The sequence below is a fragment of the Monodelphis domestica genome, chromosome 2, assembly GCF_027887165.1.
Source record: "Monodelphis domestica isolate mMonDom1 chromosome 2, mMonDom1.pri, whole genome shotgun sequence".
In the NCBI taxonomy this organism is placed as follows: Eukaryota; Metazoa; Chordata; class Mammalia; order Didelphimorphia; family Didelphidae; genus Monodelphis; species Monodelphis domestica.
In genome coordinates this window covers 494,944,081-495,015,376 of record NC_077228.1, presented here as the reverse complement: position 1 = coordinate 495,015,376, position 71,296 = coordinate 494,944,081, and the positions used below count along the sequence as shown (strand labels likewise).

Here is a 71,296-nt window from a genome sequence, read left to right as displayed (position 1 = left end):
GTATATAACTCTATTTCTCAAATTCCATGTCCATACACTGGCTCTCTCCAATGCTTGGAATGTTTTGCCCCTTCACCTCTACCACATAGATTTCCTAGCTTATTTCAAGATTCAGCCCAAATCCTACCTTCAATAAAAAGTGGAATTTGAACAGAAGACCTTACTCTCTTTCCATTCCCTTCCCAGTCCCTTCTTCAGAGATTATTTTCTGTTTATTCTGTTTATATTTTATGTACATGGCAATTGAGTGGTCTTCCTCATTTTTTGTTTCCTTTGTAATACAATAATAATGTCCTTTGTGTTTTATTTTGTGCATTTAAAACCTTATTCTGAGAAAGGTGCACCAAATTCCAAAGGGTTCCAAAATATTTTAAAAAGAAAGAAACAAGGGTTAAGAACTCCTGTGATTTATGCATGCCCTCTGATCTAGCAGTACCACTACTAAGTTTGTACCCCAAAGAGATAACAAAAAAGGATTGTACAAAAACATTCATAGCCATGCTCTTTGTGGTGGCAAAAAATTGGGAAATGAGGGGATATCTCTCAATTGGTGAATAGATGAACAAATTGTAGTATATGGTGGTGATGGAATACTATTGTGCTATAAGGAATGATGAACTGCTTGATTTCCATATGAACCAGAAAGACCTCCATGAACTGATGCAAAGTGAAATGAACAGAACCAAGACAACATTTTACACAAAAACTGAAACCTAATGGAACAACCAAATGTAATTGACTTTGCTACTAGTAGTAGCAAGGCAATGATCCAGGACAATCCCAAGGGACTTATGAGGAAGAATGCTATCAACATCAAGAGGAAGAACTGTGGAAGTAGAAAAACATATGATTTATCATTTGTTTACATTGGTATATGATTGGGGGAGGTTTGGTTCCAAAAGATTGCTTTATTACAAAAATGAATAATATGGAAATAGGTATCAAGTGATTGTGAATCTTGAAATTTCTCAGACTTGTGAATGTTAAAAATTTTCTCCAATGGGGAATTCTCAATTGGAACAATTCCCTACTGGGAACATTCCCCATTTTGACTGTGAGAACTCACCAGGATCAGAAATGGGAGGACCTCTACTCCACCGGTACTTAAGACTGCTTTAGGGGAGAAAACTCCTTGCTAAACAATGAAAGTACTTAGACCCATACTTATAATGAGGCAAGGAGTTCTTTGAGCCATGCCTGTTTTTAGAATTGATACAATGGGATGCTAGGTACCTATAAAGGTTGGGCAACTTGTAAACTTGCCAGGAGCAAAGAAGTTAAAACTTACTTAGAGGTTTTCTCTTGAGGGGATTAGTAGTCTCAGCTGTGTTTTCTCTGGTTCAGACTTATTGAGGGGATTAGTCGACCCTGCAGTGTTTTTAGAATGGGTTGTCCTTTGGAAAACATCTACTGTGATTGGTAGATGTAAGGACTTAGGGGAGGTGACATAGGAGAAAACCCCCTATATAAGAAAAAGCAGAATCTCTTGAAAGACAATCCTTTTGGAGAAATCTCGGATGAGAATCGCTTGGGAAGAATCTCTTGAGAGAGGCTCTGGAGAAGGGAAGCTCTTGAAGGACAATCTCTAAGGAGGTCTTGCTGGAGCTCCTCTGAGGGGACTCTGTCCCTCTGGAGGCTCTGGAGAGAGGCCCTTTGAAACAGTCTCTGGCTGGATCTCTCTTTGAGGAGGACTCTGACTGGAACTCTCTCTGGTGAAGTCAGCTGAGATGGAGCTGGCCTGGTGTCACTAGAATCCTTGCTTAGACAGACCTTGTGGTGAGTGATAAAAGACTGACTGACTGATTCTCTCTCTCTTAAGACTCAGGTCTAGGCCATGTTGGCTTAAGGCCCTTCATACTTATTTCCTTTCTCTCTCTTTATCTCTTTTCTTTAATTCCACATTTGTATATACTTATTTCCTTTTTCTCTCTTTTCTTTAATTCCACATTTGAATTAATTAAAATCTCTATAAAACCCAGTTAACTTGGGTATATTTCATAATTGGGAATATTTCCCTGGCAACCACCTTATATTTGATTTGAAACAAGACACTGTAGTGAAACATATTTGCTGTGGTCAAATTTACTCACCCACTCTTATATCTATCACAATTTATATCTTCCACCATTTTAACTCACTACAGTTACAACCTCAACTCTTTTAACTGCCACAGTTTATGACATTAACAATTTTAAATGTGACAATTCATGGCTCCCACTATTTAAATATAACAGATAACACAGTATAACCCAGTGGAATTGCTTGTCAGCTCTGGGAGGGGGTAGGGAAGAGGGGAAAGAAAGAAAATGAATCAAGTAGCCTTGGAAAAATATTAAAAAAGAAAAAAGAACTGTGATTTAGAGAGTTTCCCATATCATTGAAAATATATGACTTGTCTAGGCTCAAATTATATTTAGTACTTTAAAAGTCTGCTTTTGAGGCTTTCTCAATATTCACTCCTCCCTGCATACTGATTATGAGTATATAAAAGTATCATATATACACACATCAAGGAGTAAGTGGACAAAGACAATTGGAGGAGACAGGGAGAGTTTGTAACTTACAAATAATAGAAATATAAATTAATATAATAGTCTCAATAGTTGGTGTTTAATTGATTTTGTTAATTAACAATAGTTTATCTTCACCAAACTGTTGTTTTCAGATTTTTGCCACCAGGCGGTGACAGTGTGAAGCAAATGATTTCTGGATTGTTTCTATTTAAGGTTATTATTGTCACTGGACTATTTGAGCTAAGTGGAGCTATTCCAGATCATAATTTTTCAGAGGAGGAAAAAAAAACCCAGTAAGGGAAAAGATCTTTGCCAAGTTCCGCACAAGGGAGCAATAGCAGAGTTGAGATCCCTGAACCTTAGATTTCCAGGTTTTGGCTTTTTTCCCTGCTTTCCCCTTTGGTGTCTAACAAAGTACTAAGTGCTTACCAATGTGGTTTATGATATGTTTTTTTGATAGTTTTTAACCTAAGTTAAGTATATTGATTACTTGAATAATCAATATTTTTCTACCCCTTCTCCTCTTCACCTCCTTTTCCTCTTATATCTGGCTTCTAAAACTGGGAAGACAATATGCTTTAGATGCAAAGACTACCCCCTAATGTGTGAGGCCTCTTCACTGAGGGATCTGGATCTTAGCTCTTGGTTGTGCTGGAAAAATGAATAAATTGTTTTAATAGCTAAAAACAACAAACAAACAAAAACTCCACTGCTCTTCAAGGAATACTTAATGGAGGTAGTGGAGTGGAGAGAGATGAGGGGAAAATGATGAGCCAACAACCAGATACTACTGAAAGCCTTTTCCTCCTATCACTATACACTAGACTTGGTTTCATATGAAATGTTGTCAAGGCAATGGATCAGAATAATGCAAGCTTTCTTTTTTTTCTCTAAACAATAAATTACCTCTCAAAATAATAAATGTTTAACATCCATATGAAAAAAGTGTTTCAGATTAGGATTAATAAAAGAAATGCAAATCAAAAGAGCTGAGGTTTTACCTCACACCAAGCAAATGGACAAAAATGACTAACAATGGGAATAATCAATATTGGAGAAACTCTGGGAAGATAGACACATTAATGTATTGATGTAGCTTAGAATGCTACAATCATTTTGGAAAGCAATTTGGAATTAAGCAACTAAAGTGACTAAAATGTGCTTACTGTTTGACCCAGTGATTCCACTTTGGGCCATATACTCCAAGGAAGTCATTAGTAAAAAGAAAGTAAAGAAAAAAACAAAAACAACAAAAAAAGAAAAATAAATAAATAAAAAAGAAAGAAAAGAAAGTAAAGTCCTTATGTAACTAAAATATTTATGCCAGAATTTTTTTGTGGTAGCAAAGAACTAGAAACAAAGTAGATGCTATGGACTTGGGGATGGCTATATAAACTGAGGAACCTGAATGTAGTAGAATATTACTGTCCAAAAAATAAGAATATGATTGTTGACTGAGAAACATGGAACGTTTTCTATGATGAGTTGGTGCCAAGGGAAGGAGGCAGAGGCAAGAAACAATATATGCAATGACTAAAACAATGTAAACATAAAGAACTACAAAATAAAAAATGAATGTTAGAAAATTACAAAGAACAAGTATGTCTCCAAAGAAAAGGATATGAGAAGGCACATTCTGCAACTCCTTTGCAGAGTCAAGAGGACTTTGGGTATGGAATATTACATATATTTTCTGATTTTTTTTCAGTTAATTCTTCAGTTTCACTAATTGTCTTTTCCTTCTTTTCAAAATATTCTTTTTATGGGAATGGCTTTCTGGGACAGGGATTATGGAAGGATATAGGGGGAAATTTAGATTATATAAAAACAAAAAAAGTCCAAAAAGATCTTTTATTTTAAAAAAATAAGCATACAAGAATTAGGAAGGCAAAAATCAGAGAGATTATTTTGGTGTCCTCAAAAAAAGGAAATGTTGAAAGGCAAAGGTTTTGAAGAGTGAGAGAATTAAGGTGAAGAAGATGCATAGAAACAATTTTTTAAAGTAACCAAAAACTTTTGGAACAACAAGGTAAAATGAAATTATAAAATTATTCATGACTTTGAAAATAGCATTATTCTCAAAGCTTTTGAAGCACTCCCCTCTGGGACATCTTAAAAACAGACCACTAACCTGTAGTTCCAGGGTACCCTTACTAGGGGCCACCCTTTTAAAACTATCTCTTAGGCAGTTAGGTAGCTCAGTGGTTAGAGTGTCAGGCCTAGATTTGGAGGACCTGGGTTCAAATTTGACCAAAGACACTTCCTAGCTGTGTGACCCTGGGTAAATCACTTAACCCTGATTGTCTAGCCCTTGCCAATCTTCTGTCTTAGAACCAAAAAAAAGTAAGACTAACATAGAAGGTAAGGGTTAAAAAAAAAGAGAACAAAACTATCTCATGATATAACCATGTGCTTATGTTCCATTCAGCCAGATACTGACATAGCAAAGTCATTTACTAAGATGGCATAAGTTAAAAAAAAACCTACAAAGCATAAGCCCCTCACAAGCCTCAACTTTCCCACAAATATACAGCATTCCTGGGAAAAGAGGGCACAAACTCAGAATACATTGTTACTGATGCCTACTTGTAGTGTAAAGGTAATTTTAGGATTGTGACTCAAATCTGAATTTTATGGTGATTTTAATTAATGTAGAGGGAAGGAATTAAGGAGAAGAGAGAGAAGGAGGGTATAGAATTTCTCCCAGGCCTGTGCCAGGGGAAGTTCAAAGACCTCTGCCACAAGGTCTTTGAAGAAGATTAGAGGCTTTCTAAGAGGATAGTGTTTGGAAGGTAAAGGAGAAAGGAATCAGCCTAAATTCTGAGAGAGCTCAGTTAAGATGCCTCACCTGAACTAGGCTACTCAGCTTCTCCCAGTTTAGTATCAAGAAAAACTCACTGCCAAACCAGACAATAGCTGCCGCCACACCAAGATGCTGAAATGCTCAGCATGCTGCCAACCAGAGCCACCTCTCCACAGAAAGAGAGCTGAGAGAGGAAGTGATGCCAAATGTATAGATGGTTTTTACATCACTTTCCTGCATCTCACATGTACCAATGGTAGCTTAAACTTGACTGAGGACAGCTCAGGGGGTCTGTCAGTTGTTTCTTATTTGTCATTTGCTAGCACATGTCTGTCATAGGCCATCCTCCTAAATACTTAATCCTTAAGAATGGGTATAGACATTCCTGTTTTTGTTACACTAAGTAGGGTACAGTAATCTAAAGTTCACAGTAGGGGCCATGTGTACAAGGCTACTGCTAACTTGTCCATTTTTTCCAGACTCCTCATAGTTCCTCATAGACAACAGATAAAATATACTCTTTCTCCCTAACTCAACAGGGATACCATACCATAGTCAAACCTGCCAAAAAAAAAAAAACAGCTTTTCTCAAATTCCATTTACCTTCTATAGTCTTAAAGAAATAGTAATCGTATCTATAGTCTCTTCAAAATAGACATCGGAAATGGGATTTCTATATAGATGATCATGTGAATCTTAAAACTGCTCAGACTCTATCTTAGAACATTTGATTAAGGCTATTCCCTTATTGTAACAAATGGAGGTACTTGATCAGGAATGTATTGGGAATTTTAACATTACTCCACCCATACTTAGGCATACTTTAGGGGAAGATAAAGTTGTAAACTCCTGATGGAACAATGAAAAAGTCCCCAACTCATACTTATAGTGAAGCAAAAACCCTAAGCTAGGTGCTAAGTAACTATAAAGGTTAAATTAATCACTAAAATGTTAAGCAACTTACAAAAGGAAAGCTTAACAAAAGAGGTGTGAAGTTTTAGACTACTCAGAGAAGGTGAGAACTAAAGAGTGGTGAGAACTAAGAATGGGCAGTCCTGGGAAAAGTATTTACTGTGATTGGTAGATGTGAAAATTTAGGGGAGGTGACACAAGAGAAAATTTCTTTAAAAGGAAGGGACTTACTGAATTTGCATAGTTGGAGTTTTGGAGTTAGTGTGGAGAAGCTGGCTCTCTGAACTTAGTTGGAGTTCATAGTTGGAGATGGAGTTCGGAGGTTTGGAGCTTGCTTTAGGATGATCTTGTGGTGAGTGATTAAAGACTGACTAATCTCTCTTAAGGCTCAGGCCTAGGTCATTCTGGCCTATATTTCTCTTATTCTCTCTCTCTGCCTTTCCTTAATTCCTTCATTTGTATTCATTAAAATCTCCATAAAACCCAGCTGACTTGGGTATTTTCATATTTGAGAATTTTTCCCATGGCGACCACTTGTTTTTTATTTAAATCAAGACACAAAAAATTATCTTTACAGTTTTGGCAATTCACAGTCTTGAAACCCACATTTTTCACGGTCACAATCAGGACTTGGTCTATGCTTTCAGTGGAATAAAAATCCATGGAGTGAGTTACTCACCTCTATCAATGCAAAGGTCTACCTTCTCTACAATTTATAATCTTAGAGATTTGATTGGGGAACTGAGAGATTTCGTGATTTTCTCAAGATCACAGAACTAGAACTGGTTAAGTGGGATGTGAGCTTGAGTTTTCCTGACTTTAAGACTGGCTTTCTATTTTCCTGAATGTTGTTGTATAAGAGTACATGTTTGTGGGAAATGACCGATTTGGGTCCACCTGCTGCTTCCTAAGTGACATTCCAGTTATGGGAATTTATGGTGTGTAAGGTTGCCTACAGGAGAAAGATGAAGCTGATTATTGTGAGAACAAATGGAAAATAAGGCAAAATTAGGGCAGCAAGAATCATTCTGCTTTGACAGAGGCTGGCACATAAGAAAAGTGCCAGGCTGAAGAGTGTGTGGAACTGATCACCTCGATGGGGGAGGGGTCCCAGGAGTTTGAAATCTTGTGGAGGAGAAGACTCTGGCTGAGAGAGGAGTTGGTCTCTCAGTCTTGAGAAGCTGAAGAGAGAAGGTGGAAAAAGACTTTCTCCTGAAGGTTATCCACTTTTCCTGCTGGTAACTGGAAATCTTTCCCCCCAACATTTCCCCATTGAATAGACTATTGAAGAAGAAACCTGAGAAAGACGTTTCAAATCTCTGTCCAACTTTACTTCAGCTCCTGTTGCCCTGAGTCTGAACTGTGGCCAAGGGGCCAAACCCAGGGTAAGTCAACCTGACTTTTCTCAGGGGGATCAGGCTGCCAAAGCCTGAGTTCCCCCCAAACTCAAGGACAGAGGAAAAGGGACCCCTTTTCCCCACTTTCTTCTCCCATTCTTTCCATGATAGCTTTTCCTTTGTATTATCCTGATTGAGTTAAGTTGACATTAAATAATTATCTTTTCCCCAAGCTGTGAATCAAGTGTGAGTGAACAGATCAAGGGGAGACCCTTTGGTCTCAAATAGTGGAGGGGGGGACAAGAGTGACAAGAGCAAATCTGGGAGAGCAGCCTTAGCTAAGGAGGGAAGGCAGAAGAGGAAAAATCTTCAAACCCCCTCTCCTCTCTCTGAGCCAACATCTGTTATCTCCCATGAAATCTGTTTTGATAAGGGGGGGGTCTCCATTCTTTCCCCCTATCTATACTGAAAGTCAACCCCTCTAGTACAAATAAACAACCCCTCAAATACACTACCTATACTTGACACTTTCCCCTTCTCTCCATATTCATTATGAAGATCATGATAACATTGAAATATAATCTAGTCAATGGATAATCTTCATTGACAATTTGGTGGTAGAATTCTTACCCTTTGTATTTGTGAAACTTAGTTTTGGTTTTGTCAATATGATTTTATTTTAGATTTTGATGTATTACAAATGCAAGAAAACCTGTCATAAAGAAAAATATTATGTCTTCCAATTGCCAAGATTAACCATCTTTCAAGACCAAGCAAGTCTTGGAATAAACATTTCTCTTCCCTATCTACAATTTTGCTAATGAAAAACTCCTTTCCATTTTAAAAGAAAGGAATTATTTCTAAAAACCTAAACAAAATTACTACTCTAGTATACTTTTTTAATTAATAGAATTTATTTACATATGTATCAGCATAGTCTAATATATGTAGAGCTATGAAAATTAAGGATTTAAAAAAAGATTATCTAAAAGAAAAGATCAAATAGCCTAAGGGAAGAAGAAAGGAAATAGAAAGAGTTGGGGAACCTAAATATCACTAGGTCTTACTATTGTCCTTACATTTGATTGTCTCAGCAACGTTCCATGCTTATATAACGGCTAGTAAATTGCATGTTGTAACACTGGTTAGAATCTAAGTTCCAGAAGTCTCTATCTTCTTGATATTTCTGTTTTCTTAATGCCTAGTCTTTCCCCCACCTTGCAATTAAGATCCACAAAGAAGAAAACAAATGAGAAGACCCTAGAAAGACACTTTTAATGTTATTTTATTTTCTTAGAGCAGAGCCCATCTGCATTGGGATTAGTCTCAGTTGATTACCTAAGTTTCTGAAACAGTGTGTTATAAGGGGAATTTAAGGGAAAGGAAGGTTTTAAGGATGGGAGCACACACAAATATATTAACTAAAAGGGATGGGGATGGTAGGGGATGATGGACCAACTATTTCCCACCCAGAGAGTTAACTCAATAAGTTTTCTACTCTAAGCTTAACCTAACTAAAGTAACAGGTAAATAAAAGATAAAGTCCAAAAGGAGAGCCCAGATTCTCACAAACTTCCACTCCTTGGTAGGGTCAGACTGAAGAATCCAGTTGTATTGATCCTGGAAAGGGAGGAGATCACATCCAAAACACTTTTCTGTCCACCAGAGTGAATGGGGAACTCAAACTCAACCTTTTTCTTGAAGATAATCTAAGATAGGCAGCTTCAAAGAAGATTTATTCAAGAGAGTTTCAGACTCACAGCCTCTGTGTCTGAATCCCAGCCTCAGGGAGACAGTTATTAACTGCCCAACTGCTTACAATCCTGACCCAGTCAGATCTACAGAATCTTGGCCTGAGGGCTGTCAATCAACTGCAAATTCCCTAGCTACAAATGACATTCATGAAACAGGTCTGGTCTGCCTTTTCCCAGAGAGATGGCATTCTATTTTCTATTTATTTTATTTTATATATCTGATTATTAGGCTAGATAGAATTGGTCCACCCATTCTGGGAAACAATTTGGAATTGTGCAAAAAAAAAAAAGGCATTAAATTGAATTACTTAGTGTGATCTTGGTTGGTAAGCAACTCAAAGTGAGAAAAAATCCATATATGCTAAAATATTTCCTGTACCAAAATATTTGTGGCAGCAAAGAACTAAAAACAAAATGGTTTTTAATCAGCTGAGGAAGGGCTGAACAAACTATAATCTATGAATGTGATGGCATTTATGAGCTATGAGGAATAACATGTATAAGAAATTCAGAGAAACTTGAAAAGACCTTTATGAACTAGCACAGAGTGAAGTGAGCAAAACCAGGGAAAAATTTTACTTGCTAATTATAATAATGTAAATTAAAGAACTAAAATGAAGGAGAACATTGTTTAATTGTAATGACCAATTTCGACCTCCAAAAACAAGAGAAAAATATATCTTCCTCCTTTCATTAGAGACTTGGGGCAGGGATTAAGGGATAAGGAATGGTGATATACTGTTAGCTAGGGCTTCTGTGTTATTTGGTTTTAATTCATTGCTTTTATTGTTTAGATGGGAAGGCTCAGTAATTGAGGGAGGGAAACTGTATCTCTGAAAATGACATATAGAAGTAAAAGACATTAATATAACCATAAAATATTTGGAAAGCTAAATAATAAAGGCAATAGAACCCTAACTGTACCTATGGACCTTAAGGTCTATTTTCTTCTCCCTTGTCTCCTTTGACCAGAAGATAGTAAGGGACAAAATTTTCAGGAGTCATACTTACTAGATTCAACTGGGAGGTTGAACTTCCTCTTCTAGTCTCTCCTTTTTTTTCTTCCCTTTTCTCCTTCTCTACTTTTCCTTCCTTCTCCCTCCAAACTCACCATCTTTTACAGCTTTGAGGAGGCAATAAGTGAGTTATAGGGCCCTGTTTCTACAAGAGATCCACACAGAGATCATAGCAACTGAAGAACAAAAATTTAGCTAGACAGAAAAAAAATCCCAGGTTTCTTTGTGATATATTCATATAAATGGCTCCTGACTCCACCCCCCCCCCCCACACTTTCAAATTAGAGAGGGAGAATGAAGAGCAATGGGGTACAAAATTGGAGTGCTTTGGAATGACATTGAAACATGCTTAGTCTATAACTGCTGGGTATGTGGTTAGAACAAACCCCTTTCAATTAGCTACATGACCAGAATTGAGAGCAACTTAAAAAGGCCTTCATTCACTTGTCCATTCCCATTTTTCTTTAACTGGTTGATAATCACATATTTTTTTTAAAATCCTCTATGCAAGGAGAGGCAGTGCTAATAAAAAGGAGAGACCTTAGGCCTTCCCCACTGAGCCCAACATGTGAGCCTATGAAACAGGACATGGTCCCATGCCTTTGTCTTTGTCCTTTTTTGTTTTTAAGCAAAGGGACTGAAAACTATAACCTTTTGAGTTTTGAAAGATCAAGAGAAGAGAACCTATCAGTCACTTGAGTCAAGATGTTTTAGTGTTCAAGCATCCCAGAGTCCTGGCATCTCAAATTCATTTCCAGATCCCAGAAGGCAATAGCAATTGAGGAGGGGGGCAATAAAGGACCCCTACAAAAGGCAATGTTTGGGCTGAGTCTTGAAGAAAGTCAAGGGTTTTAACAGGTCAAGTTTAGAAGGAAGATCATTCTGAACAAAGGGAATAGCCGATACAAAGGCACAAAGATGGGATATGGGGCATCTTGTATGGAAAATAACAATAGGCCAATATGGGTGAAGTAGCTTTCATAGAAGGGAGTAATGTGAAAGTTGATTGGAAAGGCAGTATTAAATCAAGTTAAGAACTTTAAATACCAACAGAGGAGTTTATATTTAATTCTCAGGTAATAGGGAACTCCTGGAGTTATTGTGTATGGAGGTAGGATGACATGGTCAGGAACTATGCTTTAGGAAAATCACTTTAGCAACTATGTGGAAGATAAATTACAATAGTAATAAATGAATCACAGAGACCAATTAGGAAACTATAGCAATTGTCCAGGGAAAAGGTGATTTTGGCCTGATTTAGGATGTTGGCTGTAGATGAAATGAAGGGAATATTAGAAAAGATACTGTGGGGATAGAGCAAACAATATTTAGCAATCTGATTGGTATGTAAACATGAGGATGGAAGGATGACATTAAGGTTGCAAATCTGAATGTTTAGGATGGTGGTACTTGCAACAGAAATAGAGAAGTTCAGAATAGGGGTTGGTTTTTTGGCAAGGGAAATTACAGGGTGCAAAGAGTTTGAGTGACAAGCCCTCAAGACTCAGAATTCTCCCAGGGCTATCATGATTCCAAACTGTTGAAGAGACAGTTCCCCAACTAACACACTGGACCTGAAGTTGAAGCCTGGAAGGTGAAGATCTGATCTCTCCTGAACTTCCCTGGACAGCTAGCAAGCAGCCTCTTTTAATTCCCCCATACAAGGTTGAGAGTACATATCCATACCCTCTAGTGGACAGAGTGAAACTTGGAGAAACCCTCTTTTCCCTGGAACAGTTGAGGACTTGGCTGGATCCTGAACCACCAAGGACTCTCTATGTGTGAGAAATTGGTTCCCTGTTGGACTTACCCTTAGGAAACTTAGATATTTAGATTAGAATATTTAGATAGTGGGTTAAATAATTGGGTTAATTGTCAGATGCTAACCTTTTCCCCTCATTCCCAAAACCTTACTCTTATCTGTTAATAAATTCCATATTTATATGTTTATCCCTCTGTATTACTTTCCTTCCCCTATCCAAATTATATTTACATATAACAGTTTCAAAAAGGAAAGGTAAAGGTTAGGGTTTGGGGTGTATTGAATTTGTAATGTTTAAGTGACATTCAGTTTCAAATAGGCAGTTGGTATTGAAAAATTGCATCTCACTGAATAGACAAGGGCTTGATCTATAAATCTGAGAGTCATAGGCATAGTCAGTCCATAAACATTTGTTAAATATTTAGTATGAGACTGGCTCTGGGAACACAAGGGCAAAAAAACCCAAACAAACCCTGTTCTCTACCATCAAGAAGCATATGTTACAAGGGGAGAGATATTATGTATATAGCTAAGTAAATATATAAGATACATAGTGAGAAGATTTATTCTTAAAATACTGCATCATTTTGATTTCCAATACTGCTCATTCCTTTGTCCTGACAAATCTAGGAATGTACCTTATATTCCTTGCCCCAGAGCATTCTCTAAAATTGGGATAATAAAGATTGAAAATCTAAGATCCTTCTTTTCTGGTAAAAAAAATCTGGCTTTAGCCAACTATGTCTGGGAGATGGTATGACTGGGTCCTTGATTCCTCCACTGAAATGAATGAAACCTAACCAGATCTAACTTGATTTCTCTATCTATATCAGAAGGGATATTGGAATCCTGTGATCAGGCATATGAGTATGCCTCATCATCATGAGGGTATCAGGGAGTGACTGGAAAATGTTAGCCCTCCTCTTTATGTATCCTTCAATTAGAGATATCTTGGGATATATAAGGAAGAATTTAATAGTGAGCTTTCAGATTTGTATTTAAGTGACTCAAGACTCAGAATGAGTTGTCTTTGATCACCAGAGACAGATCATGGACCAATTAATTTATTGGTTATTGCTAGTCTAATCAATAAATTGATTTTTCTTACCCCAAACCACATCTCTAAGAATTTTTACATCACAACAGAAGAAATAGAAAGATATCTGAAACAGGAAGACATTAATAGTTGGTGGGAACTGTAGCAAGGGAAGGTAAAAGTAGCAAAGAGAATGATTGACAGGTCTTGAGACATAGAATCTTTCCTGATCTGGTTAAGTCAGAGTTCCAAGGAGCAGTTTACAACTGTCACTCTGGAGCTAAAAGGTGAAGGAGAAAGGTGTGTAGCTGGGACATCCTGATAATCCATCCATCAAGCAACTGGCCTTTGAGGATCAACTGTCTGTGGGTGTGCAGAAATCTCCAGTCTTCTGGTGGACAGTTACTGGAGAGCAGACCTCTACTTTGCTGAGACCATCTGAGAACACCACAACTTGAATTCCTGATATCTGACCAACCATTGACTCTGTGTTTGTGAGTTTCTGGATTTGCTGGGGAATTTAGTTAATGATAGTCTTTAGTTAGATAGTCAGAGAAAGCTTAATTACATAAGTAAATATAGTAGGAAAAAGTCAGATGCTAACCCCTTCCTATTATTCCAACCCAAAACATTTCCCTTACCTGTTAATAAATTAAATTTTATTTATATGTTATTTTTTCCTTATATATACCCTTCCTTTCCCTCTTTCCTAAAAACTATAACAGTTTGACAGAGTTAGCTAGGTTAAGAAACTTTAGGAATATAGATTTAATATAGAAAAAGTAGTTAGAGAGCCAAGAGTCAGTTAGGCTGGAATATTCTATCTAACACTCAGCAAGTGGAACATTCCACAGTGGAGCCCAGTGGAACTCTGAGACTCTAATAGATCTGGGAGAGACATTTAAAGTTTAAATAACCTTCTGCTACATGGTCTAAGTGGCCATATTGGATTTTTTTTTTTAATTTTCCCTTTCCTTACTTGTATGAATCTTAAAATTTCTCAGACTTGTGAATCTTAAAAATTCTCAGACTCTACTTTAGAACATTTTTGGTTAAAGCTGCTATCCCCTTATTTTTCAATGAAGGTACTTAGTCAGGAATGTAGGTGGGAACTCTAATATTACTCCACCCATACTTAGGCATACTTTAGGGGAAGATAAAGTTGTAATCTCCTGATTGAACAATGAAAAGTCCCCAACCCATACTTAAAGTGAAGCAAGAACCCTTAAGCTAGGTGTATTTTTAGATCTAATACATAGGGGTGCTAAGTACCTATGAAGATCAAATTAATCAGGCAACTTGCAAAGGACAAGATTAGTCTACCCAGGTGTGAATTACTCAAAAGTTTTAGTCTACTCAGGTGTGAATTAAGAATGGTCAGTCCTTTGGAAAACATCTACTGTGATTGGTAGATGTGAAAACTTAGGGGAGGTGACATAGGAGAAAATTCTTTTTAAAAGGAGGTCAGAAGGCCTCTGAAAAAGAAGTCAGCTTAGGAAGCTGAATTGGAGGCTCTCTTGGTGGCTGAACTTAGTTGAGCTCAGGAGCTGAACTGCTGGAGGCTGTCACTCCCATAATGCAACCAAATGATCCATTGATATGTCCCCAGACATGTCTACATTCATGGTCAACAGTATATATACAATTGAATTTGTGTTGTTATATTCCACTGTGTTTACCCTATTTATATACAAGTGTTACAGACAAAAGAGTGGTTGCCTTAAACTGTGACCATGAAATATATGGTTTCAAGACTTTGAATAGCCAAAACTATAAAGACTAAAAATAAAGTGGTCGCCATGGGAAAATTCCCAAAAACATGAAATACCCAAGACAGCTGGGTTTATGGAGATTTTTATGAATACAAATTAAGGAATTAAGAAAAAGGAGAGAGAATACCTGAGCCTTAAGAGAGAGACTAGTCAGTCTTTTATCAACTCACCACAAGATTGTCCCAAGCAAGTTCTGCATATCCTATATATTGTATTTATTCTTTTCCCCAAAGTATGTTACATGGGTCTGAACTATCAGTGTATGAAACCTTACATGGATATTACTATGCAAACTATCTTGTCTCACATCCCTATATTATGTATTTGTTTCTGTGTTGTGTATAAGTGTAGAGTGGTGTTGTTTGTTATTGGTAAATGGTTTGAAGCTACAATGGTTTGGTTAACTAAAGATTCTGAGCTTAAACAAGTGGTTACACAAATGAAACAACAACTGGACCAGATGAAAGTGTATATAAAGGAAAAAAGGTTTATGAATACTGGATATGATTGTGGGGCAAAAGAAATCAATAGTGCAACTGGAAATCTAAATAGATTACAGAAGAGATGGAAGGAATGATTACCTTGTTTCTCCTAAGAGATCTCCCAGTAGTTTCAAGGGATGAGATCTTCCAGGTAAAAACACATAAAAGATTCACTCCAGAGGACTTGGAATCAATAAAGGAAAGAACACCTGCCTTTGTGGATGAACCTAATAGGGTCATTAAGGAAACGAGGAGGGTTATTAATTTCTTTGACCCTGATTACAATGATTTTGCCCTGTTAATGAAAGAGCTTTTAACAAAAAAGAGAGAGAAATAAGTTCATAGAGAAAACTAGGCAGGATCTCTTGTTAACACCATGGTCGCTGTGGAGGAGAGGAATTAGGAAGCATGCAAAAGGCAGAAGCAGTGGCTGAGTGGTGACCTGTCAGTCAAACATGAGATGTTCTGATTTGGAATGTTACTGGGAAAACAGTTGAAGGCAAAGCCAATGGCTGGCTGAACTCTGGGTCTTCCAGGGTTGCCTTGTATCAGGGAAGGAGGAAGACAGAAAGGAATGGTGGTCCCTGGTGGCTTTGAAGGCAGAAGAAAGAAGGACAATAGTCCAGATATCTCTCTGACTTGCTCTGTTGATGTCAGACATTTCTCTTAATTTGAACTCTATCCCAATATCCTCAAAACCTAAGGCTCTCTGTAGTGTTAGGGAAATCCTCAACCCTCTTACCTCCATTTCTCTATCTTTTCCTGTCTTCCCCAAATAAACCCTTACTTAAGATAAAAGGAGATAATGAATATTTAATTTGAAACATCATTAACTCACCTTGAGTAATTTAGAAAGAAGAAGAAGAAAAGGGGGAGGGAAGTTGAAGAGGCTGAAGAAGAGGGAGGCTGGGAGAAGAGGGAGGAAATGGGAGGAAGAGAGGGTAGGCAAAAAGAAGATAACTGCCTGATCTGTTAGTTATCATTAGCAATCAAATATAGTCCCTTATTATCATCTACTACACCCCAGGATTATAATGACACTGACATGAACAGCAAAGTCCAGTATGACATAATGAAGGAATGCAGACAGGCAATATTGGAGGTCATTGGTAGACACACTAAGAGACCCATACATAGTCCAAATCTGAAGGGATAAAACAAAAACCCACTGAAACACCTACATCATTCCTAGACCAAATCACTGAAGCTGCAGAGACATATCTGAACATGGATGTCCTTGAAGAGGGAACAATAGCACATATAAAGAGAATCTTTGAAAAAATGCTATTCCCAAAATAAAATTATTCTTTAAACACCATTATCTTGATTGGGTGGAGATGGAACTGGAAGATATTAGAAAAAAGGCTACATACTTGTACACAGATAATGAGGATAAATATGAGGAGAGAGACAATGAAAGAAGATCTTAAAATAAAATTAAAAGAAGCAAAAGACAAAGCTAGAGAAAGTGAGATTAAAGAGGTTCAGGCAGTAGCTGCATTAAGATCAATGAAGCCTAATAACAATTATTATAAACCTAGGGATAGAAGATCAGGTCCCCAACATTGTTTCCCTGGTCGTTTTGTAAACGAATGTAGATACAGAGGTCAGTTTGCAAGACAAATGAACAGGTATGGAGGATTTAAAAGGCAAAATAATTAGAACAATAATAACTAGAATAATAACAATAATGGCTGGAATAATAACAACTACTCAAGAAGAAATAATGGAAATGTGTGTCAAAATGCCTGTTGCCAGGGACCTCAAGCACCAAATCTGAGCACAGTGCAGGACTGGGTTAAGTCTGGAGCACGGTCTAAATATAGTCAGGTTGTTAAGGGTAATCAGAACAAAGGGGCTTGTTCCTTATGAAGTGTTTTTCTGTAATTAAATCAAGAGACAATGAATTGAGAGTAAATGAAAATGAGTGTAATGGTAATAAGATTAAAGAAGATATAGATGAATTGATTGAATCAAAGGAAAATGTAATTAGTAGTAATAATTGTAGGGGAAAAGAAAATTGTAGCATAAAATTAGTAGAAAATTCTAATGCATGTAAAATAAGGGAAAATAGTGAAGAATGTAAACTAGATAATGATAATGAAATTGTGCATGAGAACAATGATACAATGGTAGAGAGTATAAGGACCAAAGGGAGTAGTCAAAAAGCTGATGATGGTGTTAAAGATACAAAATCCTGGGAATATCATGTAGTACTAGCAGATGTAAACTTGGATGGTGTGATAGAGGAATAATCCAGCGACTTTGAAGGACAGAGCCTGGAAGAAATGCAGTTTCATCCATAGCAGGGGATGGTTGAGAAGGCTTGGAATCTTGAGGGAAGAGGTTCCAAGGAGAGGCAATTGATCACTCTCTCAAGTATCTTGAGAAAGCAAAGGTGACAGTCTGATCAGAGATTATCTCCTGAGCCATTCAAATCCCTCATTGAATTTAATGCGCCATTTCCCCCCAAAGATACCAAGAAGTGTAGCAGATACCTGAGAATAAGAACAGCATAACAAGATCTCACACAGCTCCTGGGACACCCTGGGTCTGGACATTGGCTCTGCTGTGATAAAGACCAAGGGTCACAAACTCTGAACCTCTAATAGACCAGGCTGACAAGCCTAAGTCTCTCAACTTTGGAGAGATGGTGAGATGGATTCCCCCTTCAGTCTTCTTCAAATATGTCTCCCCACTAACCCTGCCTTTACTTCCCTCTAATAACTAATTTTAATGGGTGAACCTCTTCCCTTTGGGGAAAGAGAGAGAAATCAGCTCTTTCCCTCTTCCACTATGACAATGATTTAGGATGACTGACAACTTTATTCTAATAAATTGTGGTTAGGGGTAAGATAAGAAAGATGTCTGCAGGTTAGGGTCTATAGGAAAGAGGATAAAGGAAGTCTCTGTCTGTCTAAAATGTCTTTTTCCCTCCCTCCAAAGATTCTTCCCTTATGTGTACCCTTCCTTTGTTACAAGGGAATCACTTTAAAAGACTGATATATATTAATTTAAGGTCACCAAGGAATCAGCTATGTAATTCCTAAATGAAAACTTAAGTCAGCCGTCAATCTTTTATGGAGTTTAATTACAATAGGAGGAAGTAATTAGAGATAGAGAGAGAGAAAAGGGAGAGAAGGGAATAGGGCTTAAATACCCCTTCTGTTTAGGCTGGGCCAAAAGGCCCAAGCCCTTAGATAGCTGGGGCAAAGAAAAGAGATCAGTCCCTATTACTCACGTGACCAAAATGGAGAAACAGTCTCAGAGGCCCCCACCTTCAGCTTCCTTCAGAGCAAGCTTCTCAGAGCCCACACGAACCACACCGACCAACTACTCACCCCCCTTGGAGTCTTCAGACCCCCTATCTTTCAGGAAACCATCCAAGTTGCCTCCCCTCAGTCCTCACATCTACCAATCACTGTTCATCAATTTCCCTGTGCCAATGGAGGCTCTAGCTTAACCCAGGACCACCCAGAGGTTTCTGGCTTTTGCACATGTCTGTTGAAGGTCATAATTTCAAATGATTAAATCTTTGCTCTTTTGCTACAGCCCTTTCTAAATCCTGTTAACCTGAGTAGGGTAGAGATTGGAATAATTAAATTTTGATCTAGGCTGCAGCCCTTACTCAATCCTGTTAGGACTGAATAGGGTGGAGATTTATTCCAAGTATCTCCATTGTATCAATTCTAAAATCAATCATGACTCAAAGAAATTCCTGTTCTATGCTTAAGAATAGGTCAAAGTCCTTTCCATTGTTCAGCAAAGGGTTTCTGTCCTAAAGTAATCTTAAGAAGGGAAGAGAAGGAACCTCCCATGCCAATGGGGTTCCCATTCCAATAGACTATCAGTATGAAATATCCCAATGGTGAAATTTCCAACATTTATAAGTCTAAGGAAATTTGAGGTTTATACCTTTCCCCCTTTCCTAAAAATCATAGTAACAGAACCAGGAAAGGTTAACTGCAAAAGGTAAACTTTGAGTGGAAACTGAAAGGAAGCCAGGAAAAAATGGAGAGTAGGGGGACAAAGTACTTCAGGTACAAATGATTAGCAATGCAAGAACTCAGAAGGAAAACATGGAGTGTGCTATTTGAGGAATTTAGAGTGTGTGGAAGGGAGTAAAGAAAGGGAAGAGGGGGCAAGGTTATGAGGTTATGATCTTTAAAAGCAAAGTAAAGGGCATTTTATTTCATTTTAGAGATAAAAGATATTTAGTAGAGCTCTTTGGTAGCTTAGTAAAGGATAGCTTTGCAGAGACTTGAGAAGACTAATTAGAAGACTTTTGAAGAGGTACCAGTGAGAAGTAAGAAATGTGAGAACTTGGGGCATGAGTCTGATTGAGTGGAAAAAAAAGAAGAATAGGAAAGATATAATAAAGGTAAAGATGATAAGAATAGGCAATAGATTGAATGTGAGATGAGAAACAGTACTGATCTAATGAAGATACTGAGGTTGCTAGAATTAATGACAGGGAAGATGGTGATACCCTCCACAGAAAAATTAATAATAGCTATCATTGATAGAGTGCTTTAAGTTTTGAAAAGGAAATAACCTTCCTTTTTCTCAGCCTCCTTTAATCCTAGGCTGCCACCCCACGCAGAGCAGTCTAGCGAGCAGAGCTGAGCTGGTGACCTCCCAAGAAACCCCCAAGCCACTTCTGCCAAAGGCCAGAGACACCCCAGAGGAATCTTCCTCCGACCCATCTCTTGGGCCACAGCCGGGGGGAGGGAGGGGTGCGGGAGAGGGAGAGAGTCTCAAGTGAGAGAGACTCAGACAGACAGACAGACAGACAGAGAGCACTCAGCCCTTCCTCACCCAACACCATCTCCTAAAACCGAGAAGATTTGGCGTCTTCATCTAGTCGGAGAACCACAACCACAATCTGGGCTCCACTCTAAGGCTGGCCCTTTCTCACTCACTCCCACCTTGGAAAGATGGAGCCCTAGGAGAGCACCATCCAGTGCAGCCGATGGAACAACAGCCAGGATGAGGTCAGCATGAATGTGTCGACTCCAGAGAGCTCCAGCTGTGAGCAGATCTACAATAAACTATGCACTGGGAAGCTGGGCATCGCTATGAAGGTGGTAGGCGGAATCATTCTGTTCTGGGTCATCTTCATCATTGGCTACGTCACTGGGTACTACATCCACAAGTGCAAGTAGCACTTGTCTGAGCCTGCTGGACACCTTGTCCGAGGAGCCCTCCATCCACCCAGAGACCTCTTACTACCTGGCCAATACCATCAGGCCAAGGCTGGCCTTTGGGGGCACATACACCTATAGAGATAGACACACACACACACACACACACACACACACATACACACACACATATACACACAAAGGGACAAATGTAGACACATAGACTCTTTTCAGAGAAAGAGAGGATATGCTGAAACAAATACAGAGGCAGACACTGGATGAGAGAGAGAGAGCAACACAGATACACCAAACCAAAACATTGGCCTGAGAGAGACTAAAAAGATGAGACAGATACTCTGATACAGATACACAGAGATGCTAAGAGACAGACATATAATTAGGTACACTCAGAAACAAAGACATTTTTAGATGGGACAGAGATTGGCAGGACAACACAGAGACATACAGGCTAATTTACTGAAAGACTGACAGAAAAACAGATACACACTAACAACAGAAACAAATCTCTTCTCTCCTGCCCCAGGATAGAATTCCAGACCAAGCCATCCATAACCCAGCCCTCCCCTGCCACATTACAGCCCCAGCGCATTAGGTTATTGAAGCCCAGGATGGCAACCCTCCCTCCTTGGTCACTCCTGGTTCTCCTCACCAACCAGATAACCTCTCCTTTGGACCTGTGGCTGCCCTCAAACAGCCAGAAGTCCAAGAAAGATGAGAGAAGCCAGGAGACAGTTTTATCCTTCAGAAACCTTCCCAGGGATGACATGTTCATGGCTACAGTCAGACCCAGAGTCCCTATGCAGTGTCTACTTACCCCTACACCATCCTTGATGAAAGCAGGACCTAGAAGGGAGAGAACCATTTGGTTGGTGAATGCCACAATGGGAACTCATTACCAAACTGGAACTCAGATTGGGAATTAAGGCCACTTCTAGGGTTCAATTTCTGCCCATCCCTGCTCTAATCACAGAGTGGGGAAGTTAAATATGTCTCTTGCTGTGAGTATTCCTCCTCCTCCCCTCCCTCATTCCTTCACTAGTTCTACTACTTGAGAAATTTGACACATTTTGAGCCTAATTTCTGTAGAAATTTGTTGAGGAAGAGGAAGGTAACGCCCACTCATCTCCAGAAAGATTTTTTAAAAGGAAGGCAGCATTGTGTTTAGCAAAGAGGGACTTTCACCATCTATAAAATGGGATAGACTAGATGACTTTGAAGGTCCTTTCCATTTATGGGAGTAATTCAACATGGAATTCTAGCAAAGTCAAAAATTCCCCATGGTTCCCAAAAGTTAACAGGGAAATTCCTAGCCTTACCTCTTAACTCCTTGTTCCAGCTCCACGGTCCTCCCCGAGGCTAAGAGGCACCTGCAGCTCTGTCATTGGTCTCTGTGTGTATGTGTGTGTAGGGGGAAGGTCTCAGCCTTTCAGCCCTGGGACCATTGTAAGTTATCCCCTCTGGTTATTCCTCTGCCCTTACCTGGATTTGCCCTCAATTGCTGCACATAAGTCCCAGGGAATTCTATTCCCCTGGCCTGACCAGGTACCAGGGTAGAAAACCCCAGTAAATCTGAATTGGAGGGCTCTGTTATTTCTGATGGACCCTGGTCACCAGTTCCACAAAGACTTGGAGCCAGGAGAAAGTGGTTTCTATCCTGAGGAGCCTTCCCTCCTGATCCCTGACCTAATCTCAGAGGCAGGGGCTGAGCCATGGAAGACTGAGGTGTCCTGGGTGTTGAGCCCCAGCTTCCACATTCCCCAACCTCCTTCCACAAGCCTGCTATTCTTTTCAGAAAAGCAGAATAGAATGAGAAAGAAGAAATAAATACTAGATGGGAAAGATTTTAATAAATAGACACTAACTTGCTGTGTGACATTGGACAGTTAAAAAAAAAAGGAAAGGAAATAACCTTATAAATGTTATATCACTTGATCTTCACAACAGTCCTTTAAAGAAAGTACTTTTATTACTCCCATTTTAGAGATGAAGAAATTGCAGTCCAAAGAACTTCAGACTTCCCCAGAGTCCTACATCTAGAAAATATTTGATTTGGACTCAGATTTTCTTAACTCTGGGTTCCTGGCTCAATACACCATGCTCCTAGCTTCCTCTAAGAAAAAACTGGGGAGCGTTTGGGGAAAAAAGATGAAAAGTTCTGTTTGGAGCAGGGTGATTAAGATGATTTAGGGACATTCAGTTCAAGATGTTCAAGAGGGAATTAAAGATGCAAGACCTTAGCTTAGCAGAGAATAGAGCTGGATGTATGTAGAGCTGGGAATGAGCTTGATAGTGAAGGAAACTGAAGCCATAAGAATTGATAACCTTAGCAAATGAGGGTTATGGAATATATGGAATATGGAAAGGAAAAGGATAGAAGGTTCCCAAAAGGCTCCTATACCTGGCATAGATGAAAACCTTGTAAAGGATTTGATTTGGTCTATTGCCTAACCATTCCTCTCAGATATCCATTCTTTCTTCTCTGGGTTAATCTGCAGTTTCAAATGCTATAGATGAGCATTAAGCAAAGGAAATTAGATTCATGAAGTCAGAAGCCCTTGTTAATTTAAAAGAAAGCATTTTCAGTTGAATATCAAAGTGGGAGGCCAGAGAATTTATAAGACACAATGGGAGAAAATGAAATTCTTTACATGTGAATCTTTAGTAGTCATGGAAAAATTAACCCTTTCCTCCCTCTTAACAATAGTTAAACAATAAGCAGCAGTTTGGCCCACGGTTATCTGTCCCTCCCTTGTGGCCCTCCAAGAGTTATCTGACACTGTCATACATATATATATCTGGAAAATCCGGCTGCTGAACAAGATGACCTCTAAGACCCCTTGCAGCTCTGACAATCTAGCAATAAGGGTAGATGAAAAGGCATATAAAATAGATGGTTCTTTTGGAATCGAAAAGGTCCCACCGAGATTTGAACTCGGATCGCTGGATTCAGAGTCCAGAGTGCTAACCATTACACCATGGAACCATGGGACTACACCTGGCTCCTCAACTATGGGTACTCCTTGAACCTTATCCAGAACCCTTCATCTAGCTTCTCTCTGTTTTCACCCAACTTTTAACCAGGATTCCAAGAGGCCGTAGCATGCTCACTGGTAAAACCTTCTGGGCAGAAACTAAACCGGCACTAAAAAGGGTCACCAACAAGCTTCAAAAACTAGGGAGTGTCGACACCAAACATGTGAAGACTCTCCCCACCCCCCACCCCCCACCCCCTTGGAATGGATAATGAAGATTGCTGAATGCCACAAGTGCTTAGCGCTTGGTCAGATATCAGAGATGCCAAGGTTTTCCATTGCACCTTGGGCCATCGAAGGTGTTTCTGACTTTTGTCCGCCTTTGTCCACTTTGTCCGCTCTGATGACTCACAGAGAGTGGAGTTGATCACTTCGTGCAATTTTGCCTTAAATTGAATCCAATTCACTCCGGAGTCAAGACATGGTCCTGTGGTGGCATTGATCCTCTTCATAAAACGAGGGAACAACAATGGCAGTGAACTGGCCATGCCTGTCTGGTGCCTCCAGTCCAACTTTCATCTTCAAAGGTCTTATGTACTCCGCTTCTCTGGGCATCTTAAAGAGTAGGATTTCCCAGAGGGAGAGAACTTTACCTGAAATCCCCTTCGTATGTCAAAGTAGAAGATCAGTTCTGATAGCAGTCGAGAATTAACATGAAAGATTCCAAGGAGGGAGGGTTTGAACGCGGTGTGATGAACTGGACGGATCTCAGAGCAACCTCCAGACATAGGATCATCGACTGAAGAGCTGGGAGTGATCTTGGAGGTCATGGAGTCCAACATTATTTTACAGATGAGGAAAATAAGGTTGAGAAGGGTTCAGCGATGCCCCAGGACGCATAGGTAGTCACTGTCAGGGTGAAGATTTGGACTAATGTTCTCCTGACTCCAAATCCAGCATTCTATGTATTCGGCCATCTGGCGACGTTCATCATAATTGTATTTTAACAAATGCTAAATAAAATGAGAATTTCCAGATACTTAGTAGGGCAACGATTATAACAATATTGTATTAGAAAATGATACTGTGGAGAATATTTCTAGTTGTAATAACTGGGATATACTCTGGCTTATAACTAGAGAGATACTAGGAGAACCTGTGAGTGCCTAGTTATAATGGAGATAGAAATATTTCTTCAGAGATAGAGAGATGCTGCTAGAGGGGACTACTCTGGGGTTGCCTATTGATCACTATTTTTAGCTAATAGATCAAGATTATTTCCTACCCTCCTCCTCCCTTCACCTCCCAGTTTTCACCCATGCCCTTCTGCTTCCCTTCCCCCTCCCCTGGTCTTAGTCAGCCATCTTCTAAGTAACTCAGGGGAACTATGAGATTTCAGAGAAATATTCTTTACTCTTCTTTGATCAAGTAAGGGGGTTTATTGGGAACAACAGGATGGAGAACTGAGGTAACATGGGGTGAGAGGGATGAAGGTGTCCCCTAATCTATAATTAGGGATAGGAGGATTATGGGAAATGTCAGTCCTGTCACAACTGTGACACAAAAGTCTGTCAGGGAGATGGAAGACAATTGTTATATCTTCTTTCTTCTTCCAGTTACCCAAAACCACCATCAAAAGTTAATTTCTTCTCAGCCTAACTCCAGAAGTCCCCCTCCCCCCCTAAAGGGTCCTTCAATCTGGGACAGGTGCTAACAGGGATCAGTTTCTCAGCTTCTTCCCCCTTCAGCCAGAAGCCAAGGAAGAATTTCTCCAAAATCAAGAGAAATAGTTCAAAGCTAGACATCCCAGCTTCGTCACCACTCTCTCAGAGCCACCAACTTCTCTCTCTCTGCCTAGGTCAGAAAAACAAACAAACAAACAAACAAACAAAAAAACAGTCTCTCCCTTTGTCAGAAACCCAAGAGAAGAAGTCTCTCATTTTCTCTCCTCTGGCCAGGCTCCAACTGACTTTCCTGGGAACATTCTGTTTTGGAATCTTCACCTTCCCCAGCTTTCTATCTTGCATGCATGAAAATTCTCTCTTCCTTCATGCCTCTTCCACAATTGCGAATATTAATTGTGCACAGCTTACTTTTCTTTTTAAAGTATATAAATATAAAGTCAATAAGTAACTGCTAGAAGGGAATATATGATTGTTGTGAGGATCAAATAAGAGAGCAGAAAGGTAAAGCACTTTGCAAGGGCTGACTATTTGTGTCTGTCTGTCCACTGGCCAGCCTTTCCCTCCATCCATTCATGGATCTATCTGTCCTGCCTGACAACAATAATCAACAAACAGATTTCTTTTGCTTTCTTGTGTGTACTTAGAAAATGTGTCAATATCTGATATTTATTTGTCATATTTTTTAGCAAGCCTAATTCCATGTCCTTTCCACCTATCCCATATGAAAGAAAGAAAAACAAAATCATTTTAACAAGTATGCAGTCACAACAAAATATATCAATGACCCCCCCCCCAGTTTTTCAGGATCAACCTTTGTCATATTTTGCATCTCTTTATCAGGAGGTAAGTAGTCTCTTTTAGCATTAATTGTACCCAGGGAATACTGGAAAGCAGCACAGATTTCCATGAGTGGCTTATTAAATCAGTGGTTTTGTGACTATGAGGTCTGATAATTGACCATTGGTGTAAAGAAAGGGGGTAAGTTTGTAGAGAGAAGTGGCATGAGACCAGCATGAGACTTTCCTTACAACACCATCTATATCACACGAAGGCCTGTAGACAGGGAAACTGCAATCATATGTGTTCTAATGACGGGCCTAATAATAATAACTCAAATATATGAAATATTTGTAATTTGTAATTGTGAGAAAGTAATAGATTCTAATACTATTTTCATTACTTTATAATTTATTCTTTGCTTTAGTCAATCTTTCAGATTAAGCTATTTAGTCTTCTATTAATTTGAATGGTTTCTTCAATGGCCCTTAGTTGAATGTAATTTCATTACAACGTGGACCATAAAAGGTATTTAATATTGCTACTTTTCTGCATTTGTTGGAGTTTTTTTAGACCCTAATGTATGGTCAACATTTATTAAGGTGCCATGCACAACTGAGAAATTTCTGTACTCTTTCATTTGCCCACACAATAATCACAAAATTCAAATTATAGGACACTTTCCCAAAATTCTATGGTCTTTTAACTTCTTGTTTATTTATTTTTTTAATAAGTAAAAAAGACCATGGTTCCATTTTCCTAGGACTGTGTCTTACTACACAACTCTGATCCATTTAAGATTTAAACCACACCCAGTCCTAGTTAGAACTGACTGCTGATATTAAGGATTACTAGGAGGAAAGGTCTGAAGGTGGGGAGATAGAATGGACTGGGTCTCAAAAAACCCAAAGGATCATAGACTTAAAGTTGTAAGTAACCTTGTAGATCATGGAATCCAACTCCCACATTTTATAGATGGAAAAATTAAAGTTAAGAAAAAAGTCCCATTAACAACTGTGCCTATTTCAATAAAACTATGGTGTTCTCTGCTGACTGCAAAACTGGACTCCTGCTCTTTCTTTTACATTCTACTTTCTAACTGACTATGCTTCAGCATCATAAAGACTCTCCTTCCCTTGGAGGTTGCTGGAATTCATGACAGGGAAGATGGTGATACCCTACACAGACAAATTAATAATAGCTATCATTGATAGAGTGCTTTAAGGTTTGAAAAGGAAATAACCTTATAAATGTTATATCACTTGATCTTCACAACAGTCCTTTAAAGAACGTACTTTTATTACTCCCATTTTAGAGATGAAGAAACTGCAGTCCAAAGAACTTCAGACTTCCCCAGTGTAGCATTCCAAGCATATTCACATCTATGAAATATAAATGATTCAGACACAAGGTTATACCGTTGATATTGTGGTGGTCTCTTGACCCGGCCACATGGCCCTTTCCTAAGACAAACTCATTAACATTTGGCTCAGTGTCTCATCCCTCTGAGAAAGCACGGGTTGAAATATACACGCTCAAAAGGTATCCCCTTCACCTTGTCATCCAATCTGAATTATCTATGCTTTGGCTACGTGCTTGAGAGTGTCTCCCAAAATACTTGGTAAGAAAAACAGAAGGCAGCCCCGTGATTGTTCTCTTGGAATCCTCTCTTCTCTAGGAATCTCTCTCTCTCTCTCTCTCTCTCTCTCTCTCTCTCTCTCTCTCTCTCTCTCTCTCTCTCTCTCAAACCTTCTCCTCTCTTAGAACTCTAGCCTCTCTCGACTTTGCATTCTCTTCCTTAATCTCTTCTTCTACCACGTGTTCCATTGATTCTCATATTTTCCTTACAAGGAGAATATCATAGGGGTTTTACCTGCCCTAGTTAAACATTGATTTGTCTGTGTCTGTCATTCTTCACCCTGGTTCTCAGATTCCCTGCCTCTCCTCGGGTCCCTAACACAAAGGAGAACCCCTTCTTGTGGGCCCTGCTGGACAGGGAACCCACACCCAGAGTCCTACATCTAGAAAATATTTGATTTGGACTCAGATTTTCTTAACTCTGGGTTCCTGGCTCAATACACCATGCCCCTAGCTTCCTCTAAGAAAAAACTGGGGAGCGTTTGGGGAAAAAAGATGAAAAGTTCTGTTTGGAGCAGGGTGATTAAGATGATTTAGGGACATTCAGTTCAAGATGTTCAAGAGGGAATTGAAGATGCAAGACCTTAGCTTAGCAGAGAATAGAGCTGGATGTATGTAGAGCTGGGAATGAGCTTGATAGTGAAGGAAACTGAAGCCATAAGAATTGATAACCTTAGCAAATGAGGGTTATGGAATATATGGAATATGGAAGGGAAAAGGATAGAAGGTTCCCAAAAGGCTCCTATACCTGGCATAGATGAAGACCTTGTAAGGGATTTGATTTGGTCTATTGCCTAACCTTTCCTCTCAGATATCCATTCTTTCTTCTCTGGGTTAATCTGCAGTTTCAAATGCTATAGATGAGCATTAAGCAAAGGAAATTAGATTCATGAAGTCAGAAGCCCTTGCTAATTTAAAAGAAAGCATTTTCAGTTGAATATCAAAGTGGGAGGCCAGAGAATTTATAAGACACAATGGGAGAAAATGAAATTCTTTACATGTGAATCTTTAGTAGTCATGGAAAAATTAACCCTTTCCTCCCTCTTAACAATAGTTAAACAATAAGCAGCAGTTTGGCCCACGGTTATCTGTCCCTCCCTTGTGGCCCTCCAAGAGTTATCTGATACTGTTATACAAGAAAGGAGGAAGCTCCATAGAAGGGAGAGACTGTAGATTGGTTCTATTCAATAATGACATTATTCAAAATGAGGTAGGCACAGATTGGGTAAGAAAGGATAGAATTTCCTGGGATATGCCAGAACTGCTTCCTCAATTTTCCATTCGTCAGATTAGGATGACTATGCAGATTATTGCCAACTCAATCATTTGCCATGTGCATAAATAAACATCTATTTAGAGCCTCTCTGCATTTTCCATTTCACCAGCAGTATTTTTGCTGTACCCCTCCAAACTGGCTTTCCCTTTACACCAAAACATCTATGGCAAAATAGTGAATTCCTTGGTTGTCATCTCCTAGGTGTGGAAGACAGGCAGGATTCCCTGAATATTATTTGGAGAAAAACAACACTGGGGGAGATTAGCTCTCATAAAGTAAAAGTAGTTACTCAATTTTCTTCTGCCAGGAGTCTGTGCAAAAACGGGAATACAATGATTAAAAAGTATATCCACATGTAATTTGGGGAAAAAATTATAAACCAACCCCCTCCCCCAAAATATTTGTATAACATGTCATATATTACCTACCAACTTGGGGAGGGGTAGGGGAGAGAAAGAAGACATGGATCACAAAATGTAAGAAAATGCTTATTAAAATTTCTATCAACATGTAGTCTGAAAATTTTTTTTTTAAATTTAAAAGCAAACATGGGAGTGGATCAAAAAATGGGAGTTGTGATGAGGTGATGGAAACATGAAAAGGCTGGTGTGAGTAAGAGCCCTATTTCAAAATGTGACTCCTTCATTTTGGATATCTGGAAAATCCGGCTGCTGAACAAGATGACCTCTAAGACCCCTTGCAGCTCTGACAGTCTAGCAATAAGAGAAGCTGAAAAGGCATATAAAATAGATGGTTCTTTAGGAATCGAAAAGGTCCCACCGAGATTTGAACTCGGATCGCTGGATTCAGAGTCCAGAGTGCTAACCATTACACCATGGAACCACGGGACTACACCTGGCTCCTCAACTATGAGTACTCCTTGAACCTTATCCAGAACCTTTCATCTAGCTTCTCTCTGTTTTCACCCAACTTTTAACCAGGATTCCAAGAGGCCGTAGCATGCTCACTGGTAAAACCTTCTGGGCAGAAACTAAACCGGCACTAAAAAGGGTCACCAACAAGCTTCAAAAACTAGGGAGTGTCGACACCAAACATATGAAGACTCCCCCCACCCCCTTGGAATGGATAATGAAGATTGCTGAATGCCACAAGTGCTTAGCGCTTGGTCAGACATCAAAGATGCCAAGGTTTTCGAAGGTGTTTCTGACTTTTGTCCGCCTTTGTCCACTTTGTCCGCTCTGATGACTCACAGAGAGTGGAGTTGATCACTTCGTGCAATTTTGCCTTAAATTGAATCCAATTCACTCCGGAGTCAAGACATGGTCCTGTGGTGGCATTGATCCTCTTCATAAAACGAGGGAACAACAATGGCAGTGAACTGGCCATGCCTGTCTGGTGCCTCCAGTCCAACTTTCATCTTCAAAGGTCTTATGTACTCCGCTTCTCTGGGCATCTTAAAGAGTAGGATTTCCCAGAGGGAGAGAACTTTACCTGAAATCCCCTTCGTATGTCAAAGTAGAAGATCAGTTCTGATAGCAGTCGAGAATTAACATGAAAGATTCCAAGGAGGGAGGGTTTGAACGCGGTGTGATGAACTGGACGGATCTCAGAGCAACCTCCAGACATAGGATCATCGACTGAAGAGCTGGGAGTGATCTTGGAGGTCATGGAGTCCAACATTATTTTACAGATGAGGAAAATAAGGTTGAGAAGGGTTCAGCGACGCCCCAGGACGCATAGGTAGTCACTGTCAGGGTGAAGATTTGGACTAATGTTCTCCTGACTCCAAATCCAGCATTCTATGTATTCGGCCATCTGGCGACGTTCATCATAATTGTATTTTTAAAAAACATATCAGTTGATTTAAAAAAAAGGGAGAAGCTAGCAGAGGATGGTTTCGATCCATCGACCTCTGGGTTATGGGCCCAGCACGCTTCCGCTGCGCCACTCTGCTTCCTAGGAAACTCCAGGGCTATCAGTTCACCTAAAATGGGTGTAATTGTTCCCATTTGCTACCATCCCACACTTTTTCCTATGCCATGTCATTCAGGGTTAGGTTTACATTAGGATCAAGGTTCAAATGAACTACAAAACCGTAACTCTTTCCGGAGCACATCCTACCTGTTGAAACGAGGATCCTGGGGAAAATGTCACTTCCAGTGTGGCTTTTGGCACTGCTCTCATCACCCCCTCTCCTGATTCCAATACGCGATCCTCCCTTCTGGAGAAACAAGATTCTTTACAGAAAAAATCTTCGTCTTGATTACCGAACTCTCCCACTTCTTCCTTTTCTTTACTTCCTTCTTTGTTCTTTGCTTCAGTCAATCTTTCAGATTAAGCTGTTTAGTCTTCAATTAGTTTGAATGGTTTCCTCGATGGCCCTTAGTTCAATGTAATTTCATTACAACGTGGACCATAAAAGGTATTTAATATTGCTACTTTTCTGCATTTGTTGGAGTTTTTTTAGACCCTAATGTATGGTCAACATTTATTAAGGTGCCATGCACAACTGAGAAATTTCTGTACTCTTTCATTTGCCCACACAATAATCACAAAATTCAAATTATAGGACACTTTCCCAAAATTCTATGGTCTTTTAACTTCTTGTTTATTTATTTTTTTAATAAGTAAAAAAGACCATGGTTCCATTTTCCTAGGACTGTGTCTTACTACACAACTCTGATCCATTTAAGATTTAAACCACACCCAGTCCTAGTTAGAACTGACTGCTGATATTAAGGATTACTAGGAGGAAGGGTCTGAAGGTGGGGAGACAGAAGGAACTCGGTCTCAAAAAAACCCAAAGGATCATAGATTTAAAGTTGTAAGTGACCTTGGAGATCATGGAGTCCAACTCCCACATTTTATAGAAGGAAAAATTAAGGTTAAGAAGAAAGTTCAGTATATCAGTATATCACTGTGTCTAACCAGTAAGATTTTTTTAGACGAAATTGTAGCTAATGTTTTCTTGATCCCGAGTCCAGCATTCTATCGATTGTGACACCTACGTTCTTTAAATATATAAGTAAGTGTGTGTGTCTCTATAGATGCATATGTATATCTGTTGATAGATATAGATTCTTCAAGGATTCATAGGATAGTTTTTATTCATCAACTTCTGGGTGGGGAAGGTAAGCTCTCTCTGAGTCACTGTGCTTCCTTGAGATCCAATGTCTGATATTCCCCTTAATAGAAATTCATGTTCCCATTTTCTATCAGCATAAGATTTCTCATGTGTGCTCACATAGATAGGATCATAGACTTTAAATCCAGGGCCCAGGGTCAAACTTTGTAGCTTTACGTAGCTTTATGCTGGGCTCCCATTAACACCTGTGCCTATTTCAATAAAACTATGGTATTCTCTGCTGACTGCAAGCCTGGACTCCTGCTCTTTCTTTTACATTCTACTTTCTGACTGTGTTTCAGCGTCATAAAGACTCTCCTTCCCTTGGAGGATTCAGAGAAGATCAGATTACTCAAAAGTGGGACCATACCAAAAAAGCTTTCTTGGAGTCTTTGTATGGACTGGATTCCAAAAGTATGAAGCATTGCAAAAAACTCAGATTTTTTTTTTTCTGATGCATCCATCGGTCTTTTAAAAAAGATATTTCATTTTACCAATTACATGCAATAACAATATTCTACATAACTTTTCTGAAGTTATATGATCCAAATTGTCTCCATCTCTCCTTTCCCTTCCCTTCATAGATGGTAGCAATTTGATCTGGGTTCTACATGTATTGCCATGCAAAATATATTTTCATATTGTTCATTGTTGTAAGAGAATATATATAAAAGTAAATAGAAAAATATATAGAATTATGTAAAGAGAATGTATCTAAAACCAAAGAGAATACATAAAAAACTCAAAACCCTAAATAACAACCCAAGTAAACTAAAGTGAAAATTAGTATGCTTTGATCTGCATTCCTACTCCAATAGTTCTTTTTCTGGAGGTGGATAGCGCTCTTTATCATAACTCCCTCAGAATTGTCCCAGATCATCGTATTGCTGAGAGTAGCTAAGTCTTTCACAGTTGATCATTCCATAAGATCGCTGTTATTGTGTGCAACGTTCTCCTGGTTTTGCTCATTTCATTCTGCATCAGTTCATGGAGGCCTTTCCAATCTTTCTGAAATCATTCTGTTCTTCATTCCTTACAGCATGATAGCGTTCCATCTCCATCATGTATTACAATTTGTTCAGCTATTCCCCAACTGATGAACATCCCCTCAATTTCCGATTCCTTACCACCACAAAAAGAGCTGCTATAAATCAATTTGTACAAATGGGTTCTCCCCCCACCCCGCCTTTTAAAAAATCTCTTTGAGATGGAGACCCCAGTAATTACTGTATCCACATCTTCCCCATCTTCCTCCCTTTGCTTCTCTTCCTTTTCTTTCCGTCTCGTTTTCTAACTTCCTTCTTTTGTTTCTTATTTTTTAAAACAGACAGACAGACAGACAGACAGACAAATTCTTCGACATATGGGGCGGTTCTCCGGAAGAGCAAACCTGACCAATAGAGGGGAAGGCCTCGCGAAAACAAAGGACATTCATAAAAATCTATGAAGAAGTAAATGGGGGAAAGAGTTGAGGCAGGATAGCATTTGGCTTAGATGTACTTTTTATATGCTTTTGTTTGGGGCAGGTTTGAGCAGAACTTTCTCTTTCCTCATCCTTTCAAAATCCTGGAATCCAAGATCAATCCCAGCTACGACATTCTAGGAATATTGACTCTGCTTGAGTTACGGACAAAAACAGGAGTCGGTGGACTTCCTTCTTTAAGGCGTTTACAAACCTTATTCTGAGGAGGAGTGCCTAGGGTTAGCCAGGTTGCCCCAGAAGTTCAGTGTTCCTGTGCTGAGATACAGGCAGTTCGTTTCCCCCGGGAAAGAGAGATTTGCTTTGTTTCTTTTCTACAGCCATTGTCTTAAACCTTTTCCTTCGGCCAGTCTCGTTTCTTTAGGACTCTTCGTCTTGGTCCACTGAAGAGCTTGAACAAGTCTTGAATGAATCGGAAGGCACAGAAAAGAAATCCTCTCCACACGTTCAGTTCCTCCCAATTTTCTTGAGCTTCTACGGTGCTGGAAAGCGCGATGCTCAGCGAGGGGGAACAGGAGGACTAGTAGGAAGCAGCAGGCCCCGCCAGCAAGATCCCGACGTTCTTCCTGCACCTGAGCCGATGAAGGAAGAAAGCTTTTTGCAAGCGTGAGAGGAGGCCAGAGTAAATTCAAGGCCTGGCGAATGCACGGAGGCGGAAGAGAGTGTTGTAAAATTCCAATCCTCGAGTGAGTTTGACAGATGCTGGAAAGGTAAAGTTTAGGCGCCAGGCCGAGTGTCCTCCGACTACTTCTTTATAGACGTGCTTACCTATCCCTCTCTTTAATCCACTCTTATACTTTCAGTCGAGCATGAAAAGTAAGCCAAACGAAACAAAACAGACAAAACCCTGTAAGTCCATAGAGGACAAAGGCCGGGCCACTTTGCCCGCGACCTCCTTGGCGTGGAGTTCAAAGCCTGTTGCTTAACGGGCTCTTACTTAGTGCTTGGGGATGTGTCGATTAAAGGGGTAGCAGAACGGATGGAATGAAGAACTGCGTTTTACGCTCAAAATCCTTAAGAGGAAAAATGAGGGGTTTCCTGTATGACCTCGTGGCGCAACGGTAGCGCGTCTGACTCCAGATCAGAAGGTTGCGTGTTCAAATCACGTCGGGGTCACAGTAGGTTTCCCTTTTCCTTTTCAGCTCTTTTCTCCAGCCTCCGCCAAATGCGGGGAAACTCAAGGACGGCGGGGGAAAAGAGACAACTTCAGCACTTTAGGGCCCCCTCCGTTTAGCCACGAGGAAGTGAAGAAGTGTTCTGACTCTGCCTCCCACTGTCGCGGCCTCGGGGTCCCCTGCTCTTCTCCTACCTGACTTGCGGTCCACAACACAGGACCCCACTGAGTAGACGGCGAGCACCCCTTTGTCCCATTTTGTCTGTTGGAGAAGACCATCCTGAAGGAAATCTGGGCCGACAACTCTTAGCCCCCAAATTGAACGGTGTGGGAGGAACGCAGCCAATTTTCTGTTAAGAAGATACCTTGTCGGAAGACGGCACCACAGTGCTTAAGACAAAGCGTCGGGGGGGGGGGGGGGGGAGGGGGTGTGTGCGAGAACATTATCCTTGTTCTTACGGATGTTTCCATCATCTAGCTAGCACACCTCAGAACACCTTGCCCAGATTTTACTGTGATTTCTGCGATACCTCACCTCACTCCTGTTTCTCCCCCTTGGAGGACAGGGAGAATAAGGGAGCACAAAGACAACGCGAGCAACTACTATCAGAAATGGATGGAAGAACAAGCCTAGAGTTGGACTTTCTTTTTCGCACTCTGTTTTCAGAGTAAAGCTTCTCTCTGGACTTTGTAGGCTGCACCCAGCAAGCGAGAGGATGCGATTGAAAGTTGGGAGTGCCTGGGTAGCGACTGCCCGACACCATATACGTGGGGGGAATTCATTAATTCAGTTCTTTCATTTGTTCAACAATCGCTCATCAAGTAGTTACTGTCTGCATGGTAAGATGCTGGACTCCAGGGACGATGGAGAAAAACCCAAGTGGCCATATGGTTCAGGACTTCGTGGACCTTATTATTAAGAGCCAACCACCCCCCCCCCCCCCGCCCCTCGGCCAGTGGGGCTTGGAGGAAAAGGCTCAATAATATTCCCCAGTAGGGTGCTTGAAGAAAGTCGGGATGGAAGGAGCGAGTCTCAAGAGAGTTTTGCTTGCGAAGCACCTTTGGGGGCCCGCCCATTGGATGAATTTCCTGAAGGTGTGGAAAAGAGGGAATACTAAAGCCGTAGTCGGTAGGATTCGAACCTACGCGGGGAAACCCCAATGGATTTCTAGTCCATCGCCTTAACCACTCGGCCACGACTACCTGCCCGATGACAGCTCCCTCACCCCCCCCCTCCTTAGACAACAGAGTGACGCCCCACCGGCACCGGGATGGCCACGTTGAACCTCTCTCTCAAGATTCAGATACAGGGTACTTCACCAGCTACCCGACAACGCCCACAACCACACCCACGCCCCGTCCATCCGTCCTGACACCGAACCTTTTCCACCCTGGTGCCACCTCGACCCGAGTCCCTGGCGCAGCCGCTCTCACAACAAAGGCTCCAACAATGACAGGTTCCACTCTGGGATTCTCCCAGGACGCCGAAGTATTCCTTCTCGTACCATGAGAGGAGGTTCAGGCGCATTTGTGGATTTTCCACTTTCGCTAATCCATTCCTCCCTACCTTGGCCTCCCAACGTCCTCAGACCAACCAGGAGAAAGAGAACAACACGAACTTCGCGAGTGCGTCCCTTTGCCCCTCCAGCTCTCAACTTACTTATCCATCTCTAAAATGGGGGCGGCGGGCCTGTGACCGAAATGACAGGACCCTTTTTACCGTCTATCCCTTCACATAACCTAAGGGGACCGACCGGGCTCTGGGAGTTGAACGAAGAAGAGAGAGAGAGAGAGAGACGGTGGGTGGCTGAAACTCTGAGGGACAGGGGAGCGGGAGAAGAGGTGGGTGGGGCTTGAGCCAGATCTCGGACAGGAGGACAGAAAGATTTTGAACCAGGGAGACGAAGCCGCACAGACCAAGACTTGGAGTTAAGGGGGCCTCCACGAAAGGTTAGGGAAACGGTGAAAAGACTGGTCTGGTTGGACCGCTGGGAGATCGAGTGGGAGAGGGAGAGGCCCACCGTGAGGGCAGGAAACGCACCTTCTCTAACCCTTGGACCTCCCCGAGCGCCCAGCACTCTCGCGGCGGCATCCGTGTTTGCTGTTTGAATTGGTACCCACGGTTTGAATGACACATGGCACGGGTGGAGGTAGAAGGTAGCCGAGGGAGAGGGTGCCTCTGTTCTCTGGGCTCGCAAGGCGCCCGGAATCCTCCTGGGGACTGACTGTGTGACACGAAGGAAGAGGCAGGAGCCAGGCCTTTTCCATCGACCTCTCTCCAGCTGGAGATCTTGCGCTCAGTAGGGGAAGGGTCGGAGGGATGCCCGCCTGAAAATTTGGAGTCTAACTCGCGATAAAAAGACAGGCACTACAGTCCAGACAGGAAGGGTATTATACAGGGTTCTCGGGGTCTCCCCGCCAGCCTCTTTTAACACACGCGCTCGCTAAGCGTGGTGATGAAGATGAGGGCTCGCGGTCCAAGAGCACACTTGACTTCAGGATTCGGGAAGTTGGAGAGATCCCGGAGAAGGGAAATTTAAAAAACCCGGTCCCTCTTCGGGCAAGAGGAATCGACGAGGATGGGATTCGAACCCACGCGTGCAGAGCACAATGGATTAGCAGTCCATCGCCTTAACCACTCGGCCACCTCGTCCCGCTCGGAAGAGCGTCTCCACACAGCCACATGTAAGAGGCAAAAACCACGCACAGTCCCAGGTGGTAGACGCTATAGTGTGAGAGACAGAGAGACAGAGACAGAGAGAGGCAGGCACCCACAGACACTACACGTACACGTGTGCACGCTTGCCAGCCCTCCTTTGGCACACCTCCGTGGCCAAGAGCTTATGTTTCCTACGTTGTAAGCCGTGGTCAAATGGAAGCAGGACTCGTCAAATTCATCTCTCTTCCTCAGGATAACCGTCTCAACTTTGAGGACGATTCATCACGTCTGCTCTAAAGTCTTCTCTTCTCGGGCTTAAGCCTCCTCTGTGCCTTCAAATGACCCAACTGTCACATGCTTGCCATCCTCATTGCCTGCTCTGGAAGTGCTCTGGACCTCTCTAAAACATGACACGCAAATGACGTGTATTCCAGGTAAGGGAATAACCAGGACAGAACACAGCAGTAGAATCTCCTTCCTGGCCCTGGACAGCTGCACTCTAGGGAACGCAGCCAGAGGTGACAGGCCGGCGCGCTGAAATGAGCCCTGGACTTGGAGCACTGACATCAGGCCTCTGACGTTTTGTAATGGGCGAAATCGTGCGAGGTGCCTCCCGCCCCCTTCTCACCCCGGGGGGAGGGGCGCGCGGAGGAATGCTTTTTGAAAGAAGAAAAATGAGGCTGGAAAGAAAGAAAGGTCGACCTATGCTCGGCTATAAAAAGAGAAGGATGTGTTCCCGGAGACTGGCCTGAAATTTTCAGGGTGTCCAGGAAAAGAAACTGCACAGCAAGGTTCCACCGAGATTTGAACTCGGATCGCTGGATTCAGAGTCCAGAGTGCTAACCATTACACCATGGAACCGGCACGAAGAGCCCTCCCTTCCAAGTTTTATCCGACGCTAGCAAAATCCATCACTTCTATTGGTTGTGTTCATTCATTCCCAGCCCTTTGTTCTACCGCGCAGCTTCCAAGTCCAAAGGCAGAGACTGCCTGCCTGGTTGAATTTGCCTCTCCTCACTTAGGCCGGCCTCTTCCGGCAGGCAGCAACGCCTGTTTTCGCTCTCAAGCAAACCTACACCGAACGAGTCAATCACCCAGGTACCTGGTCCTCTTTTGACAGACGGATAGAGCTCTCCCCAAATCTCGCAAATCTCTTCGCATCCTCTCTCCCCGCCCAGTCCCCCTACCTCCTCTGCTCCTACTCTAGCGCACCCCTCTCCTTCAGCTGGTGGAAAACTGTTATTTTCCTGGAGAGAAATGAAAGCGTCAGGAGAAGGCCACCTTTTCAGGAAGAATCCACACACAAACTCCCCCACTCCCACCCTCCTAGAGCAAATATCTTAATTTGTTCATTTTTACTTTTGGCCTACTTGACTCCCTTCAATTTCGGATCCGTGAGCGGGTGGAGAGACAGACGGACAGAGGGACTGAAGCAAATAGGATTCACAGAGCGCCTTGAGGTTTGCAACGTCTTGTGCTTTCATGTCAACTCATCTGATCCTCCGATCCTCGAGGAGAACAACCATATAATCCCTGCTAGCAGAATGTGCGAGTCGTGGAGTCATCTGGCTCAGGTTTCTTGGGGAAAGACTGTTAGTACGTTTTTCCTGCTTCATTTTAGGTTCACACAACTCCTCAGTCTCGACGCGTGGGCCGTATTTTGGGAGAGAAGACCCAAAAAGAGGTCCTACCGAGATTTGAACTCGGATCGCTGGATTCAAAGTCCAGAGTGCTAACCATTACACCATAGGACCCTTACGGCGATCCTTCCTCTTAGTGGCCCTCTGTTTGATGTATAAACTCTTCCTTATGCTAGTTTCGTCAGTGATTTAAGAGCTGACAATTCAGCTTCAGCTTACTGCAAGGATATTCCCAGTACTGTAACTGAATGAAAGCTGACGGAGAAGACGGAGCTACCACAACGCCTTCACAGGGTCCGTAGTAATCTATCATTCAATTAAGCCAACAAGTATTTATTAAACATCTACTAAGTGTTAGGCACAAAAGACAAGAATATAGATTGTCCCTGCTCTCAAGGAGCTCTAGGGTCCAGGGGCGTAGTGGTAGCTGCGCCTTTTCCGTCAGCTTTCATTCAGTTACAATACTGGGAATATCCTTGCAGTAGGCTGATGTTGGGTTATCAGCTCTTGAATGACTGACGAAACTAGCATAAGGAAGAGTTAATACGTCAAACAGAGGGCCATTAATGGATGGTGTTGCTACCAAGGTTCCATGGTGTAATGGTTAGCACTCTGGACTTTGAATCCAGCGATCCGAGTTCAAATCTCGGTGGGACCTCCTTTTAGGTCTTCTCCCCAAAATACGACCCACGTTTGGAAATTGAGGAATTGTGTGAACCTAAAATGAAGCTGGAAAAGCGTACTAACAGTCTTTCACCGAGATTCCTGTCCTGAATGACTCCATGACTCTCACATCCCGCTAGAGGAGATTATATGGTGGTTGTCCTCCCTATGCAAACCTCAAGTTACTCTGTGAATTCTATTTGCGTGAGTCTCTCCGTCCATCTGTGTCCATCCGACCATGGCTCCTTCTGTCTGACCAGTTGCCAACAGTAATCGATGAACAGATTATGATATTTGTGCTAGGAGGGTGGGGGTGGGGGAGTTTGTGTATGAATTCTTGGACAGGCCTGCTTTCTGCCGCTTTTCATTTCTCTCCAGGAAAACACCAGTTTTATTTTGTTTTGGTTTTTGGTTTTAATATTTTTCCATGTTTACACGATGCATTTTCTTTCCCTCCCCTCTTCCCCCCGACAAGCAATTCCATTGGTTTGTACCTCTGTTATCACTTGATACCTATTTCCATTTTATTCATTTTTGTAATAAAGCAATCTTTTGGAACCAAACCTCCCCCAATCATATACCCATATAAACAAATAAGTCATATGTTTATCTTCTCTGTTTCTACTCTCACAGTTCTTTTTCTCGATGTGGATAGCATTCTTTCTCATAAGTCCCTCGGGATTGTCCTGGATCATTGCATTGCTACTAGTAGTAAAGTCCATTACATTCCATCATTTCACAATGTTTCACTTTCTGTGAACAATGTTCTCTTAGTTCTGCTGATTTCACTCTGCATCAGTTCATAGAGGTTCTTATATAGAAATCTTCCAGTTCACCATTTCTTACAGTACAATAGTATTCCATCACCACCATATACCACAATTTGTTCAGCTATTCCCCAATCGAGGCACACACCCTCATTTTCCAATTTTTTTTTTGCCACCACAAAGAGCTCAGGTATGAATATTTTTGTACAAATATTTTTCATTATTATCTCTTAGGGGTACAAACCCAGTAGTGGTATTGCTGGGTTAAAGGACATGCATTCTTTTAAAGTCATTTGGGCATAATTCCAAATTGACTTCTAGAATGGTTGGATTAATTCACAACTCTACCAGCAGTGTATTAGTGTCCCAATTTTGCTACATTCCCTCCAGCATTTACTGACATATTGGCCAATCTGCTGGTAGGTGTCAGGTGGTACCTCAGAATTGTTTTAATGGGCGTTTTTCTAATTAGGAGGGATTTAGAACACTTTTTTTCATGTGGTTATGGATAGTTTTGATTTCTTCATCTAAAAATTGCCTATTCATGTCCCTTGATAATTTTTCAACTGTGGAATGGCTTGATTTCTTGTAGAACTGACTTAGTTCCTTATAAAATTGAGAAATTAGACCTTTATCAGAGGTTTTTATTATAAAATTATTTTCCCCAATTTTTTGCTTCCCTTCTAATTTTGGTTGCATTGGTTTTGTTTATAACAACACTTTTTAAATTTAATATAAGCAAAATTATTCATTTTACTTTTTGTAATGTTCTCTATCACTTGTTTGGTCTTAAATTATCCCTTCCTTTCCCATAGATCTGACAGTTACTATTCTATGTTAACCTGATTTGTTTATAATTTCCCTCTTTATATTTAAGTCATTTACCCATTTTGAATTTATCTTGGTATAAGGTGTATGATGTTGATCTAAACCTAATTTCTGCCATAATATTTTCTGATTGTCCCAGCAGTTTTTTGGTCAAATAGTGGGTTCTTGTCCCAAAAGCTGGGATCTTTGGGTTTATTGAACACTGTCTTGCTGCCATCATTTACCCCAAGTCTATTCCATTGATCCACCCTTCTGCATTTTATCCAGTACCATATTGTTTTGATGATCAATGCTTTATAATACAGTTTCATAGGAACCACCAGTAGTTCCTATATAATGAACCTGTGGGTGGTGATCTGAGAAGGAGAATGGAGGCTGGAGGAATATGGATGAAAATATTAAAGACAGAGGGAGAAACACCAGAATAAAGACTCAGAGACAACAAGTTAGAACACGTGGGGAGTCGCAAGCTCCATTAATACCCCTGTAGAAAAAGATAGTAAGTGGAGAAATTATAAGTATGAGAAACAAGAGAACATGTGGGGAGCCAAGAACTCCAGGATATCTCCCATGGACCAGATTTTCCAAAAGATTAATGGGAGATATGTGGGGCAACTGTGTTGTTCAAATCAATCAGACATGAGGAGCATTATAGGCAAGACCTAAGAGGCAGGAGGGAGAGCAAGTGCAAGAGAGGCAAGGCAAGAGATATAAGAGAGAGGCTTGCACATGTTCCCCAACTTTTATTGGAGATTTTAGGAATGTGAAGTGGGAGGCGTTTAATGAATAGGTGGCAGGACATAGGTTTTAACATTGGTTGATTTGACAATCACAAAATCAAAGAGGAGGAGATTAATCCAACGTGTTTTGGAAAGGAATGTGGTCCCACAAAGCAGGAGCCAGGACACTGGCCCGCAAGGCCCCACCCAGGAGCTTGTCCTTGGGACTGTCGCTTTCCATACAATGATCATTAAGTGATCTGACCATGAGTCTGGTAAATGAATACATAGGATACAATATCAATACATCAAGCATACTTCCTAGATGCTAATATGCCTGGTATGTTACAAGTTTAAGATCTGGTACTGCTAGACCTCCATCTGTCACACTTTTTTTTTCATTAGTTCCCTTGATTTTTTGTTTTTCCAGATGAACTTTGTAAAAAAAAAATTCAGATTCTATTAAAAAAAGGTTTTTTGGTAGTTTGATAGGTATGGCACTGAATAAGTAAATTAGTTTAGGTAGGATTGTCATTTTATTAGATTAACTTATCCTACCCACTGTTATGGAGACTTTAGGAAAGGGAAAAGGTTTTATACACAAGGGAAAATTCACATTTAAATAACAAGTTTATTAACAGAGAAGGGAAAGATGTTGGGGGATGAAATAAGGGGAAGTGTAGCATCTGACTTTTTATCCACTATACTTGATTATCTAAACTTTCACTGTCTAACTATCTTCACTAAAGACTATTAAGAATATATACCACAGTAAACCCAGAATCTCACAAACACAGAGTCAATGGCTGGTCAAGTATCAGGAATCCCAGTTGTGCTGTCCTCAGATAGTTCTTTTCCCCAGTCAATCTGTCCACCAGGAAGACTGGAGATTTTCCTCACATCCTCAGCCATTTGATCCTCAAAGGCCAGTTGCTTCATAGGTGTTTTCTTCAGGGAGTCTCAACTACACACCTTCCTTCTTCACCTTCATCTCCAAACTCAGTCAGTTGGAAACTGCTCCTTGGAACTCTGACCCAACCAGCTCATGAAAGACTCTAAATCTTAAGATCTGTCCCTTCCCTAGCTACACCACAAACAATTAATATTTTTCCAATTGATTAGATCTAGTTTTATTTGTGTGAAGTGTTTTGTAGTTGTGTTCATATAATTTCTAAGTTTGTCTTCGCAGATAGATTCTCAAATAATTTATACTGTTTAGAGTGTCTTTAAATTCAATTTCTCTTTCTAACTCTTGCTGCTGATTTTTGTTGGAAATATATAGAAATCCTGATTATGTGATTTTATTTTTGTAACCTGACACTTTGCTGAAATTATAAATTATTTCTAATAGCATTTAGTTGATTTTCTAGGGTTCTCTAAAAATGTCATCATATTATCTGCTAAGAATGGTAGGCAATTCCTCATTGCCTACTTTACTCCCTTCAATTTCTTTTTTTTCTCTCTAATTGCTAAAGCTAGCACTTCTAGTACAATATTAAATAATTGTGGTGATAATACTTCACTCCAGATCTAATTTGGAAGGCTTCTAACTTATCCTGACTGTAGATGATACATGCTGATGGTTTTTTTTTTTTTAATACTGTCTATTATTTTGAGGAAAAGCCTTTCTATTCCTATACTTTCTAATATTTTAAATAGGAATGGGTGTTGCATTTTGTCAAAGGCTTTTTCTGCATATATTGAGATAATCCTGTGATTTTTTCTTTCTAATTGTTTAAGTTGAAAGGACAATTCATTGATTTCTCTCTCTATTTTCTTGATATAGGCAATTAGGTTCTGATTGACTCGCTCAGTGTAGGTTTGCTTGAGAGCGAAAACATGCGTTGCTGCCTGCCGGAAGAGGCCGGCCTAAGTGAGGAGAGGCAAATTCAACCAGGCAGGCAGTCTCTGCCTTCGGACTTGGAAAGCTGCGCGGTAGAACAAAGGGCTGGGAATGAATGAACACAACCAATAGAAGTGATGGATTTTGCTAGCGTCGGATAAAACTTGGAAGGGAGGGCTCTTCGTGCCGGTTCCATGGTGTAATGGTTAGCACTCTGGACTCTGAATCCAGCGATCCGAGTTCAAATCTCGGTGGAACCTTGTTGCGCAGTTTCTTTTCCTGGACACCCTGAAAATTTCAGGCCAATCTCCGGGAACACATCCTTCTCTTTTTATAGCCGAGCATAGGTCGACCTTTCTTTCTTTCCAGCCTCATTTTTCTTCTTTCAAAAAGCATTCCTCCGCGCGCCCCTCCCCCCGGGGTGAGAAGGGGGCGGGAGGCACCTCGCACGATTTCGCCCATTACAAAACGTCAGAGGCCTGATGTCAGTGCTCCAAGTCCAGGGCTCATTTCAGCGCGCCGGCCTGTCACCTCTGGCTGCGTTCCCTAGAGTGCAGCTGTCCAGGGCCAGGAAGGAGATTCTACTGCTGTGTTCTGTCCTGGTTATTCCCTTACCTGGAATACACGTCATTTGCGTGTCATGTTTTAGAGAGGTCCAGAGCACTTCCAGAGCAGGCAATGAGGATGGCAAGCATGTGACAGTTGGGTCATTTGAAGGCACAGAGGAGGCTTAAGCCCGAGAAGAGAAGACTTTAGAGCAGACGTGATGAATCGTCCTCAAAGTTGAGACGGTTATCCTGAGGAAGAGAGATGAATTTGACGAGTCCTGCTTCCATTTGACCACGGCTTACAACGTAGGAAACATAAGCTCTTGGCCACGGAGGTGTGCCAAAGGAGGGCTGGCAAGCGTGCACACGTGTACGTGTAGTGTCTGTGGGTGCCTGCCTCTCTCTGTCTCTGTCTCTCTGTCTCTCACACTATAGCGTCTACCACCTGGGACTGTGCGTGGTTTTTGCCTCTTACATGTGGCTGTGTGGAGACGCTCTTCCGAGCGGGACGAGGTGGCCGAGTGGTTAAGGCGATGGACTGCTAATCCATTGTGCTCTGCACGCGTGGGTTCGAATCCCATCCTCGTCGATTCCTCTTGCCCGAAGAGGGACCGGGTTTTTTAAATTTCCCTTCTCCGGGATCTCTCCAACTTCCCGAATCCTGAAGTCAAGTGTGCTCTTGGACCGCGAGCCCTCATCTTCATCACCACGCTTAGCGAGCGCGTGTGTTAAAAGAGGCTGGCGGGGAGACCCCGAGAACCCTGTATAATACCCTTCCTGTCTGGACTGTAGTGCCTGTCTTTTTATCGCGAGTTAGACTCCAAATTTTCAGGCGGGCATCCCTCCGACCCTTCCCCTACTGAGCGCAAGATCTCCAGCTGGAGAGAGGTCGATGGAAAAGGCCTGGCTCCTGCCTCTTCCTTCGTGTCACACAGTCAGTCCCCAGGAGGATTCCGGGCGCCTTGCGAGCCCAGAGAACAGAGGCACCCTCTCCCTCGGCTACCTTCTACCTCCACCCGTGCCATGTGTCATTCAAACCGTGGGTACCAATTCAAACAGCAAACACGGATGCCGCCGCGAGAGTGCTGGGCGCTCGGGGAGGTCCAAGGGTTAGAGAAGGTGCGTTTCCTGCCCTCACGGTGGGCCTCTCCCTCTCCCACTCGATCTCCCAGCGGTCCAACCAGACCAGTCTTTTCACCGTTTCCCTAACCTTTCGTGGAGGCCCCCTTAACTCCAAGTCTTGGTCTGTGCGGCTTCGTCTCCCTGGTTCAAAATCTTTCTGTCCTCCTGTCCGAGATCTGGCTCAAGCCCCACCCACCTCTTCTCCCGCTCCCCTGTCCCTCAGAGTTTCAGCCACCCACCGTCTCTCTCTCTCTCTCTCTTCTTCGTTCAACTCCCAGAGCCCGGTCGGTCCCCTTAGGTTATGTGAAGGGATAGACGGTAAAAAGGGTCCTGTCATTTCGGTCACAGGCCCGCCGCCCCCATTTTAGAGATGGATAAGTAAGTTGAGAGCTGGAGGGGCAAAGGGACGCACTCGCGAAGTTCGTGTTGTTCTCTTTCTCCTGGTTGGTCTGAGGACGTTGGGAGGCCAAGGTAGGGAGGAATGGATTAGCGAAAGTGGAAAATCCACAAATGCGCCTGAACCTCCTCTCATGGTACGAGAAGGAATACTTCGGCGTCCTGGGAGAATCCCAGAGTGGAACCTGTCATTGTTGGAGCCTTTGTTGTGAGAGCGGCTGCGCCAGGGACTCGGGTCGAGGTGGCACCAGGGTGGAAAAGGTTCGGTGTCAGGACGGATGGACGGGGCGTGGGTGTGGTTGTGGGCGTTGTCGGGTAGCTGGTGAAGTACCCTGTATCTGAATCTTGAGAGAGAGGTTCAACGTGGCCATCCCGGTGCCGGTGGGGCGTCACTCTGTTGTCTAAGGAGGGGGGGGGTGAGGGAGCTGTCATCGGGCAGGTAGTCGTGGCCGAGTGGTTAAGGCGATGGACTAGAAATCCATTGGGGTTTCCCCGCGTAGGTTCGAATCCTACCGACTACGGCTTTAGTATTCCCTCTTTTCCACACCTTCAGGAAATTCATCCAATGGGCGGGCCCCCAAAGGTGCTTCGCAAGCAAAACTCTCTTGAGACTCGCTCCTTCCATCCCGACTTTCTTCAAGCACCCTACTGGGGAATATTATTGAGCCTTTTCCTCCAAGCCCCACTGGCCGAGGGGCGGGGGGGGGGGGGGTTGGCTCTTAATAATAAGGTCCACGAAGTCCTGAACCATATGGCCACTTGGGTTTTTCTCCATCGTCCCTGGAGTCCAGCATCTTACCATGCAGACAGTAACTACTTGATGAGCGATTGTTGAACAAATGAAAGAACTGAATTAATGAATTCCCCCCACGTATATGGTGTCGGGCAGTCGCTACCCAGGCACTCCCAACTTTCAATCGCATCCTCTCGCTTGCTGGGTGCAGCCTACAAAGTCCAGAGAGAAGCTTTACTCTGAAAACAGAGTGCGAAAAAGAAAGTCCAACTCTAGGCTTGTTCTTCCATCCATTTCTGATAGTAGTTGCTCGCGTTGTCTTTGTGCTCCCTTATTCTCCCTGTCCTCCAAGGGGGAGAAACAGGAGTGAGGTGAGGTATCGCAGAAATCACAGTAAAATCTGGGCAAGGTGTTCTGAGGTGTGCTAGCTAGATGATGGAAACATCCGTAAGAACAAGGATAATGTTCTCGCACACACCCCCTCCCCCCCCCCCCCCGACGCTTTGTCTTAAGCACTGTGGTGCCGTCTTCCGACAAGGTATCTTCTTAACAGAAAATTGGCTGCGTTCCTCCCACACCGTTCAATTTGGGGGCTAAGAGTTGTCGGCCCAGATTTCCTTCAGGATGGTCTTCTCCAACAGACAAAATGGGACAAAGGGGTGCTCGCCGTCTACTCAGTGGGGTCCTGTGTTGTGGACCGCAAGTCAGGTAGGAGAAGAGCAGGGGACCCCGAGGCCGCGACAGTGGGAGGCAGAGTCAGAACACTTCTTCACTTCCTCGTGGCTAAACGGAGGGGGCCCTAAAGTGCTGAAGTTGTCTCTTTTCCCCCGCCGTCCTTGAGTTTCCCCGCATTTGGCGGAGGCTGGAGAAAAGAGCTGAAAAGGAAAAGGGAAACCTACTGTGACCCCGACGTGATTTGAACACGCAACCTTCTGATCTGGAGTCAGACGCGCTACCGTTGCGCCACGAGGTCATACAGGAAACCCCTCATTTTTCCTCTTAAGGATTTTGAGCGTAAAACGCAGTTCTTCATTCCATCCGTTCTGCTACCCCTTTAATCGACACATCCCCAAGCACTAAGTAAGAGCCCGTTAAGCAACAGGCTTTGAACTCCACGCCAAGGAGGTCGCGGGCAAAGTGGCCCGGCCTTTGTCCTCTATGGACTTACAGGGTTTTGTCTGTTTTGTTTCGTTTGGCTTACTTTTCATGCTCGACTGAAAGTATAAGAGTGGATTAAAGAGAGGGATAGGTAAGCACGTCTATAAAGAAGTAGTCGGAGGACACTCGGCCTGGCGCCTAAACTTTACCTTTCCAGCATCTGTCAAACTCACTCGAGGATTGGAATTTTACAACACTCTCTTCCGCCTCCGTGCATTCGCCAGGCCTTGAATTTACTCTGGCCTCCTCTCACGCTTGCAAAAAGCTTTCTTCCTTCATCGGCTCAGGTGCAGGAAGAACGTCGGGATCTTGCTGGCGGGGCCTGCTGCTTCCTACTAGTCCTCCTGTTCCCCCTCGCTGAGCATCGCGCTTTCCAGCACCGTAGAAGCTCAAGAAAATTGGGAGGAACTGAACGTGTGGAGAGGATTTCTTTTCTGTGCCTTCCGATTCATTCAAGACTTGTTCAAGCTCTTCAGTGGACCAAGACGAAGAGTCCTAAAGAAACGAGACTGGCCGAAGGAAAAGGTTTAAGACAATGGCTGTAGAAAAGAAACAAAGCAAATCTCTCTTTCCCGGGGGAAACGAACTGCCTGTATCTCAGCACAGGAACACTGAACTTCTGGGGCAACCTGGCTAACCCTAGGCACTCCTCCTCAGAATAAGGTTTGTAAACGCCTTAAAGAAGGAAGTCCACCGACTCCTGTTTTTGTCCGTAACTCAAGCAGAGTCAATATTCCTAGAATGTCGTAGCTGGGATTGATCTTGGATTCCAGGATTTTGAAAGGATGAGGAAAGAGAAAGTTCTGCTCAAACCTGCCCCAAACAAAAGCATATAAAAAGTACATCTAAGCCAAATGCTATCCTGCCTCAACTCTTTCCCCCATTTACTTCTTCATAGATTTTTATGAATGTCCTTTGTTTTCGCGAGGCCTTCCCCTCTATTGGTCAGGTTTGCTCTTCCGGAGAACCGCCCCATATGTCGAAGAATTTGTCTGTCTGTCTGTCTGTCTGTCTGTTTTAAAAAATAAGAAACAAAAGAAGGAAGTTAGAAAACGAGACGGAAAGAAAAGGAAGAGAAGCAAAGGGAGGAAGATGGGGAAGATGTGGATACAGTAATTACTGGGGTCTCCATCTCAAAGAGATTTTTTAAAAGGCGGGGTGGGGGGAGAACCCATTTGTACAAATTGATTTATAGCAGCTCTTTTTGTGGTGGTAAGGAATCGGAAATTGAGGGGATGTTCATCAGTTGGGGAATAGCTGAACAAATTGTAATACATGATGGAGATGGAACGCTATCATGCTGTAAGGAATGAAGAACAGAATGATTTCAGAAAGATTGGAAAGGCCTCCATGAACTGATGCAGAATGAAATGAGCAAAACCAGGAGAACGTTGCACACAATAACAGCGATCTTATGGAATGATCAACTGTGAAAGACTTAGCTACTCTCAGCAATACGATGATCTGGGACAATTCTGAGGGAGTTATGATAAAGAGCGCTATCCACCTCCAGAAAAAGAACTATTGGAGTAGGAATGCAGATCAAAGCATACTAATTTTCACTTTAGTTTACTTGGGTTGTTATTTAGGGTTTTGAGTTTTTTATGTATTCTCTTTGGTTTTAGATACATTCTCTTTACATAATTCTATATATTTTTCTATTTACTTTTATATATATTCTCTTACAACAATGAACAATATGAAAATATATTTTGCATGGCAATACATGTAGAACCCAGATCAAATTGCTACCATCTATGAAGGGAAGGGAAAGGAGAGATGGAGACAATTTGGATCATATAACTTCAGAAAAGTTATGTAGAATATTGTTATTGCATGTAATTGGTAAAATGAAATATCTTTTTTAAAAGACCGATGGATGCATCAGAAAAAAAAAAAATCTGAGTTTTTTGCAATGCTTCATACTTTTGGAATCCAGTCCATACAAAGACTCCAAGAAAGCTTTTTTGGTATGGTCCCACTTTTGAGTAATCTGATCTTCTCTGAATCCTCCAAGGGAAGGAGAGTCTTTATGACGCTGAAACACAGTCAGAAAGTAGAATGTAAAAGAAAGAGCAGGAGTCCAGGCTTGCAGTCAGCAGAGAATACCATAGTTTTATTGAAATAGGCACAGGTGTTAATGGGAGCCCAGCATAAAGCTACGTAAAGCTACAAAGTTTGACCCTGGGCCCTGGATTTAAAGTCTATGATCCTATCTATGTGAGCACACATGAGAAATCTTATGCTGATAGAAAATGGGAACATGAATTTCTATTAAGGGGAATATCAGACATTGGATCTCAAGGAAGCACAGTGACTCAGAGAGAGCTTACCTTCCCCACCCAGAAGTTGATGAATAAAAACTATCCTATGAATCCTTGAAGAATCTATATCTATCAACAGATATACATATGCATCTATAGAGACACACACACTTACTTATATATTTAAAGAACGTAGGTGTCACAATCGATAGAATGCTGGACTCGGGATCAAGAAAACATTAGCTACAATTTCGTCTAAAAAAATCTTACTGGTTAGACACAGTGATATACTGATATACTGAACTTTCTTCTTAACCTTAATTTTTCCTTCTATAAAATGTGGGAGTTGGACTCCATGATCTCCAAGGTCACTTACAACTTTAAATCTATGATCCTTTGGGTTTTTTTGAGACCGAGTTCCTTCTGTCTCCCCACCTTCAGACCCTTCCTCCTAGTAATCCTTAATATCAGCAGTCAGTTCTAACTAGGACTGGGTGTGGTTTAAATCTTAAATGGATCAGAGTTGTGTAGTAAGACACAGTCCTAGGAAAATGGAACCATGGTCTTTTTTACTTATTAAAAAAATAAATAAACAAGAAGTTAAAAGACCATAGAATTTTGGGAAAGTGTCCTATAATTTGAATTTTGTGATTATTGTGTGGGCAAATGAAAGAGTACAGAAATTTCTCAGTTGTGCATGGCACCTTAATAAATGTTGACCATACATTAGGGTCTAAAAAAACTCCAACAAATGCAGAAAAGTAGCAATATTAAATACCTTTTATGGTCCACGTTGTAATGAAATTACATTGAACTAAGGGCCATCGAGGAAACCATTCAAACTAATTGAAGACTAAACAGCTTAATCTGAAAGATTGACTGAAGCAAAGAACAAAGAAGGAAGTAAAGAAAAGGAAGAAGTGGGAGAGTTCGGTAATCAAGACGAAGATTTTTTCTGTAAAGAATCTTGTTTCTCCAGAAGGGAGGATCGCGTATTGGAATCAGGAGAGGGGGTGATGAGAGCAGTGCCAAAAGCCACACTGGAAGTGACATTTTCCCCAGGATCCTCGTTTCAACAGGTAGGATGTGCTCCGGAAAGAGTTACGGTTTTGTAGTTCATTTGAACCTTGATCCTAATGTAAACCTAACCCTGAATGACATGGCATAGGAAAAAGTGTGGGATGGTAGCAAATGGGAACAATTACACCCATTTTAGGTGAACTGATAGCCCTGGAGTTTCCCAGGAAGCAGAGTGGCGCAGCGGAAGCGTGCTGGGCCCATAACCCAGAGGTCGATGGATCGAAACCATCCTCTGCTAGCTTCTCCCTTTTTTTTAAATCAACTGATATGTTTTTTAAAAATACAATTATGATGAACGTCGCCAGATGGCCGAATACATAGAATGCTGGATTTGGAGTCAGGAGAACATTAGTCCAAATCTTCACCCTGACAGTGACTACCTATGCGTCCTGGGGCGTCGCTGAACCCTTCTCAACCTTATTTTCCTCATCTGTAAAATAATGTTGGACTCCATGACCTCCAAGATCACTCCCAGCTCTTCAGTCGATGATCCTATGTCTGGAGGTTGCTCTGAGATCCGTCCAGTTCATCACACCGCGTTCAAACCCTCCCTCCTTGGAATCTTTCATGTTAATTCTCGACTGCTATCAGAACTGATCTTCTACTTTGACATACGAAGGGGATTTCAGGTAAAGTTCTCTCCCTCTGGGAAATCCTACTCTTTAAGATGCCCAGAGAAGCGGAGTACATAAGACCTTTGAAGATGAAAGTTGGACTGGAGGCACCAGACAGGCATGGCCAGTTCACTGCCATTGTTGTTCCCTCGTTTTATGAAGAGGATCAATGCCACCACAGGACCATGTCTTGACTCCGGAGTGAATTGGATTCAATTTAAGGCAAAATTGCACGAAGTGATCAACTCCACTCTCTGTGAGTCATCAGAGCGGACAAAGTGGACAAAGGCGGACAAAAGTCAGAAACACCTTCGAAAACCTTGGCATCTTTGATGTCTGACCAAGCGCTAAGCACTTGTGGCATTCAGCAATCTTCATTATCCATTCCAAGGGGGTGGGGGGAGTCTTCATATGTTTGGTGTCGACACTCCCTAGTTTTTGAAGCTTGTTGGTGACCCTTTTTAGTGCCGGTTTAGTTTCTGCCCAGAAGGTTTTACCAGTGAGCATGCTACGGCCTCTTGGAATCCTGGTTAAAAGTTGGGTGAAAACAGAGAGAAGCTAGATGAAAGGTTCTGGATAAGGTTCAAGGAGTACCCATAGTTGAGGAGCCAGGTGTAGTCCCGTGGTTCCATGGTGTAATGGTTAGCACTCTGGACTCTGAATCCAGCGATCCGAGTTCAAATCTCGGTGGGACCTTTTCGATTCCTAAAGAACCATCTATTTTATATGCCTTTTCAGCTTCTCTTATTGCTAGACTGTCAGAGCTGCAAGGGGTCTTAGAGGTCATCTTGTTCAGCAGCCGGATTTTCCAGATATCCAAAATGAAGGAGTCACATTTTGAAATAGGGCTCTTACTCACACCAGCCTTTTCATGTTTCCATCACCTCATCACAACTCCCATTTTTTGATCCACTCCCATGTTTGCTTTTAAATTTAAAAAAAAAATTTTCAGACTACATGTTGATAGAAATTTTAATAAGCATTTTCTTACATTTTGTGATCCATGTCTTCTTTCTCTCCCCTACCCCTCCCCAAGTTGGTAGGTAATATATGACATGTTATACAAATATTTTGGGGGAGGGGGTTGGTTTATAATTTTTTCCCCAAATTACATGTGGATATACTTTTTAATCATTGTACTCCCGTTTTTGCACAGACTCCTGGCAGAAGAAAATTGAGTAACTACTTTTACTTTATGAGAGCTAATCTCCCCCAGTGTTGTTTTTCTCCAAATAATATTCAGGGAATCCTGCCTGTCTTCCACACCTAGGAGATGACAACCAAGGAATTCACTATTTTGCCATAGATGTTTTGGTGTAAAGGGAAAGCCAGTTTGGAGGGGTACAGCAAAAATACTGCTGGTGAAATGGAAAATGCAGAGAGGCTCTAAATAGATGTTTATTTATGCACATGGCAAATGATTGAGTTGGCAATAATCTGCATAGTCATCCTAATCTGACGAATGGAAAATTGAGGAAGCAGTTCTGGCATATCCCAGGAAATTCTATCCTTTCTTACCCAATCTGTGCCTACCTCATTTTGAATAATGTCATTATTGAATAGAACCAATCTACAGTCTCTCCCTTCTATGGAGCTTCCTCCTTTCTTGTATAACAGTATCAGATAACTCTTGGAGGGCCACAAGGGAGGGACAGATAACCGTGGGCCAAACTGCTGCTTATTGTTTAACTATTGTTAAGAGGGAGGAAAGGGTTAATTTTTCCATGACTACTAAAGATTCACATGTAAAGAATTTCATTTTCTCCCATTGTGTCTTATAAATTCTCTGGCCTCCCACTTTGATATTCAACTGAAAATGCTTTCTTTTAAATTAGCAAGGGCTTCTGACTTCATGAATCTAATTTCCTTTGCTTAATGCTCATCTATAGCATTTGAAACTGCAGATTAACCCAGAGAAGAAAGAATGGATATCTGAGAGGAAAGGTTAGGCAATAGACCAAATCAAATCCCTTACAAGGTCTTCATCTATGCCAGGTATAGGAGCCTTTTGGGAACCTTCTATCCTTTTCCCTTCCATATTCCATATATTCCATAACCCTCATTTGCTAAGGTTATCAATTCTTATGGCTTCAGTTTCCTTCACTATCAAGCTCATTCCCAGCTCTACATACATCCAGCTCTATTCTCTGCTAAGCTAAGGTCTTGCATCTTCAATTCCCTCTTGAACATCTTGAACTGAATGTCCCTAAATCATCTTAATCACCCTGCTCCAAACAGAACTTTTCATCTTTTTTCCCCAAACGCTCCCCAGTTTTTTCTTAGAGGAAGCTAGGGGCATGGTGTATTGAGCCAGGAACCCAGAGTTAAGAAAATCTGAGTCCAAATCAAATATTTTCTAGATGTAGGACTCTGGGTGTGGGTTCCCTGTCCAGCAGGGCCCACAAGAAGGGGTTCTCCTTTGTGTTAGGGACCCGAGGAGAGGCAGGGAATCTGAGAACCAGGGTGAAGAATGACAGACACAGACAAATCAATGTTTAACTAGGGCAGGTAAAACCCCTATGATATTCTCCTTGTAAGGAAAATATGAGAATCAATGGAACACGTGGTAGAAGAAGAGATTAAGGAAGAGAATGCAAAGTCGAGAGAGGCTAGAGTTCTAAGAGAGGAGAAGGTTTGAGAGAGAGAGAGAGAGAGAGAGAGAGAGAGAGAGAGAGAGAGAGAGAGAGAGAGAGAGAGAGAGATTCCTAGAGAAGAGAGGATTCCAAGAGAACAATCACGGGGCTGCCTTCTGTTTTTCTTACCAAGTATTTTGGGAGACACTCTCAAGCACGTAGCCAAAGCATAGATAATTCAGATTGGATGACAAGGTGAAGGGGATACCTTTTGAGCGTGTATATTTCAACCCGTGCTTTCTCAGAGGGATGAGACACTGAGCCAAATGTTAATGAGTTTGTCTTAGGAAAGGGCCATGTGGCCGGGTCAAGAGACCACCACAATATCAACGGTATAACCTTGTGTCTGAATCATTTATATTTCATAGATGTGAATATGCTTGGAATGCTACACTGGGGAAGTCTGAAGTTCTTTGGACTGCAGTTTCTTCATCTCTAAAATGGGAGTAATAAAAGTACGTTCTTTAAAGGACTGTTGTGAAGATCAAGTGATATAACATTTATAAGGTTATTTCCTTTTCAAACCTTAAAGCACTCTATCAATGATAGCTATTATTAATTTGTCTGTGTAGGGTATCACCATCTTCCCTGTCATGAATTCCAGCAACCTCCAAGGGAAGGAGAGTCTTTATGATGCTGAAGCATAGTCAGTTAGAAAGTAGAATGTAAAAGAAAGAGCAGGAGTCCAGTTTTGCAGTCAGCAGAGAACACCATAGTTTTATTGAAATAGGCACAGTTGTTAATGGGACTTTTTTCTTAACTTTAATTTTTCCATCTATAAAATGTGGGAGTTGGATTCCATGATCTACAAGGTTACTTACAACTTTAAGTCTATGATCCTTTGGGTTTTTTGAGACCCAGTCCATTCTATCTCCCCACCTTCAGACCTTTCCTCCTAGTAATCCTTAATATCAGCAGTCAGTTCTAACTAGGACTGGGTGTGGTTTAAATCTTAAATGGATCAGAGTTGTGTAGTAAGACACAGTCCTAGGAAAATGGAACCATGGTCTTTTTTACTTATTAAAAAAATAAATAAACAAGAAGTTAAAAGACCATAGAATTTTGGGAAAGTGTCCTATAATTTGAATTTTGTGATTATTGTGTGGGCAAATGAAAGAGTACAGAAATTTCTCAGTTGTGCATGGCACCTTAATAAATGTTGACCATACATTAGGGTCTAAAAAAACTCCAACAAATGCAGAAAAGTAGCAATATTAAATACTTTTTATGGTCCACGTTGTAATGAAATTACATTCAACTAAGGGCCATTGAAGAAACCATTCAAATTAATAGAAGACTAAATAGCTTAATCTGAAAGATTGACTAAAGCAAAGAATAAATTATAAAATAATGAAAATAGTATTAGAATCTATTACTTTCTCACAATTACAAATTACAAATATTTCATATATTTGAGTTATTATTATTAGGCCCGTCATTAGAACACATATGATTGCAGTTTCCCTGTCTACAGGCCTTCGTGTGATATAGATGGTGTTGTAAGGAAAGTCTCATGCTGGTCTCATGCCACTTCTCTCTACAAACTTACCCCCTTTCTTTACACCAATGGTCAATTATCAGACCTCATAGTCACAAAACCACTGATTTAATAAGCCACTCATGGAAATCTGTGCTGCTTTCCAGTATTCCCTGGGTACAATTAATGCTAAAAGAGACTACTTACCTCCTGATAAAGAGATGCAAAATATGACAAAGGTTGATCATGAAAAACTGGGGGGTGGAGGGGGTCATTGATATATTTTGTTGTGACTGCATACTTGTTAGAATGATTTTGTTTTTCTTTCTTTCATATGGGATAGGTGGAAAGGACATGGAATTAGGCTTGCTAAAAAATATGACAAATAAATATCAGATATTGACGCATTTTCTAAGTACACACAAGAAAGCAAAAGAAATCTGTTTGTTGATTATTGTTGTCAGGCAGGACAGATAGATCCATGAATGGATGGAGGGAAAGGCTGGCCAGTGGACAGACAGACACAAATAGTCAGCCCTTGCAAAGTGCTTTATCTTTCTGCTCTCTTATTTGATCCTCACAACAATCATATATTCCCTTCTAGCAGTTACTTATTGACTTTATATTTATATACTTTAAAAAGAAAAGTAAGCTGTGCACAATTAATATTCGCAATTGTGGAAGAGGCATGAAGGAAGAGAGAATTTTCATGCATGCAAGATAGAAAGCTGGGGAAGGTGAAGATTCCAAAACAGAATGTTCCCAGGAAAGTCAGTTGGAGCCTGGCCACAGGAGAGAAAATGAGAGACTTCTTCTCTTGGGTTTCTGACAAAGGGAGAGACTTTTTTTTTGTTTGTTTGTTTGTTTGTTTTTCTGACCTAGGCAGAGAGAGAGAAGTTGGTGGCTCTGAGAGAGTGGTGGAGAAGAAGCTGAGATGTCTAGCTTTGAACTATTTCTCTTGATTTTGGAGAGATTCTTCCTTGGCTTCTGGCTGAAGGGGGAAGAAGCTGAGAAACTGATCCCTGTTAGCGCCTGTCCCAGATTGAAGGACCCTTTAGGGGGGGAGGGGGACTTCTGGAGTTAGGCTGAGAAGAAATTAACTTTTGATGGTAGTTTTGGGTAACTGGAAGAAGAAAGAAGATATAACAATTGTCTTCCATCTCCCTGACAGACTTTTGTGTCACAGTTGTGACAGGACTGACATTTCCCATAATCCTCCTATCCCTAATTATAGATTAGGGGACACCTTCATCCCTCTCACCCCATGTTACCTCAGTTCTCCATCCTGTTGTTCCCAATAAACCCCCTTACTTGATCAAAGAAGAGTAAAGAATATTTCTCTGAAATCTCATAGTTCCCCTGAGTTACTTAGAAGATGGCTGACTAAGACCAGGGGAGGGGGAAGGGAAGCAGAAGGGCATGGGTGAAAACTGGGAGGTGAAGGGAGGAGGAGGGTAGGAAATAATCTTGATCTATTAGCTAAAAATAGTGATCAATAGGCAACCCCAGAGTAGTCCCCTCTAGCAGCATCTCTCTATCTCTGAAGAAATATTTCTATCTCCATTATAACTAGGCACTCACAGGTTCTCCTAGTATCTCTCTAGTCACAAGCCAGAGTATATCCCAGTTATTACAACTAGAAATATTCTCCACAGTATCATTTTCTAATACAATATTGTTATAATCGTTGCCCTACTAAGTATCTGGAAATTCTCATTTTATTTAGTATTTGTTACGTTTGGGGGAGAAAAATTAAGGAATGGTTTCTGTGAGTCCCTCCAAAGACTTCTGTGAATTAATGCATAGTAAAGTGAGTAGAACTTGGAAAACAATTTCCACAGTTATTAAAATAGTAAAACAAATAAACAAAACAAATAGGTAGATTTAAGACTTCTGATCAATGTATTGTAATTCTAGAGGACTGATGATGAAGTCTACTATCCACTTATATTAGAGGTGATAGACTAGAATTGCCTGATGAGGCATACTTTTTTTTTTACATGACCAATATAGGAATTTATTTAATTTGGCTGTACTTATACTTTTCTTTCTTTCTTTCTTTCTTTCTTTCTTTCTTTCTTTCTTTCTTTCTTTCTTTCTTTCTTTCTTTCTTTCTTTCTTTCTTTCTTTCTTTCTTTCTTTCTTTCTTTCTTTCTTTTTTGTTATAAGGCAGGTTTAAAGAAAAAATTGAATTGCAGCTTGAGTAAGAAGGGATTAATGATATTGATGCAAAAAAAAAACTAGAAAAGAAAAGATTTAAATAAGCCTTCTACAACAATTAACATAAGAGATCAAAAGAAATAATTGATAAGCAATAAAGATTTTTAATTTAACATGGTAAATTTCTTAAATGTTTTAATAAAAACAAGGCATATGTAATAGAGAAAAAGTTGGACTATGATGACAATATTGCTGTGGGAGAGCAAGTTTGTGGTGGGAGATCAAATACTGGTTTTTGTCCAAAGAATTTCAGCTCAAATCCATTCATCTGAAGGCATGAAAGTGTTTATTCAACAATGTGTAAGGGGGGAAATGAAGGACAGACTGCTAAACCAGGATTTACATAAGAAAAAAGCAAAGGTTTGCAGGAAAAGTCTGATTACATGCATGGAATTGGAAGAAGAGTTCCAGAATTGAGGAAAGTGATAAAAGGTAGAACCTGAAGACCTAAGGGGTCCTTTGATTACTGGACACCAAGGAGAACAGAGACTGACTCCCTGTTTGCTTTCTTGTCTAGGCCAGAAGGAGATAACTGACCTTTTTGACTATACCTGGAATTTCCTATTTTACCTGTTATCAAGATATTTTGGAGAGTATTTCTATCCCTGACTCCAACTATCAGCTTCTGTGATCCTTGGGGCTGTGACATTTTCTTTGACATCATGATTCTGTGTGTGTGAGCTGTGAAGACCCAGTAACTCTACCATTGAGAAGAGCCTGGCCATCTTGAGAGGACCTCTGGACTCAAGGGTGAATTCATCACCATTATAGCGATCTTATCCTGACAAACTCTTTACTTGTCTCTCTTTATTAGTGGACCAGTAGTTCAGGATTAGTTATCTTGTGGTAGAGAGAGATAGAGTAAAGATAGAGTAGCCTTCAACTCTATGAAGAAAGTCTGTGATGATTTGCAGTGGGATTTTGGGTAGAGAAACAAGATTTATTAGATTTAGGGACTCCATTACCCTGGTCCACAATCCTTGCTTCTGAGATAATAGGTTCAATAAACCAAATATTGTTTATAACAACATACAGTAGTCACATTGTGTTAAACCAACATCTACAGATGTGAATTTCAAAACTACTCCACCCTATTCAGACCATTCTTTAGAAGATCAGATTTAGCTATTTCCTGATCAATAACAATAGAGATACTTGGAATAACAGAATCAGGTCTTGGAAACTATATTCTCCACCCTACTCAGTGTTACAAGATTAGGAAGGGCTATAGCAAACTCAAGATTTAATTATTTGAGAATATGGCCTTCAACAGACATGTGCAAAAAAAGGACAGACCTCTGGGCGGTCCTAAGTCAAGCTTGAGTCACAATTGGCACATGTGAGACACAGGAAGTGAGGGAGAGAACAGCCTCTGGAGTTCTCTGGACTTCCTGTGAGGAGGGCTAGAGTTCATTTGGATCCTGGAGCTTGAGGTTGGAGGAGCCCCACAGACTGTTTTCCTTCAGACTGGTCACATGAGTGATAAGGACTGACCCCTTTCCCTGCCTTGGCTCTCCAAGGCCTTAACACCCGCTTTGGCTCAGCCTGAGCCAGAGTGGTTCTGAGTTAAACTTCTTTCCTTCTCTCCCTCTTTCCTTCTCTCCCTTTTTCCTTCTCTCTGTCTCTCCCTCTATTTTCTTCCTCCTGTTGTAATTAAAACACCATAAAAATTTGACAGCCGACTTGGGTATTTTATTATTTGGGATTTCCCTTGGCGACCATTTAAATTTAGATTTTTTTCAGTCTCAACCATAATATTCACCCTTTACACAGATGAGGTCTAACATTGGGCCCAGAGCCTATTATCAACCAAACTGAGTACTGGTCCAAACTTTATCATCCATCTGTAAACATTAAATTATATCTCTAATAATAAAAATATTATATTTTATGAGGTTTATTAAGGATCATTAGAGATCAAGGAATAATGAGGATACAAAATAAAAACCATGTGCCCATGGCTGATTAGCCCATTTAAAATCCCTGCACTTAGTTTTATAAGAGTTAAAATAGTTGAGGTCATAAACTGTAGTGATTAAATAGTGGAAGACTTAAATTGTAGTATATAAAAGAGTGGATGAGTAAATTGTGACCACAGAAAATATGTTTTCACTACAGGGTCTTGTTTTTAAATCAATATATAAGGTGGTTGCCAGGGAAATATTCCCAATTATGAATATACCCAAGTCAACTGGGTTTTATAGAGAATTTAATTAATAATACAATGAGGAATTTAAAGAAAGAGAGAAAGAGTAAGAAAGGAATAAGTATGAAGGGCCTTAAACCAACATGGCCTAGACCTGAGTCTTAAGAGAGAGAGATCAGTCAGTCCTTAATCACTCACCACAAGATCTGTCCAAGCAAGAATATAGACACCAGTTCAGCCAGCCATCCTTCTCCAGAGAGGGATTCTTCTGACTGTCCTCAAGAGACTGTCACAAGAGCCTGTTTCCGGAGCTCTCTGCCAACAGCCTCCTTAGAGACTGGTCTTCTCAATAGCCTCCTTAGAGACTGTTTTTTTCCCCCTCAGATTTCTCATCTCCTTATATAGGAAATTTTCTCCTATGTCACCTCCCCTAAGTTCTTCCATCTACCAATCACAGTAGATGTTTTTCAAAGGACAGATCATTCTTAGTCCACACCTAAGAAGGTGTAAATTTTTGAGTAATTCACACCAGGAAAGCTCTGAGTAAGTTTCTCAGCTCTTTGTTCCTTGTAAAGTCACAAGTTGCTTTACCTTTATAGGTACTTATCTTAAGAACTTTTTGCCTTATTATAAGTATGGGTTTAAGTACTTTTCATTGTTCAGAAAAGAGTTTACAACTTTATCTTCCCCTAGGGCAGACTTAAGTAGGTGAAGTAGAGTTCTCACATTCCTGATCTAAGTAGAGTTCACTGCCCTAATGGGGAATGGTCTTAATCCAATCTTATGAAGTAGGGTCTGGGAATTTTTAAGGTTCACAGTTTACCACCATACTTGCTGCATCATTTGCAAAAGAAGAGAGGATGGGAGGCATTGCTGCCAGTTAAATACCAATTGTGATCTCACCAATGTGGAGACTCAGGAGAGATTATAGGGAATTCTGGGAAATACTAAGGACTTCTGGGGAATGAAGTCTAGGGTTCAAAATCTCCATTTATATATTCCCCTTGAGATCCAGTGGAAGACTAGTCTCTTTAATGGGTCTTGTAAACATACCAATTTTGAAATTACAATAATTTGAGGATAAGAGGAAAAGAGAACAAAACCAATGATTGCTAGGCACATTGACAAAAAGCCAGTTAGGGGGCAGTCCCCTTTGGCACAAGAGTATACATACAAAACAAATGCATTCAAACCCCACACAGCTCAAATCATCACATCCCAAAGTTCACTCTGGATCTTCTGGTGCAGCTTGTGGTCTGTGGAGGCATCTTCATGGTGTCTTCTCCAAATTGTTCACTTTCTGGATTCGGAGAGGTAGCATGTTTCTTAACCTAAAATTACTATCAAAAGGAATTTAAACTTTGCAATTTAAAATAATAATAATTATACACCCCCCCCCAAAGAGGGTGAATGAAAAACACAGGGATCACTTATGGATGCATGGCTGAGTTATGAGGTATATGAATCAATTGGCAAGAGAAATTTAAAAAAATAAATATCCAAATTAAAAAAATAATTTCTGGATGAAATATAGACTATCAAAGTCTTATGTGTAAAAAATTCTAAGTAAAGGAAAAATAAATCTATAACAGGTCCTTGAATTAGGGCCCAATTAAAATGATTTAAGCAATTATGTATTTACCCAGTCAGTAGACAGGACTATAGAAAGTTTGCCAAACCATGAAAAACAGAAAAGGGACTAAAATATTGGAGCTATTTAGGAGACAAATTTGAGATAGAATGGTAGAATGTGGGACAAGGAAGACCTGCCTTCAACACATGTAAAACAACTGCAACCTCAAACCCCAAACAAGTTCAAGTCCTCTTGTCTTGGCTCAAAATTTTCATGAATCCCATTGGGATTGGTTGGTCTCTTTGACCTTGTGCTCGATTGGCACTATGCAGTTTAGCTTTGTGCTTCTTTGGCACTGTGCAATGGCTCTTTTTGTATTCTCTTGTCCTGGAATCAGACAGAATCATTAAGCAAAGTCCCATAATTTTTTTAAACAATAAATGGCAAAAAATTTTTATGGTCTAAAGCTTTTTGGGTATGCATTTTCATTATAGCAAATGTATTTTAAACTTATATTACTGCAAAATAAAAAAAATAGTATCTTGAACATGTAATAAAAATATAATAAAAGAGTTTTAAAAATAAAAATATATAGCTTATAATAATTGACACACTGTATCAGCTAAGAAAATATAAAATACAAAGGTTTCTCACCAAAAATGAGATCCATTTCCTCTTCATAACTGGCCATGATCCACTGTGAGTACAAGCAAGTGATTTTCACAAAGTAACAGTTTTTTTTTTTATAAAGAACAGTAGTACAACAGGTAATGTACATTCAAAAAGTATCAAAATCCTCAAAGTTATAATAGCCCATTTAATGACAATAGCAAACAAATCCACTATCATATTTTACATGAGTTTGCTGTATGACATTTAAAGAAAATGGATACTTGTCACAAGTTTTTCAGGTGTAGCAATATTTCAACCTTGGCTGAGATATTTTTTTTTAATTCTATTACTGCCACCATTACAAAAATGTGGCAGGGGAGTCTAGAAAAAAACAAACCTATGTACTGTTGATGTTGGGTCTAAAAATGTCACCAAGAATCTAGAGATCATTCTGGTGGAAGGGTAAAGTTAGCTGATGAGTTACAAATGAAAGATGCTCTCTTTTGGGGAGTCATCCAGGGGTACCATTCCCTGGGATTAACTTCCCAGCTCCTTTGGTATGAGACTGTGATGTCCCATCCGTTCACATTTTTATAAATGTGGGAGGTGGGGATTATAATTGTATTTCACTTCAGCTACTAAAATGGACCTTACCTCCTGTTAGAGACAAGCAAAATGATCAGAGTTGTTGAAAAAATCTAAAAATCCTGTCTAAAGACCCCTTAAAATCAATTTGAGATACTTAGCTCATTAAATTTTCCAAAGGTTGTTAGACAATTGTAACCAGTTTTTTATGAAGTTCATCCATCCTCTATGTGACAAGTTACAAAGCCAAAATGGAAAAAAATAAACCCCCTGCTTTTTATATGGGCTCATTCAATAATGTTTGTTCAATATAGTTATAGGGGAAAACCAACAGAATATAATAGTAGTTAAAACCCAGTAAATTAAAATTATTCAGTGTAACAGAATAGTATTGAATATATTAATATATGAACTTAAAACCAACAAAATTAAATCTTAAACAAAACAATCAGCAAAATGCAATAAAATACAGAGACTTTTTATAAAACATTGGAGTCTGAAAAGTCTTAAAAATATAACCTCCAGTTTCTTTAAAGTTCATTTGTTGTTGGTTTTTTATCCATTGAGATTCCATTTATCAGTACTGTGGTATCTCCCTTAGTGAGGGAGAAATGGGTTTTAGGAATATCAAATTGGGCAAGTCCAAATGGCAAAGAGTTGTAGGGAGATGAATCTCTCTCCTGAATCTCAGGTAAGATAAGTAAAAGAATCAGTTCACTCATGAAAAAACATCCTAAAGCTTGAAGCTGTCTGAAATAGGTAATGCATTGCTCTCTCATTGAATAGGCCATGCTTATAATCAACTTCCTATTTGGAAGAGTCTCTTTCTTCTCCTCATTCCCCTCCCTCAGGTCCCCAGCCATGTGGAGGCTAATTGTTGCCTAAGGAAAAAACCCCCCAATTTTTACCAGTTGGTTTGTGATTCTGAAGAAATGGTGGCAGGTACCAGCAGCCTGGGTCCTGGGGTTGGGACTGGGGTTGGATGAGCAATCTGGGTCAAGAAGTTCAGGAGTGGATGGCTGGGGGCAGAAGTGGGCAGCAGGATCGAGCTAAATCAGGAGAGGTGGCTTTGTGAGGGTGGGTGTGTGGTTGGGGTAGGCGAAAAGCCTTGGCAGGAGAAATGTAGCTTAAAAAAATTATCTAGGTTACCTTAAAAAAAATTTTTTTTGAGAGTAATTCTTGTCCCTTCATGGTTGCCAGACTCTAAAGGGTAAATTTAGGGTTGAGACTGAATATAAATTTATATGGTCACCAGGGATTTAATTTCTAAATCCCAATGAAGCACTCAAGTCAGAATGGAATTTTATGGTGATTTGTTTATAATAGGAGGGAGAAATTAAGAATGAGAGAGAGAGAGAGAGGAAAAAGAGTTAATTTAAACTGCTCCAGCTCAGGCTGAGCCAGGCAGGAGTTCAAAGGCTTTGGCCAAGGGGGCCTCCCCAGAAAGCCAAGGGAAAGGGAGTCAGTCTTATCACTCACCACATGACCATCTCAAGGAAGCCATCTGAGGAGCTCCTCCAGGCTCAAATTCCAGGGTCATCTGGTACCCAGGCCTCCCCACAGCAAGTGATGTAAAATACAAAGGCAGTTCTCTACATCACTTCCTGCACCTCACATGTGCTAATGGTGGCTCAAGCTTGGTTTAGGATAGTCCAGGGGACAGTCAGTTGTTTCTGATTTGTCACTTGCTAGCACATGCCAGTGTGGTGTGGCTGTATACATTCCTGAGTGCTACACTAAGCAAAATGGAGAAAATCTACAAGTCCTAGTTCAAGTAATTACCTGATTTGAATTGGCAAGCCAACTAAGAGTATGTCATCCACAGAATGCACAAGCTTGCTCTCCCTAAATTTTCTTGTTTAGAGATCTTTATTTAAGATTTGGAATATATTCAGGGATTTCAGATGTCACACATATGTGGTCAGGGTGATGGAAGAAACCCATTGTGGGGAATTGCAGCCACCTCTATGGGATTCAGGTAGCTAGATTTATTGATGGTATGGGGATTCCCTCCTCCCATTCTTGGAAATTATCTACCCTACCTCAGATTATTACACTTCTGGGCATTCCAAGAGGAGTTCCAGGCTGAAAAGAAAAAAAAAGGGCAGGGAAAGGGTGTGAACATCTCTAGGAGAGGGTGCATTTTAGGGACTGAAACATCATGAGAAGGATTTTAGGATAAGAAAAGAGGAAGGGGACATACTTAGGGCTTGAGGGATTTCCCCAATTCAAAAATATCTTCCCTTAATTACAAAGATCTCCAGTGTGCATGTATGATGTTTCCTCCTATGCCCTATTTTATCTATCTTGTTCTTCAAGGTTGTTTGGGTATCCTTTCTCAGCCTTGAAGCTCTTATCAAAAGGAAGAAAGCCATAATGTAGCTCATGTGCTCTTCCTTTCCCATCATCCTTCAGACTTGGTATATCAAGCACATTGTTATCAACTGAGACAAAGGCAGAGGGTTGAAATCTACATTCCATTTGGTAATATCTACTAACTAGTAAAAAGCATAAGATCATTTAAAAAGGAGTTTCAAAGCATTTCTAAAATTTAGAAACTGCATTTCTCATTCTTTCTCTGCACAACCCTATTAATTTCACCTAATTCTCCCTTTAAGGCTCATCGTATAAATAATTTCCACAATGTTTCCCTCTTGTTCTTCATTAGAGCACATCCCCTTAACATACAATGTCATTCTGTCCCTCTCACAACTGTTTTACCTAACTTGTCTTTTTGCATAAGGTATACCCTACCCAAACCTTATTCTAATCATGGGTGTCATTCCACCAAACCTCAGTAATACTAAAGCAGGACAAATTTGTTTCCTCTTATTAATATTTCTAATTCTTCTTGCTTATTATATATACATGGTACATTTGTGTATAGACATCTGAAGCCATGGATTATTTCTAGAATTTATTTTTCTCCTTTGACCTCTGAAGGGACTAGAGTATGCTATGCAATGACCCAGTGGAGTTACAAAGTCAGGAGAAATAGAAGAGGAACCTACTATAGCTAACTTTTTTTTCCAGGGGTGGAACCAAGATAGAAGAGTAAACCAGAGATGTTCCATTGCACCATGAGAATCCTCTCTGACCAAGATTAAAATAATGTCACAAAACCAACACAAGAGTGAAAGAAACTACAAGGAGACAGAGTGAAATACCTTTCAAGAAAAGAAAAACCCAAAAGGTAGGCAGAGATCATTTGGGGAACTGGGGTGAGAGGAACACAGAGCCAGCAAAGGCAAGGAGGGAAGAGAAAGCCAAGAGAAAGCCACCCCACCCCACCCCTCCTATCCCACATCTGCTGACCCAGATTCAGAAACTAAGCTCAAGCTAACATTCATATTCTGAGATCCTGCCTGGGCAAATAGTGATACAAGTTAACCCACATCCCTTGAAATTTCTAACCTGTGGAGAAGTCCAAAGTCCCATCCCAGGCCAGTCTGAGCTGAAATGGGCTGATCAGTATGGGCCCCAGAGTGAAGCCAAGATTTCCATCCTGGGCTTGGGATAAGGACATAGTACATAGTTTGGGGTGGCTGATAGTACTAAATACTAAGTACTGATCTTTCTGCCTAAAGCTCAGGGTGGAGCTCTAAGACAGGGCAATAAAGGTTGTGACTGATTGGATCAAGTACATAGCAAGACATGAGCATAAGCCTGAGGCTAGAATTTGATCAGTCCCTGAACTGATTAAGGTCAGAGTGAAATCAAAAGTTTATGCTTAGGGATCAGCTGGGTGACTTAGTGGATTGAGAACCAAGCCAGGAGAGGTCCTAGTTACAAATCCGGCCTCAGAGACTTCCTAGCTGTGTGACCCTGGGCAAGTCACTTGACCCCCATTGCCTTAGCCCTTGCCACTCTTCAACCAATACATAATATTAACAGAACCAATATACAGTATTGGGTTTTATTAAAAAAAAAAAAAAAAGCTTATGCCCACACCTGAGGCAAGTCCTTAAGTCAACTGAATCCAGAGGGAGAAAGCTTTCAGATCCAGAACACAAACTGAGAAAAACATCAAACAAGGACTGAAGTTTAAGAGGGTACCTCAACTTCCCAGAAAACAGAGCCTACCTATAATTATATTGGAAAAATGAGAAAATAACAAAAAAAGCACCTAACTCTAAAGAATTTTTGTAGAGACAAAGAACAAGGTATAGACACAGAAGGGGACAATGAAAGCAAAGGAAATACATGCAAAGTCCAAAAGAAAAATATACATTTGATACTATTGATAATTTTTTTCAAGGAATTTAGTCATAAAGGAGATTAGCAATATCAGAACCTAGCTGTTTAGGAGGAATATAGTAAGTAGGAGACATGAGTATTTGGAGGTGGCAGGGAATGATTCAGTAGCCAGGAAAAAGACTGAACATTAGAAAATGAATGAAGATAATTGTGATATTAATTTTTTATAGGAAATAGGAAGAAATGAGTTCAAAGATGTATGAAGAATGGTTGGCTCTTGGCAAAGACAAGAATTACCTTTTAACCAAAGACAAGAAGAGTAAAGGAAGACATAATTTGGGAAGATATAAGACTAATATGGGAAGAAAAGTCCTCAGAAAAATGAGTTTTTTAAAAAGTGAAGCATGAAGTAAAGTTCTCAAGTTAGGAGGCTTGAAGAACAAAAACCCTTGGAATAGCCACTGTGGTGATCAGGATAATGAATCAATTAGTGAGACATGGGAGTCACTGGCACAGGACTATCTACTGGGTTATTGTTGCATGATATATAATAGAGCCTTTTGAACTTGTTTTGGTCTGATCAGCCAAATCTGACACGCTGTACATTGACCTCTACATAGTGGTGTTATTTTGGACATTTGGTTCTGTAGCAAGAGAGAGAATGATTGACAGGTCTTGAGACATAGAATCTTGCCTGCGCTGGTTGAATCAGAGTTCCAAGGAACAGTTTTGCCAACTGCCACTCTGGAACTGAAAGGTGAAGGAAGGTACATAGCTGAGACATCCTGGAAATCCATCCATCAAGCAACTGACCTTTGAGGAGCTACTGGCTGTGGTGAGAGGAAATCTTCTGGTAGACAGTTACTAGAGAGCAGACCTCTCCTTTGCTGAGACCATCTGAGAACACCATACCTGGGATTCCTGACATCTGATCAACCATTGACTCTGTGTGTGAGATTTTGGTTTTGCTGTGGAACTTAGCATTGATAGTCTTTAGTTAGATAGATAGTCTGAGTAAGCTTAATTAGATAATTAAATATAGAGGGTTAAGAGTCAGATGCTAACCTTTTCCCCTTATTCCATTCCCAAAACCTTTCCCTTACCTGTTAATAAATTCAATTTTATTGATATATGCCTTCTCCCTCTGTTTAACCTCCCTTTCCCCCTTTCCTAAAAATCATGATAACAATTCTCTTGAAATATAAAAAATGGCAACAATAACCACCAGCTATAGTGCCTTATACCAATTTTCCCAGAGGGAGATACCCCAGTTCCAAGGTTCAAGAGCGTTTGATGCACAATTGAATGCTCAGAGTTCACTAGTACAATCTGAGGCACAATTGAGCAAATACAGCACATTGATTGATTGATGAAAGAAAGAATATTGATGGGGCTTGTTAACTCCAGGAATGAAAATAGCCACCTACAAAATACACATTTAGCTGGAGGGGGTAGAAACACTTAGGAAACTCAGACTATAAGTTTGAGTTGTTATTAGAGGATTTTAAGGGAAAGGAAGAAAGGTTTAGGAAAGGGAACACACACAAATAAATAAATAATTTTATTAACAAAGGGAAAAGGATGGTAGGGAAGGATAGACCTTCTGACTATGTCCCACCCAGATTCTTAACCCAATAAAAGTTTCTACACTAATCTTAATCTTACTAAACTAAACTAATCAACAAGTTAAATAAAGGATAAAGTTCAAACAGGGAGCCCAGATTCTCACACTCTCCAGAGTCCTTGGTGGGTCAGACTGAAGAAATCCAGTTAAAGGTCCTTAAAAGATTCAGGAAGTAGAGGAATCCTCACCCAAATCATTCTGTCCACCAGAATGAATGGGGAAGTCCTACTCAGGCTTTTCTTGATGATGATCCAAGGCAGACAGCTTAAAAGATGGTTATTTCAGGGAGCCTCTCAGATTCACAGCTTCTGTGTTGAAATCCAGCTTCAGAGACAGACAGTTGAAAAGCTATACAACAACTTAGAATCTTCTCCCAGCCAAGTGCTAAGAATCTAGGCTTGAGGGCTGTCAATCAATCTTTGCAACTTCCTTTGCTACAGTCTTCCCTTTGCACAAAGCCAAAATCATGTTGAAAACACTATTTTGGCATTTGTGTGCTAACTTACTTATATATTACTTAAACTAAAGTATCTACCCGAAATAACAAACAACCTACACTCAACTATCTTAACCTATCTAATACTATTCTATTCTAGGGATTTATTCAAGAAAAGGAAAAAGGGAATTAAATAATAAACCATTACAAAATTCAAAATATAGATCAAACATATGCAAAAGCAGAATAAGCAAATAACATCAAAATCAAAAGATAAACAACAAGATAAATAATACAAACATTAAACTCATAAAATACTACTCTTATCAACTAATACAGAACATTTTACTACTATTGTAATGCATTAACAACAAACTTAGAGAAAATTTTTGAAAAATACAATAAACACAACATTGCATTACAAAGAAATTAAACCAAAACATTAAACTCACTTATGCAAAATACATTTAACAATAGATAAAATTAAGCATAAGTGATCTATTTACATAAATTTTACATATAATACACACATGCAATATATACATGCATGCTATACATATAGACATCACATTTATACATGTGTCACATATATGTTATGTATACTATGATACAATTAATTTTACAATCCTATTGTATACAGTATTACATATATTTACATATGTATATAAATTTGTGTGATATGTGATGTTATATGTCATTTGTGCTATGTGATATATGTTGTTACATATATTGTAATGTGTTTTGTAGTGTAATTCAGTATCTTACATTATTTTATCTATCTTAAATTCTAATCCTATCCAACTAAATCCCTATCTTCAAAATTCTCCTGACTACCCATATTCCTATACTAAACTAAATATCTAACTATTTTTTTGTTAGTAACTAACTACTTTATAACTAATTATAACATTGTTAGTACCCTAGCTATACAATGTTTCACTCATTCAAATAGTGATTCAATATAACCTAACCATGTTTGTTTTTGTGTATGTGTTTTGTTATGTTGTTATTCTTGCTATGTTATGTTGCTTTGTTAGTGTTATGTCAGTGTTACTGTTATGTCAGTGTTATGTTACTGTTGCATTTGTGTTACTTACCACAACTTCAGATTTTCCTTCTCTTCTCATTTCATCTTGACTGAAGAATTCTTCTCCAAATCCATGGTAGTAAATGTATATATGAATGCTTATGTGAACATGTCATGTTGTTTTGTGTTATAATACATTACCCAGAATTTTAATCCATTAGTCCATCAATTATTTGATCCTCTTCATTGCAAATTTCCTCTAAAGTCTTTACCTTTATAAGTTTTAGTCAGTCTTTTTTTACTATGTCCATTAATTTCCTGAATTCTTTTCTTCATCTGCATTGCCCTCTTCCATCCAAATGTCCTCTTCCACTGGAATGGTCCTCTCCTTACTGAGCTTTCTGACTGCAGACTCAATTTGACTAATGATTCTCACCTTCCATGATCTCTTCTTCATTTTCTTCCTCAATAATTTGTACACTTTCATTATTAATTTCATGAGCTAATTTTACATGTGAACAATGCTGCCATGAATCTCTACCTAATACTTTTACTGAAGATGGAGAAACTAACAGTGGAATAAAGGCCTACCCAATTCTCTTGTGTTGTTAATGTTTTAGCAAAAATGTTCACATATACCATGTCTCCTGGTTGGAAATTATGAAGAGAATAATCCAATAGAGAGATTGTATCAATATTCCCATATCATGTAGTTCTCTAAGCTATTGTTGTAAAGCACTTAAGTATGAAGCAAGTTGACAATCTCCTCCCAAGAGAGATGCATACACTGTCTTACAAGTTTTTGCCTATAATGGAGCATGTCCAAAGAGCATTTCATAAGATGATATATGCAATTCTGCTCTTAGTCTTGTAAGTAGGTAAAACAAAGCTATGGGAAGAATATCTGGCCATTTTAGATAAGTTTCAGCACAGATTTTCCCCACCATAGTCTTGAATTCCATATTTACATACTCCTCCTGAACTTTGTGGGTGATAAGGAACATGATATTTAGGTAAATTCTCATAGACTCTTTTCAGGATATCTTGGGTGAAATGAGATCCTTTGTCAGAGTCTATGGTAAGTGGTACAGCAAATCTAGGAATAATTTCCTTAATCAACATTTTCACCACAAAGTTGGCTGTACTTGTATTT

At 40.5% G+C, this 71,296-nt stretch overlaps 15 non-coding genes and 1 pseudogene across 15 annotated transcripts; 8 read left to right on the top strand and 8 right to left on the bottom strand.

Moving 5' to 3' along the window:
- Positions 1 to 20,324: 20,324 nt before the first annotated feature.
- On the top strand, positions 20,325 to 20,577 carry LOC100617554 (small integral membrane protein 1-like; annotated as a pseudogene).
- A 2,886-nt stretch (positions 20,578 to 23,463) lies between these two features.
- TRNAQ-CUG (transfer RNA glutamine (anticodon CUG)) lies at positions 23,464 to 23,535 on the bottom strand. The gene has a single exon. It is a non-coding gene; the product is annotated as a tRNA-Gln (tRNA).
- A 6,136-nt stretch (positions 23,536 to 29,671) lies between these two features.
- Positions 29,672 to 29,743, bottom strand: TRNAQ-CUG (transfer RNA glutamine (anticodon CUG)). Its single transcript has one exon. It is a non-coding gene; the product is annotated as a tRNA-Gln (tRNA).
- A 1,000-nt stretch (positions 29,744 to 30,743) lies between these two features.
- On the bottom strand, positions 30,744 to 30,815 carry TRNAM-CAU (transfer RNA methionine (anticodon CAU)). Its single transcript has one exon. It is a non-coding gene; the product is annotated as a tRNA-Met (tRNA).
- Positions 30,816 to 34,509: 3,694 nt separating this feature from the next.
- Positions 34,510 to 34,581, top strand: TRNAW-CCA (transfer RNA tryptophan (anticodon CCA)). Its single transcript has one exon. It is a non-coding gene; the product is annotated as a tRNA-Trp (tRNA).
- A 1,119-nt stretch (positions 34,582 to 35,700) lies between these two features.
- Positions 35,701 to 35,782, bottom strand: TRNAS-AGA (transfer RNA serine (anticodon AGA)). Its single transcript has one exon. It is a non-coding gene; the product is annotated as a tRNA-Ser (tRNA).
- A 1,368-nt stretch (positions 35,783 to 37,150) lies between these two features.
- Positions 37,151 to 37,232, bottom strand: TRNAS-GCU (transfer RNA serine (anticodon GCU)). Its single transcript has one exon. It is a non-coding gene; the product is annotated as a tRNA-Ser (tRNA).
- A 795-nt stretch (positions 37,233 to 38,027) lies between these two features.
- TRNAQ-CUG (transfer RNA glutamine (anticodon CUG)) lies at positions 38,028 to 38,099 on the bottom strand. Its single transcript has one exon. It is a non-coding gene; the product is annotated as a tRNA-Gln (tRNA).
- An 821-nt stretch (positions 38,100 to 38,920) lies between these two features.
- On the bottom strand, positions 38,921 to 38,992 carry TRNAQ-UUG (transfer RNA glutamine (anticodon UUG)). The gene has a single exon. It is a non-coding gene; the product is annotated as a tRNA-Gln (tRNA).
- A 472-nt stretch (positions 38,993 to 39,464) lies between these two features.
- TRNAQ-UUG (transfer RNA glutamine (anticodon UUG)) lies at positions 39,465 to 39,536 on the top strand. Its single transcript has one exon. It is a non-coding gene; the product is annotated as a tRNA-Gln (tRNA).
- Positions 39,537 to 43,886: 4,350 nt separating this feature from the next.
- Positions 43,887 to 43,958, top strand: TRNAQ-CUG (transfer RNA glutamine (anticodon CUG)). Its single transcript has one exon. It is a non-coding gene; the product is annotated as a tRNA-Gln (tRNA).
- A 795-nt stretch (positions 43,959 to 44,753) lies between these two features.
- On the top strand, positions 44,754 to 44,835 carry TRNAS-GCU (transfer RNA serine (anticodon GCU)). The gene has a single exon. It is a non-coding gene; the product is annotated as a tRNA-Ser (tRNA).
- A 1,368-nt stretch (positions 44,836 to 46,203) lies between these two features.
- On the top strand, positions 46,204 to 46,285 carry TRNAS-AGA (transfer RNA serine (anticodon AGA)). The gene has a single exon. It is a non-coding gene; the product is annotated as a tRNA-Ser (tRNA).
- A 1,113-nt stretch (positions 46,286 to 47,398) lies between these two features.
- Positions 47,399 to 47,470, bottom strand: TRNAW-CCA (transfer RNA tryptophan (anticodon CCA)). The gene has a single exon. It is a non-coding gene; the product is annotated as a tRNA-Trp (tRNA).
- A 3,695-nt stretch (positions 47,471 to 51,165) lies between these two features.
- On the top strand, positions 51,166 to 51,237 carry TRNAM-CAU (transfer RNA methionine (anticodon CAU)). The gene has a single exon. It is a non-coding gene; the product is annotated as a tRNA-Met (tRNA).
- A 1,000-nt stretch (positions 51,238 to 52,237) lies between these two features.
- Positions 52,238 to 52,309, top strand: TRNAQ-CUG (transfer RNA glutamine (anticodon CUG)). Its single transcript has one exon. It is a non-coding gene; the product is annotated as a tRNA-Gln (tRNA).
- The last annotated feature ends 18,987 nt before the right edge of the window (positions 52,310 to 71,296 follow it).